This window comes from Arachis ipaensis, chromosome B4 (genome assembly GCF_059453495.1).
Source record: "Arachis ipaensis isolate K30076 ecotype BB chromosome B4, ASM5945349v1, whole genome shotgun sequence".
In the NCBI taxonomy this organism is placed as follows: Eukaryota; Viridiplantae; Streptophyta; class Magnoliopsida; order Fabales; family Fabaceae; genus Arachis; species Arachis ipaensis.
Window position 1 is genome coordinate 24,829,930 of NC_142439.1, and position 72,089 is coordinate 24,902,018.

Below are 72,089 nucleotides of genomic sequence, written 5' to 3' on the forward strand. Positions count from 1 at the left end.
GTTAGGATGTTACACACCATGTTAGTAATAGTTGGCCAATTTGATGAACATTTTCTAGAGAGATTAGTTAAGCTAAATGTTGCTAACAATTCATCTTCATTAATTATAGTCTTCCTATTTTTGAGATTTTGTAAATCCGTAAAATTATAATTCATTTGTAGGCAAGTCTAGAAACTTAGCAAATTCATCCAAAGTGAGCTTAATTTCTTTATTTCTAACATTGGCTAGCAAGACACCATCTTCCAATCTTATTGTAGCATAGAACCATCTAATCAATTTTTCACCAAAGTTGCTCATATTGAATGCACAAAACTTAGAGAGTTCTAGTCTTCCAAAAGAAGAAAAAAGAACATAAAAGTGAGTTTGTTAGAGTTCAATATGACCAAAAAATAATTATAGCTTAAATAGTAAATAAAACATGCTTTAAGATTCATAACTTGTTTTAGGTTTGACTCCTCGTAACAACCATTTTGAAGAGAGAATTGCCATTAATTCAAAAATATTAGAGTCTGATAAGCGATGAGTTAGAGTTAATTATTTCAAGTCATTGTAATCAATCCAAATCCAGCAGAAGTCAATTTTGAAATTGAGAAGAGTGGTTTTCTAAACCTTGCAAATAGAAATTGGAGCTATATTCAAGACAAGTAACATTATAATTGATCACATAGTTGTAAAAATCAGACCGGACGGCCGGTTCGACTAGAAAACCGATGAATCAGACCAAATTGACAACCATTGTACTAAACCGTTTCTTTAGTATTGTTAATGCTTTTTATAATATATATTTCAATTTTTTATAACTAATACACACACACTATATATATATATATATATATATATATATATATATATATATATATATATATATATATATACATGGAAATACTTAACTCAATATTTTTTAAATTAATTATTTTTTAATTGAAGTACAAATTAATTAATTTTAAAATAAAAAATAATAATGAATATAAAAATAAAATAAAAATTATTTATTCTGATAAAAAAATTAATTTATATAATTATTTAATTATATAAAAATATTTAGACCTTGAAATTATTCTTTGGATATAATTCATAGATTGTTATTCTTATTGTGTCTAATTAAGATACTATATAGTAGTATGAACTAATTATATGTCTATTTTTGTATTAGTTATTTATAGAATTCGACTTAATTGTTCTTAAAGGTAGCGTTTGGTGGAAAGACGGAGACGGAAAGACAAACACTGAGAGACAGAGACTAAGAGACAGGGATTGAAATAAATCTCAATATTCTGTTTGGTACAAAATGGGAGACAGGAATTGAAACAAGAATGAAACTCTAATTTAATTTGCACAAATGGTAAAATTGAAATTAATTAATTGAAATGAAAGTATTTTAGGTATAAAATGTTATTAAAGTTTCAGTCTCCATCTCTAAAAATTTCAGTCCCCTATGTCCCTACTTTTTGGAGGTACTGAAATATTGAAATTTTAGAGACAGAGACAGAAATTTTAGTACCAATCTCTGAACTAACAAACACGATACTGAGTCTCAGTCTCTCAGTCTCTATCTCAGTACCTCAAAACAAACGCTACCAAAATGTTAGTAAAAATATGTATTTTTCAAAATTTAATTTTAGGTTTTTGACTATTTTTATTTTTTATTTGCATAGTACCGAGTCAACTGGTTCAACCAGTGATCTACCGGTTGAACCAATGACCCAATGACCTAGTAATTTGACCGATTCGATTATCGGTTCGGTTCTGACAACTATGATTGATCATGAAATCTGAAATTATGTGTATAAGAATGAGAACTAAAAGACTAATAATTAAAGTAAATAAATTGAAAGTGATTGAAGAAATGAATTTCAAAAGGAATAAAAGAGTATTTACTTAAAGGTAGTTCCTAGATTCATCTATCTAATATTTAAAGTATTTTTTGAATGATGATCCATACTCGTTGTCACTTTTTGAAGTTTTAGAATATCTTGTCTTCATTTCTTACTGACCATCGTGAATGATGACTTTATTCTTTGATGATTATTTGTTACCTTCTATGTCTTTTCTTTTCGATCTTTAATGCCATCCTAATGACATCATTTATGGTCCAATATGGTTGTAGCTGAATGACATTGAAAATTTCTGTGTTCAGTCCTCTAAGATAACGTATAATGGTTTATTTTTCAAGCTCGTAAATATCACACATCAAAAGAAACACTTGGAACTCCATTGTATGTTCTTCTACAAACACGAATTTTACTTTAGATTGTGAAATTTGATGAAGATGTCTTGCCTATAATGTTCAGGAAGAAATTTGCGCTTAACACACCCACACTTTGTTACCTCGTTCCTATTATGCATGGATATTGACACGGACACAACACACGATACGACACGGGACACAGGACACGTAGACACACGAATTTAAAATTCTTATAAGACACAGGAACACATCATATATATAAAATATAAAGTATTTTTTAGATAAATTGTAATGATATTTTGGTATTTTATTGATATTAAAATATAAATTAATTTTTAATTATTTTTAATGTCTTTTTTAATTATATAAAGTATTTAAAATATTTTTTGTTTTAATAATTAATAATATATACTATTTCTAAACCCATTTCAATAATACATGTTAAGAACAAGGCTGGACACATTGACACGTAATGGTATTTAGGTGTGTCCAAGCGTGTCCGGTGAAGAATTTTTTATTTTTTATTAAGACACGATTGGACATGGAAGACACGTGTGTCAGACGAATGTCAATGAGAGTCATGTTTAAAATGTGTTTAACACACACAGAGGAAATAAGAAAAGTGTTCGTGCTTCATATCATAATCGTGCCCTCCTCATCACTTGGTGATTATCCTTTTGTATAACATGTACAGTTTATCCTATCTTTATCTTGCCACTATAAACCCTACAAAAATCATCAAACATGTTACAATTAGATTTAGAGTACAATTTGGGGAGAATAGTTATAAAGGCAAAAATGGACTATATTGATTCACCAAAGTTCATTTGTCATCTCAGCTAGTCGTTATTTGTTATAGTGTGGCACGAAAGTGCCAACTTACCAACATTTGGACAAAAAGGGACTAAGGGACAAACATGGTGTAATTTTTCAATTTCAAGAACGTAATTAGTGCAACTATTTTAGTGCATTCGGCCAATTTCAAGGATTATATTAGAGTTTAACTCTATTATTTTAGACAAATTAAATATGTTTTTTAAAATGTATATTTATGATGGATTTTTTAATATAAATAAAATAAATATTTTAATTATTGATATATGTAATTCTAAAAAAAATTATGTATTTAAATATTGTTCTTGCAGATAAAGTATATATGCATCTCAGACACTAAGCCATCGAGATATGTAAGGAAAGTTTTGGCCTGACCACGGGTTCAACTGAGATGTGATACGTTTGCAAACAACATGTATCTCTATTTGCTTAGTATCCAAGATACATGTGTAGTAATTTTAGGTGCACAATATAACGATATAGCTTCTAGCATATCATGACCAATGCTAGCCGCCAAGCGCTACTTCATGGCTTTCCATAGAGACTCTAGACCTTATATTAAATATGTACATATGAGCCTGTAGCGCTAGTCGAGATCGCGTGTTAGATAGATATAACAGAATAGGCAATAGTTAAACAGATAATATCTACATGGAAACATAGAAACCACAGAAGACATAGTAACATCATACATATATGCCCGAAAGTTCATTTAGTACATCATAGTTCACAAGAGGTTACGTTGTTGCTTATTCATGAAAATAATTATAGGATCCATTATTTATACTAATAGGTCCCGACTCACAAGAGTTACCCTAGTCTGGGACCCGTTCTAACTTATTTATATAGGTATTTACAAAAGCACCTACCTCTCTAAAATTCTATATAGAACGAGGGCAAAGACTACTACTACTATTGCTATTATTACTACTACTGTTGGTCATTGATCCCTGATAGCTGAAGAAACACGAAAGTGCTGTGCAAAAGTAAAAGAAGTTTCTTTGACCCACTGGTAATGCTACTACTGCTTGCCCGTCCCAAGGATGGAAACTCAAAAATGATCTCACCGGTTTGCACCTGCAGAATGAGAGAAGTAAGGGGTGAGAACCTAAGGTTCTTAGTAGGGTGCTACACGAAAAATCTAAGGGGTTCTGTGGTGCGGAATTTATAACCCACAAACTAATCGGCAAGTGCACCGGGTCGTACCAAGTAATACCTCAGGTGAGTAAGGGTCGATCCCACGAAGATTGATGGACTAAGCAACAATGGTTAAGTGATTTACTTAGTTAGACAAATAGAAAAGAGAATTTGGGTCTCAATTGCATCAAACAGTAAATTTAGAAAATTAATAAAGCAAGCAGTAAACAAGTTGTGAATAATATATGGAGAAAACAGTTAAGGCTTCAGAGATATCTATTTTTCGGATTGACTTTTCTTACTAACTATTTTAATCATGCAAGATTTAATTCATGGCAAACTATATGTGACTAAACCCTAATTCCTTAGACCTTTTTAGTCTCCTCTAAAATTCATCAACCGCCAATTTCTTGGTCACTTAATTCCAATTAGAGGGTGAAGTTCAATTCTAGTTTATATGCCACAGAAATCTTAATTACCCAAATATAAGAGGATTATATGTCACGTATCCCGTTAAGTCTAGATAATTAGAAATTTAGGAGAATATGTTTTCAAGCTGTTTTTCAAGTAAAGAGCTTTTCCAAGTTATACAAGAACTCAATTAGAACAAGGGTCATACTTCCGTTCCACCCAAATTTATAAAATAAAGAACGAAAACAATTCTTGAATTATAAATCAGTACATGAATTAAAATAGAAAAATAATAATATCAATCCATACAATAGACAGAGCTCCTAACCTTAACAGTGGAAGTTTAGTTGCTTATGGTTCAAAGAGAAAACTAGGATTCCGGTAAATTGTAAACTGCGGAATGAGGTTGTAGAGAAGAGATGAGATTCTTTTCCCTTTTATATCTAATCCTAATTAATGTAAAATATATTTTATAAAACTAAATAATATCTTTTCCTATTTGTAATTAAAATAAAAGATTTGATCAAAAAATAAATAATATCTTCGCTGCCATCATAAATTTGGACGCGGGACCACTTCTTTCCTTAATAATCCACGCCTAACTTGAGAAATCTCAAGTTAGGCGCAGCCTTGACCGAATTGATGGAAGAGAAGTATGGACTATTATATATCGTTGGAAAGCTCTGGAAGTTAGCTTTTCAACGCCACTAGAATCACATCAATTGGACCTCTATAGCTTGAGTTATTTAGGTTTGAGTTTAGAGAGGTCAGCGTTGACAGCATTATTCGCCTTCTTATCTTTTTCTACGAAAACTCCATCAAACCCATCCAAATACTACCTAAAATAAACAGAATTACACATGACTCAAAGTAGCATCCATAGTGGCTAAAAATTAATTAATTGTTGATTAAACTCAACAAATTAAATGCAAATTAACTAGAAAAAGATAGAAAAGATGCTCACGCATCATTCTGCAACCTAAGTCTAAGAGTTCGCATAGTTGTGTCCGTAAGTCACACAAACAAGTGCAAGAATAAATATATAGTAGAATAGTAAGCAAGTACAGAGTACAGGAAGTAGAGATAAATTAAAATCACAGAGAAATGCAGCAATCAAGTATGATGCATGTCTGGTGCCATGCAGGCCATGAGCTCATACGTCAGTTGACTATCTGCAACCAGACGTTACCCAGGACTAAGCCCGAATATGGTTTTTCCAACTACGTACGTTCTGCATACGTGCCTAATGGACAAAGCCACGTGCATTCTGGCAACTGGAAATCGTCACAAATCTTGACGTCATAGTATGCTAACATTTGGAGAAGCAGGTTTCAATATAAAATGGGCATCCCCACATCTTATGGTTCTAGTTCCGTCGGAGTTGAAACTCCTTCTCCCTAGATAATTTCTTAGCATGGTTCTGGTTCCGTTGGAGTAGACACTCCTCCTCTCCAGATAATCACTTAGCACCTTGGGGTTTACAGTTTTTTTTTCTACAACACTTTTCAAATAAACTTTATATCTAAGGGACTTATTTGTCCGTTTTTTTATAAAAACTTGTGCCCAATCTCTTCTCTTTAAATCTCTCAGTCTTTGTCACATTTACTATTTTACCCTTGGTACTTTTATATATTTCCAATTTTTCTTTTTGTACATAACTTCTTTTTTTACCGTTTTCTTTAGGCTTTTAGTCACGCTTTCACCACTAATATTATTACTTTACGATTTTACCCTCATATCCTTCCTAACATACCTTTTTACCCCTTAAGTTAATTAACTTTTTACATTTACTTTATGCCTAAAATTACCATTTTTAAACCTAAGTACTTTGATTTTACCGTTTAATTTTGTTTAGCGTCAAAATTTTACCGAATTAATCCTAATAGTTTTTGTTGACTTTAAAGAAACATTAAATTAAGTGATGATGACTAAACATTATTATTGGGTTAATAGCCCAATTATGTGTGTAACTAGGTTTGCTTATTGTGCAAAAATTTATAGAAATCAAATAGGCACAATAACAAACAAACAAAGTTCAATGTTGATTCAAGCCCATGTTCATATTATTCAACTTATTCATGGCCCATGGAAATACTTACCATCAAGGGAGGATGGTTCATTTCCATCTTAACTAAAAGAGAAAGTAATCAAACCAGTTCTCTCTCTTTCCTTCGTCACTCTCTTCTTTCTCACCCACGTGAAACATTCCAAAAGTAAAGCAAGAAAAAGGAACTCTAATTAGGATTCACATTAAAGATGAAAAAGTGGGTTAACAAAATCAAGCACGAAGAAACAAGTCAAATAAGCTAGGACTCTAAACAATGATCACATCCAAAGGCTAAATCAGAAAAACATTTTCATCTTTATGTTTCATTGAAGATTGTTGAAGAAGACCTCTTCTGCATGCACTGAATTGGAAATCTGATTAAAATAAAGGATATGGAGCTCTGCTATAAATCAAGGGTCAGGAAAATAACTTAGAACCAAAGCATAAATGAAGGGCTCAGATCCTTGAAGCAATTTGAAAAAAGGATAAAAAAGAAGATAATAGATATGGATGCATGTAAAAAATAATCACTGGTACTACTCTATCTTTCTTTTGCGTTGTTGCTGCTGCTATATTATGGGGAAGAAGAAAAACAAAAGTTGTTGAAGCTAAGTTTCAAGCTTTGAAAGCTTTACTCCTCTATTAAAGGGGTAAATGGCCAGAGATTGATTAAAGGAGTGAGCACACAGTTTGAATTCTCATAGCTTACAAGCTATCCCCTTTTTCTCCTTCAGAGTTTTATACTGAATTTTTTGTTTTTCAGTGTTCATCCTATCTTTGTTTCTTTTCAATGAAAAAAGCAATATGTGAGAAATCAGTAAAAGCCATTGAAAGAAAAGGCAAAGAGAGTTATTAGAAAAAGGCAGAAAATTATGTCAAAATTCTTTTGTATGCTTTTCTGTTTTGTGCACATGATCCTGAATGGATTCTCTTACTAAATTGGGTGAGAAATTAGTGGTTAAAAATCTAGGGAGTGAACATAGTCAAGTCTAGCTTGGGTAGAAGCTGAGTTTATCCCAGATAGGATTGGGTTGAATCCTAGAAAAATTGGTGTTTGTAATATTTGAAAGATAGTGAAAATTCTACTACTATTGTGGGAGAAACTGGATGTAGGTCACATTGCACAAGGTGACTGAACCAGGATACATGGCTATGTAATTTTCTTTTCTCTAATCTTCTTCTATTTCCTTTCGTGAAGAGACAAAATAAAAATGTCTCCTGTATTACCTTCATCTCAGAAGTCACAACTACTCAAAAAGTAAAAATTTACTTTGTTTCTGAAAACGTTGCGAAGAGACAAAATAAAATTGTCACTTAAACTTCTACTTGACAGACACTTCAGCAACTAAGTTCTCCTTCAAAACAAAATTAAAAGAAGGCAAAAGTGTTAAAAAAGAGGCCATAGATTCAACCTCCCTTTTCTAGGCCATTCTGAAATCTTCAGTTTTCTATGACCAAATTACTCTTAATATTTTTATTAAATGCCAATTTTTACCACTAGGGGCCTAAAAATTAATTTACCCTTTATTAATTTATTTACTTGTTCTAATTACCGCTTTTTACTATTTTACTTCTAACTTTTACTAAAAATTTTATTTAGGCCTAAAAATTTATTTTAAATATAATTTTGACCCAAATTTTTTATATAATTATTATTTTACCCCTGATGATACTAATTCTAGAATTTTTTTTGTTTTTTTAATTAAATCACATTTTTTACCCTCTTTTTATCCAAAAATGACCATAACACCCGTTTTATTTTTACCTACTTATTTCATAAGATTAAAAATATTTTTCTAACTTATTTTTAACTCTTTTTCACCCTAATTTTCGTGTTCTTAGTGGCTGAAATTTTCAGAGGTGCAGTTTTTACATTTTTTCTCCATTTTTAGTGACTTTTAAGGCTTGAAACTTAAACCCCAAGTGCATTCATATTTTCGGCTGTTACCACACAAAATTCAGAGGCAAATATATTGCATATTACATATATTTAGCAAGCCAAAATAGTGATAACTCATAGAATTTTCAAATTTGCAAAACAAGCACAAATTCACCACAGAGTAGTTCATATGAACACCGAAACAAGCACAAACATATTCTAACTAATCCTAACCCTTAACTCTAATTTAATTCAGTTCTTAGACCTTTCATACATTAGAAAATGTGCACACAAAGGAATGGTTGGTGATGGTGCATTTTTGTTTTTGGCCAAAAAGTGTCACAAAAACACTAAAATTCAATCACTTTTAGCTCGAATTTCTCTAACTCCTTAGGCGTACTCCATATGGGGTTCAAGAGAGGCTTTCTAGACACATAAGAGGACAAGAATTTATCATGATCACTGCTGAAAAATAGAAAAAAATAAAGAAGGAACAAGAGCTCACCTTGCTGAATTTTCGATAAAAACACGAGAATTAGTGAAAATGAGCAAGAAATTATATTTGTATGGCTTAGATTCTTGAAGAACACTTAAAGAACAATAGAAGAACAGTAGGAATGAAGGCTGGGACATAGAGAAGAAGCATAATTTTACTCTTTTTCCCTCTCTAAAACACGGTCAAATACTCACAAAATGCATGAAGTGTTTTTGTGAATTTCGTGATCAATGTTTTCTTAAATAAAAATCTGAGTCTTGGCTGAATTAATTATGATAAAAGAGTCTGAGATTTTTGTGGTCAAGGTATGCGAATTAATGAAGAAGGGGCGTAAAAACAAGGAAGCTTGGTCTACGCTTGCGTGTCGAGCTTATCCACAGTTAACCGCAGTTAGTTACTCAGGATTAAAAATACAGTAGAGAGGGGGTGAGAGGCTGAGATAATCTCGGCCTAGAGGCTGAGAAGGAGGGGCGTGTTGGTTGGAAAACAAGCAAGAGGATTCGGGGTCTCTAGGAGTCGTTTGCTGAATACTAGTAAAAAATTCGGGTCGAGATAACTTTTACATGCGGTTAAATAATTAATGGTTAAGATTTATTTTTAAAGAAATAAATCATGAATGAATGACTAATATTAATATTGGGACACAATTACCAAGGTAGAAATTACTTTTTCCACTAATTCCGAGTTTTTCGATTATTAACTTTTTTCGCACGCAAAACCGTCACTAAAAGTGAATTCCTGACTCAAAAAGTCTGTAGTGAGAAAAATAAATCAATGGCAATCAAGTGTTTACAAGTCAAATTTGACTTAGAGGAATTATTACCCTTATAAAGGCAAGTTTGACCTATCAATTTTCATTTTCTAATTTATTTTCGTTCTTTTTTACCATTGGCCTGCCTCACTAATAGTTATTGGGCTGTGATTCAAAATTTTGCAGAATAAATTACAAAATAGCAAGAAAAATTAATTTACCAAAAATCGGGTTACTCCGGATTCTGTGCAACTGGGATAGCTATATCCGAAACAATTTTTATATATAAGTTGTTTCACTCACCATATACCATCACATCCAAATTAATACATTATATTCTCTTCTTCTAGTATTCTTAGAAATGGCTAGTAGCGAATATTTATTTGTTATTATTGACCAAAATATGTCAAAAGAAATGATAAGAAGAGAGTGTTATTTGAGTTTATTACTCGTGTAATGCTACACACTTATCATTTAGAATATCTAGATGCGTTGAAAAAGTTCATATTGATGAATATGAGTTTAGTTGGTTCTAAGGAGATTGAGAATGTTAGATATAGATTCCTATTAGTTTTGGGAACAAATGATTTTGAAATCAGGAATTCTGGCTTCAATGTGACAACCACGTGCCGATAATGTTCAATGTGCATGGAAGCTATGCCATAATATGTGATGAAATAATTGTATGTCAAGGTTTGTGATGTTGGAAGTCGTAGTGGGCCTTCTAACTCTAAGCAATAGGGGTTATCACTAGTAGCCAATCCTCTTTACTGTATTGAACCAACTAATCATATGGAAGAGGAGGAAAAACCTGAGTCGGAGAAGAATACGTTGCTAATAGTGGGTCATTTAGTGAAAGTGGTTTTTCAAATGAGTTTGTGCTAGAAAGTTCAAGTGATGGGGATCCTCGATTCCATTTTCCTACAGCATTGGCTATCCTTAAGCTCCACGATGTAGCCAAATCCAACCTCTCTAATATATGGTAGGAGCATGTCAATGGTACTGAATAGGAGTGAGAGGCTAACACAATGAAATATTAATAATCGAGGGCTTTGTAAGAATTCATTATCGCAATTATTTTATTGAAAATTATTTTAACATAATTAAAATTATTCTAACATATTTAAGAATTATTTTAATATAACAAAAATTTATAATTACTCTTATAATTTAATTTTCAACACTTACAAAAAGTTATTTTAGAAAATTAAGCAATTACTTAAATTGATCTTTAAAGAATTTCACATCGAACATTTTGACCCTTAACAAGCTTTTATTCCCTAGAAGTCCTCTAGAATTATTCTTGTTAAACAAATTTGTCCCTCCGTTACTTCTAATCAAATTTTTAATATGTGTGTTGGACAAATAAGTCCGTAATAAATTTTATTATAAGACTAGGTAAAAAAATTTTTCTATATGATAAATTAGTGCTCCTTTAAAACGATGAAGAGATCAGTTTATTCGATAAAATTAATTTTCTAGAACTTCTTCAGAATAAAAATTTGCTAAAAACTAAAATCATGAAGAATTCGTTAAAGGCCAATTTGAATATTTATCCTAAAATTTTTTCTATTACAACTAGAAAATTATTAATACAGCCAAAAAATATATCTAAAAATGGGTAAACCTATTCTAACCTAGTCTTACATTATTATTCTATTCTAACTTAAAATTATTGTAATCTAACTAATCAACCATCTAAACCATAAAAAATATTTTCTAAAATAAATCGAAGAATATAACACCAATCTTAAAGTACAGTGTTTCGACAATGTGTCACGTCTCCTTTCATTCTGATTGTATTCAGATCAAGCCAAATACGATTCTAACATCTCATATAATGATGATGATGATGAATGACATTGAAATTTTGTATGTAAAATATAGAAATGAAATAGAAATGACATTGAAATTTGTTATATAAAACACACAAATTTTACCATGATAAACACAGAATTTGAATTTATTTTTATGCCACATTGTAAAACAGTTTATTATTTAAGAGTTAAGAGTATATAATTCAACTTTAAAATAATTTTTGTTTAGATAAAATTCTCTATTTTTGAAATAAAAAATAAGAAGACAAATACAAAATTGTGTCAATAACAAAATATAAAAAGAAGAAAAACATGTTGGAAGAAAAAAACGAAGGTAAAATATGAAGAAAAAGAAGTAGAAGAGGAAGCTATGTTAGGAGAAATTTCGGTGCCATAGTTAAAAAATTTCGATGATATTTTTAAGAATTTTTGGTGTTATTTTTATTTTTAATAATTAGTTAAGAAATTTTTTGTGTCACTGTTAAAAAATTTTGGTGTCAAAATTCAAAAATTTCTTGTGTCAAGTTTAAAAACTTTCGGTATTATTTTTCTGATAAATTTTGTACAATTCAAAATTTTCATCTTCTTCTTTTTTATCATCATCTTCTTTTTCTTGATATTCTCCTTGTTTCATTTTCTCATCATTTTTTTATAATTTCATCTTCTTAAAAAGAATAAAAATAAAAAAAAGTAAAGAGAAAATCAAACAAAAAAAAAGAAATAAAAGTGCCACAATAATATCAAAAGGAGGAGGAGAAAAAATAAAAAACACAACTGCAATAGAAGAACAAGGAGAAGGAGAAAACAAGCGAATAAAAATGAAGAACGCTAAGAAAAAGTCCATGATTCACGCACACTTTAATGTAAGTGCGTTTTTTAGGTTTGATCAAATTTAGTTAAACTTGGTTGATAAAAGTAATTAGATGTGTAACAGAATTCTTTTATTTATATATGAAAAATCTTATTTAGTTTTAGTTTAATTAATATTGTTTTATATTATGGTGGGGAATCTTTGTAATAAAAAAGGCGTTTATATTTGTCAATAAACTTAAATGGCATAGTTTTCTCATACTCATCTAAGAGATTGTAAACTCGAGTCTCCTATCTTCTTAATAAAAAAGAAGGCCTTCATATTTATCAAACAACTTATTTATTTATTTTTTAAAAAGCATTGCTTTTGGATCAAAGGCGGCACTGCCAGGTTCGTTGTCTTTGACTCACACGAGTCATCCTGTTATCTTCTGACTTGCAAAAACCAACACCGCAACGCCACAAACACTTTCATAAGCTTACTTTTCTCTCTCTCTCTCTCTCACAGGTTTTGAAAACCGATTCGAACTGACCGGTCGAACCAGTTAAACCGCAAATCGAAGGAATAACGGTTCGGATAGAAGTTAAAATCGAAGATTTGAAAAACCGATGTTGGACCGTCAAACTGGCCGAAAACCGGTTGGTCAAACCAAACCGGACCTGGCCGGTTTTTTAAATTTTGCAAAACGCCATCGTTTTGCTGGAATGCCCTAACCAATTACCCAACCCAACAACCTTAGCTCCACACAACGGCTAAACGCGAACCTATCCCTCCCATCACCTTCGAGCTCCTCCTTCCTCTCACTGTCATCGATCTCACTCCCTCAACTCCGTCCATCTTCCGTCGCCGTCGCCGAAACAAGCTTCGAAGCCACCGTCGTTATCGTGCAGCTCTGTTCCACCATCGTGCAGCTAGTGTTTCAGCTTTGAAAGCACCGTCGTGCAGCTCTGCTCTGTTCCATCGTCACCGGGCTCGCCTCCTTCCTCCGTCGCGCAACTCTATTCCATTGTCGCCGACGCTATCTCTGTTCCACCTGTCATCCCTTCGGTCGTGCCCTTGTCCCCCTCTTGCTCAGGATCTGCTCTACTCTGTTCTAGGGCTTCTAGCTTCTAGATATTTTTTTAATAATAATTATTGAATAATTATTTTTAGTTAATTTGTGACTTGTTATGGGGTGAATAATTGCTGAATAAGTGTTAATTAATCTGTGAATCTTGCTGTTTTTACTGTAAATTACTCCATTGTTAATGATTTTGATAATTCATCTGCAGAAGGTGATGGGGTCTTCAAGCTTGAATTCTTTGAAACTAAGTGTTGCACGTGGGGTATGCCTGTTTTGTGTCTTCTTCGCTGCTGTGCTCTGTTGCTGTTGTGCTGTGTTTTTGTCAATGTTCTGAAAATCGGAACGGATCGACCAGTCGGACCGGTTTAACTACGAACCGGCAATACTAACAGTCCGGTCAAACATGTAAAACCGGAAATCATAAAACCGGTAAAAAATTGTTAAACCGGACGAGAACCGGCCGGTCGGACCGAACCGGAACCCGGCCGGTTTACACAAAAAAGGGAAGCTCATTCGTTTCTTTCTCCCTTTCTCCCTTTCTTTCTTTCAGTCAGAGAAATCACCCAAACCCAACCACAAGGAGTGGCATACTGCCGCCGTCCGTCGCACTCAAAGTTCGCCATCCGTCATCTAGCTTCCCTCGTGCTCCAAATCTTCAACCCCTGATCGCTGTCACCGATCGCGGTTGCTTCCTCGAGCTCGGCGTCCATCGTCTTTGTCTGCTCAGCCGCGCTTCCGTCGCCGTTTGTTTGCCGTTCACGTTCGCGTCTTCGTTCGCGTTCTTCGCCATTCGCGTTCGCTCGCTGTTCACGGTTCGAGTTCGCGTTCGTCTGGAAGCCACGTTGCTCTGCTTCAAACTCTGCCACCAACCCGCGCTCTCCACTCAGCCGTCGAACTGCCCTCTTTTGTCCCCGCCGTGAGTTCCCTAAACCCGCCACCAGACAATACACTCACACAACACCAATACTCTTCTTCAAACTCTGCAACTTCTGATTTCTATTACAATAAGTAATTATTTGATTTGGTAGTGGTTTGGATTTTTTCATAGACTAAATTAAAGTTACAATAGTTATGTTCTCTTCTCTATCGCATTGAAATTAAGCTTTGAATTCTCTTATTTCGTTTTAATTTTACCGCACTCAACATGTTTGATGAAATGCTTTAACCATATTTCTGGTTGGTTTTATAATTTCGAGCTTTTAGAAACTTAGTAAGTTGATTGCATGTGAAATTAGAATAATTGGATCATAGTAATTAGGAAATTTTAGCTGTACAAATAGCATCTTTGCAGAAAACATGTTAGCATGATGATTCCACTTGCATTAGTGTTCTTCTGGTAAATTTTTTAACTGTTATTGTGAACTTGTTAATTTGCTAATGGTTCTTGTGTTCTTCTGTTACTTTTATTCTTTTTTTTGTTTTGTTGTGATTTTCTGTTCTTGAATTTGTTAAGTTGATTTGCTAAATTGTTGGGCTGCTGTTGTTTTAATTTGTCAAATTGTTTGGTTGCTGCGACTTAATTTGTTGGATTTTCTATTTAGGTCTTGTTCTTGTTTATTTGCTAAATTGTTGTTGTGTATTTATTGTTTATTTGCTGGATATTGGTGATCATTGTCTTTGAGATTATTTACTATGCAGGTTTAGTGTCATCACTGTTTTAGAATGTTTAATAATGTACTAATGTTTGTTGCTGTTTTGGAATTGCTGGTTGCAGGTTTAGTGTGATTATTGGTTAATGTTTTGGTTTAGTGTTCTCTCTTTTCCAGATTTCCCTTCTCCCTGTATTTCTGCATGTTGCTGAATTGGTAATCAATAAATTTGCCTTTTTGCTGTAACTCGGGACTTTACTAGGATTTGTTAAATTTGTTGCTGTAACTTGCATTTGTTGCTGAATTTGTTGCTTCCCAGTCACAGAATCAGAACAGAATGCTCAGTCGGTGTTTGATTGATTGGCTTTGCTCACCGATTGTATTTGATGATAAATTTTAAATTGATAACTTTTAAAATTTAAATTTGCACTGCCCATGTTAGTGATTCACTGTTCTTTCAGTGCTTTTTGTTGTTGTTAATCATTGTGATGAGCTTTGTTAAAATTTGCACTGCCTATATTACTGAGTGTTCTTTCAGTGCTTTTTGTTGTTGTTAATCATTGTGGTGAACTTTGTTAAAATTTGCACTGCCTATGTTACTGATTCACGGATTCATCCTTCTCGTCATTATCATTGGCATGAACTCCGAACCAAAGCCCCAACTCTCTGGATAAAATTGTAATGAAAGCTTATTGGGACTTTCTCTTCTACTTAAGGTATGAATCAGAATGATGAGGCCAAGTTGTGAATACACAAGTGTCAACGGACTATAATATATATTGAATTTGTGACATTAGAAGGGTGTAATAATAACAATAATGGAGTCATGTTACTTGAATATTGAGGTTTAACATTTAAACTCTCAGCTTTTCAGCCCTGTTTGATTCTTCATCTCAGGCAATTGAATCGAATCAACCAGGCCTTCCTTTTCTTTTTCTTTTAGTTGATTCTTAATTTTTCTAATATATGTAACTTTCTGAATCAAGTGGATCAGATTATGTAGTTTTCTTGATTTGGGATATTTTCGAAGACGCATTAGAAGAGCTATTTTATTATTATGTTTGCTATAATAATATTCACATGTTCTGTATGCTTGTGATTGTTTCGGTGTTTACATTTTCTTTCCAAGTCACTTGCAGTGGTTGTTCTCTGAGTTAAGGCTTTGTATGTGTGTGAGAATATGTGATAATGTTGAATGCTGTTGCATCTAATAGGAGTTCTTGGAGTACCCTCATCTTTGGTCCTTTATAATTTATTTATTATTTTATTCTAAAACGGTTTTTTCGGTTGACCACCGGTTGGACCGGTTAGACCAATAAACCAGTGAACCAGTGACTAAAGCGGTTTGATGACCGGTCCGGTTTTCAGAACCTTGGTTTTTGTGTTCAATCAAAATTTTTCTTTGAGAACTTAGCTTTGCTATGCTTGATAAATTGTGCCAATTATGCATTTATTGAAATTGGTATGCCTCTGTAGATTCTAAATAGTGTGTGTCATGTTTCTGATTTTGATAATTTGAGTAGTTTATGAAGCATAGTTCACTGTTATTGCAAATGATTTGGGACTGCTTTTGAGGAGTGTATGAAGTAGATTACTTGCTGTGTTTGGAGTTGTGTATTAATTAAATTGGTTAATTTGTTATTTGAGCCATGTTACAGCTTGTTAAATAAAGTTTAAAGCTTCAATATCCATTTATTAGTTGGCAATGTTAATATTATTAATAATATTAATAATAATACTAATCACAAAGTGGAGAGGGATTGTAGAATTTGTCACATAGGTTTGGAGAGTGATAGTTCTGAGTCTGGTGTTCCAATTGAATTGGGTTGTACTTGTAAAGATGATTTTGTTGCTGCTCACAAAGTATGTGCTGAGACATGGTTTAAGATTAAGGAGAATTTGAGTATAAATCCCATCTTTACTTTATTCTGTTTAACTGCAAATTTGGTTTTTGATAATTTTTAATGCTGAATTTGATTGATTCTATAGATATTTTAGACACCCTTTTGTTTATGATTAATGGAATTGAGAATTGGATTGTTTGGTACTGTGCTATATGGTAGTTGTTCTATGTCTTGGTGCTGAGTTTGACAAATATTCTCAATTACTTACAGCTATGGTTTCCTTCTTGGATGGGATTTTATTTTTCCAAAAGAAATCATAGAGAATTAGGGTTGTGAATTGTTTAAAAAACAAACTTAAGTTTGTATTTTGATAAGATCATATGGTTTTGATTTATGACATTTCATGTAGTGTTTTAAATTTGGAAGATATTTTAAGATTTATATTAGACTATAATTATATTTTAGTATGTATATTTATAATTTATTTATTATTTTATTCTAAAACGGTTTTTTTGGTTGAATTACGGTTGGACCGGTTGGACCAATAAACCAGTGAACCAGTGACTAGAACGATTCGATGACCTGTTCAGTTCTCAGAACCTTGGTTTTATCATCTCTCTGGTGACTGGTTTTTATTATTATTGTTATTATTAATTGATGATTGCATCAATAATGAGGCGCTCCTTATCAAAATTCCCTGGTTGGCGTTTCGGCTTCGGACAATCCAAGTCCTTATTGGTATTGCTCTTTCTCTCGTTTACTATATATGTAACTTACTCTGTCAATTTATTTAGCTTTGGTCATGCAAATGCATTGATCATCAAGGTCTACTTTAATTTTCTAATGGATTAGGAAAATGGATTCATGGGTTCTTACATACACTAGCAACATAGTTATGTTGTCCTTGTCAATGACTCGTAAATTTGATAATAAAGTTGCAAGAATCTCTTAAGTTCTATGGTGAAAAACAGTCAGTCATTTAGTTTGTTCCCTTGTTATGGGCCGAATTTTGATTCTCGAAGCGATGGTAAGATTGTTGCATAAATCTTCTCTATCCAATCCCGCTTGATAGGAATTTTGTGCGGTGAGTTGTAAATATTGATAACCATTTGCATCTTAATGAAAATTGTTATTTTTTGTCCTTGGATTTTGTCTGTATTCTAATTAATAATTAGATTCTTCTTATTCCATGTTGTATTAATCCGGAGTGTGGTGGTGATGATATATCTAAGTCTTTGTTTTATGAGATTGTGGTTGGATAATCTGCAAATTTTCTAAAGCAGGTGAATTGTGAGGCGGGGTCTCATTGTGCTAGCAGAAGTACCAATGGTCAAGTCAATTTCAGTGGCAACTTGAATGAATATTCCACAAGAACTTATGAAACATCGTGCGCTACATCGCTTGACAATCAGCCAAAGGATAACTCTGTTTCTGATATGCTAGTAGATTCATTTGGACGGTTGCACACTTACTTGAGAATATCGTTAACAGAACGGTGCAATTTACGGTGTCAGTATTGTATGCCAGCAGATGGCGTGGAGCTAACTCCTAACGCTCAGCTTTTGACAAATGCTGAGATTTTGCGACTGGCAAATCTCTTTGTAAGTTCCGGGGTAAATAAAATACGGTTGACTGGTGGGGAGCCAACTGTAAGAAAGGATATTGAAGATATATGCATGGGGTTGTCAAAATTGAAGGGACTGGAGACATTGACCATGACTACAAATGGTATCACCCTAGCAAGAAAACTTCCAAGGCTGAAAGAATGTGGCCTTACTTCTGTGAACATTAGTTTGGACACATTGGTACCTGCAAAGTTTGAGTTTATGACAAGACGGAAAGGGCATGAAAAAGTAATGAATTCAATTAATGCTGCTGTGGACCTTGGTTATAATCCTGTTAAGGTATTTGCTGGTTCTGGTCTTGTTTCTTCACTTTTTGAACACCTCCCATGTTATTAGCTTCCCTTGTCAAAGTGTGAAATTCTTCACCGATTTATAGTTTTTGTACATATTTCTATGTTGGATTATTCTTGTGTGAGACTTAATAGGCATGTTAAATTTCAAAGGTAACCTGATTGATGCGTTTTAAGGTGTCCTTTATGTTTGTTGCTTCAGGTCAATTGTGTTGTAATGCGTGGATTTAATGATGATGAAATATGTGACTTTGTTGATCTGACAAGAGAAAAGCCTATTAATGTTCGTTTTATAGAATTCATGCCATTTGATGGAAATGTTTGGAATGTCAAGAAGCTTGTACCCTACTCAGAAATGATGGATAGAGTGGTAAGGTAGAACTCTGCAGGAGACCTCACTTGGATTTTTTGTGTTTTTTTTTTCCTAGTTGAGACCCTTCGTCACCATTTTTATTAAACAGATAAAACATGTTCCTTCCATAAAGAGACTTCAGGATCACCCAACAGATACAGCCAAGAATTTCACAATAGATGGACATCAAGGTAGAGTTTCATTTATCACATCAATGACGGAGCATTTTTGTGCTGGTTGCAATAGATTGCGAATACTAGCAGATGGAAACTTCAAAGTGTGTCTATTTGGTCCTTCAGAGGTAAGTCATATAATGTATAGTGGAAATTCATTTTGTTCTGCATGTCACCAATAATTGTTAATTGCAATTTGAAGAGTATCCGTGTGATGTTAGATATATGTGGAATATTTAATGTTTCTAGTGAAGCTACAATGTTATCATTGATGAGGATTTTATAGGTTTCTTAAAGTGAAGTGGGTATTGAATGAGATCATTAGGTAATGTGAGGAAAGGGCCTGGATTTAGAGTTGGTATTTGAAATACACAAATGCTTTTGGTGGATAAAATTTAGAGTAATGTTAAAGCAAATCTTTTGCCATTATTGTGCTGTGTTCCGTAAGTTGCTTTCTGCAAGTGATCAATGGCTTTACAGAACAATGGGAGAAAGAATAGGCAGCAACATATATTATAACATCAATGATTGAGCCTATGATTTCTACTCTCAGTCCTGAATTCTTGATATGGTTTGTTCTCAATTTTGGGGAAGATTCCTAATAGAGTGACTAACATAACTTTCAATAATTCATATTAGAAAGTAAGAGGTCTATACTACCTTGCAGAAAATGGATTTATTCACTAAAATTTGAAGTTTGTTCGTAATCTGGGAAAGTTAGATGAGAGCTTGTTTAATCCTTTCCTTGTGCTTCATGAAGATGAATTAATTCTCATTTTGAGTCTCTACTTGTACACTATTGGACCACTGGTTGTCTTCGCTATCTTCAACTCTAGAATGCATAATTATTAGATTAAGCAATGCTTGTTGCTTTTCCTATTAAATTCTAGTTCCTCATGTGGTATAACATATAATGTTTGCTTTGGAACGATGTTTAGAATTATGCATGATGTTAGGTAGCATATTTTGTTAAGTGGTGTGAGTTTTTTGGTCACCATTGATGAGTAGAGTATATTCATTGTTTGACTTGTTTGGTGGAAGGTCCGTTACGCAATTCGATGGCCTTATTTTACCTTAGATATGACAAATTATGTTGCACATTTTTCAGATTGAATGCCCATTTTCTTCTTTTCCTTTCTAATAATTTCTTAGATGCATAATCATATGAACCATCTACTCCTAAGTTCATCAAGGACTATACCTTAGACTCAGCTTACACCTTAGACTCAGCTTACGGATATTCTTCTAAACTGTGCCATGAAAGCAAAGTGCATCTCACAAAAATATTGGATCATGTGAACTTGACAAGTCTGTTCAGGCCAAACCTATTTATGCAGTGATATGGACACTGGACAGTAAAAATCGGCCATTAAATATATATTGGATTGGATATTTACTGTGTCGTGTGTAACTTTAAGCAAGAGATTTTTGTGATATTTTAATACCGCCTTGTCCTCTTGTAGGTTAGTTTAAGGGATCCCTTGCGACATGGTGCAGAGGATGATGAGCTTAGGGAGATAATAGCATCAGCGGTATGCACTTTTTGATTATTGCTTGGATTCAAAATTTCATCATGATAATTTAGAAATTTAATTTATCTATCAGGATTTATTTTCTCATCCAATATGGTGGAATTACATTTGCTTTCAGTTTTAATGTAGTTTGTTGATTTCGGCATCATAAAATCTGTTATTGCTTTTTTATATTGTTGTGTAGCAACATAGTCGGTTATATACTCCTTGTTTAAGCTATGTCATCTGGAAGGTTCTTCTACTATAATGTTCGAGTATTCTGGCCTTCTCTTTGGTGTAGGTGAAGAGGAAGAAAGCTTCGCATGCTGGAATGTTTGACCTTGCAAAGACAGCAAATAGGCCCATGATACATATTGGCGGATGAAGTCTTGTCATCTTCTCTTCCCCACTTCCTTAACTCCATAAAGTTAGGGTTTGCTTGGTGATAATGTTATCTTTTTTTCAGGAATTTCCAAAAGAAAAAGTATATCATGAAAATGAACACAATATTCACTCTTGTTTTTACAAAATTATGAAAATAGAAAACACTGAATGAAAGCACAAACCAAATATGTCCTTATGTGTTCATTCTCTTAGGTGTGTTTGTGAGATGGGGTTTTAAAGGGGAAGTGGTGAAAGTAAGAGTTTGAAGAGTAATTATAAGTCAATTTGTCTATTCAAATCTTTCTTTCCCTTCCTCTCCTTGTAAAGCTTCAACCGCATTATTAGAGCTGTAGTTAATCGAAGTGCCTCATTGTGTCTAAGTTTAGGTGTCGTGTGTCTTCCAAAATTTGCTTATATTCAAGGAAAACCATAGCTGCCCCAGCCAGAAGAAGGTCCTGATCGTTCTCCTTATGGAGTGATACAGTTTTGTCTATTTACTTTAGCATATATATGGTCAAATGTTTTTCGGCCTACATTTTCAGATCTTGTGTTGATTATCAAGATAATTATGTGTTGTTTATAAAGTTGAGGTTATTTATTTGTTGTTTGTATAAGCCAGATTTGAGGGTCAATAATCGACACATTATTCTATGCAGCTAGGTGGGTTGTAACAAACCAAATCTACAGTGTCTTAGATAGTGTCTTAGATAATGCACAGTGCTTGCCCAAAAAAAAAAAAAAGATAATGCACAGTGCAGTATAACAGTTTGAGGCACTGTGAGTGTGACTAGAAAATGAACTGCCTTTGTAATTGGGAAACTTTCTGGGATAAAATTATTCTAAATCGGGATGCACAATTCTAAAACGGCTCCGAATCCAAACACTAACACCAACAGCCACCTTATGACTCAAATAGCTTTACTACTAAACTAACAAATAACTGTATAATGAATCAAACATATTGCACATCTAAATGTGTGTGCATGTGTTCTGTCTCTAATTAAAGAAAAGCATCTAAAGTAATAGAAAAAACACAAAATTAAAAACCGAATCACAGGAATCACTTCTGTAAATCTTGCATCCTTTTATTTACTTTTCCTAAAATCCCCTAATGTCGCTCTTCCTAACCAATCAATACATCATAGAAAACAGGGCTAACAATCATAATAAAATGAAAAAGTATAGGTAACTAACAATATTTTTGAACAATATGTAAACAATGTGAATTAATAGGGTTAAAAGAGTAAATTTAATAAATAGTATTAAATTAGGATGTAATATACTTGTATTTGATTAGTGATTGTTCATGTTGATCAAGATAGTCATTGTTTATCTAGCACTCTCCTAATAAAATAAACAATCCGTTTTGCTAGCTTTTCGTCACAACATTTATAAAAAAATAGTACAAATATTTAAATTCTAATAATTATTATCTGTGCCAAAGTCGGTCATGACTCAATCTGATTCTTTTGCTAAGAATCTGGTTCTTCTACCAAACACAGTTAATCAAACAAGTCAAATACCTCAATATATTTTCATGGGAATGAAATCCTAATAATATATTCACCAAACAAAGTAAAATTATCAAAATAAAGTTGTGTTTCATTATTATGCTATCTTCCAAAGTAATTATTAATATATATCCATGATGTCTTCATCAGATGATTATTCCACCGTTTCACTTCACACAAAAGCACGGTTCTATTTAGAACATGGGAATCCAGGTGTTGTTTTTTGGACAAGAAAGATTGTGTTAATGGTGGTGATGTTCCCTGACTAACAAAGGAATTGGAATTGGAGGGGGTAGTGGGCCTTTTGTTTTTCACAAATATTCTGCAGCCTACTAATTTTAGTGATGATGATAATGGTGGTGGCTAGTGGTGATGGTAGAGGAGTGAATGGTGATGGCAAATTAGCAATGCAGCGGTGGATGAGGGTAGGGGTGAGCACGGGTCGCAGATACCCGATCACCTGTCCAAACCCGAATCGAACTAAACCAATGACTCTCTCTAGTAATTGGTTCGGGTAACGGTTCTGGGGGTGCGAAATCCGAATCAACCCGTAGACCAGACCATATATTAATTAAATAAAAAAATAAAAATTTAAAAAATATATATGCCTTTTAATATGTTTGGATTTTAATGTCTTTAGTGTTTAATATGTTTGAATTTTAATGTGTTTAGTTTTTAATGTATTTGGTATTTAAGATGTTTGGATTATTTCTATTAATGTTACATGTTTATTGTACTTACAGAATTTGTAAGATAAAAATTTCGTTTTTTTATTTCTTTTTAATGATCGGGTATCCAATTACTCGAACCAAACCAACCTGTTTTTAATCGGTTTGGTTTGGTTCGGGTATACACACAAAAAACACAAATCCAAACCAACCCAAATCAATTATAATTTAATTGGTTCGCTTCTAATTTTACCTTAAACTTGAACCAACTGACCCGTGCTCACCCCTAGATGAGGGTTTGGATTATGAATTAGGGTTGAAAGATGGTTGGATTGGAGGTAAAATTATAAAAAAAAATTGACACTTTTGACTGTCAAAAATTTAACAGCTTAGAGAAAATTAAAATTTATTTTAAATGTTAAGGACATAATTAAATTAAATCAAATTAAATATTAAAATAATTTTAAAAAATTTATATACTTTTATTTTTTTTTGACAGTGCAATTAGTTTGTTATGTCAAAGAAGAGTAGAGAAGAATTAACCAAATCAAAGACACGTGGTGTTGTCTGAGAAGTGAAAAATTTTGAATTTTACTTTAAACATAACCCTACGCTACTAAAGTATTAATACAATTTTCTTATGAATCCCGTTAGGGTGTAAATAGAGTATTTGTACAATGTGTACTATGGGCTATTTATTTGGCCTAATATGAGTTAAAAAATGAACATTCAGGGTAAAATACTATTAATTTCTCAAACACAATACACTCATACTATCCAGAATAACCATCTGAATACCAGGAATAATAAACATCTGATATCCTACTGAATCGAACATTCCTATACCCCCGTTGTACATATTGTATAGATACTCCATTGCTTCCCTATATTTTCTCTTTTCTTATATCTATACCACTGTTCCACTTGTAACACACTATTCTACTAATTGAATTGGGGGCACTAAACATGTTATACTTACTATACCATCATTCAATTTACATTGGGTTAAAAAAAAATGTAAATTGGAAAAGTCTAGGGAGCCAGCAGTTTTGTTGAATTTTGGTCAGCATGTAGCCAGCAGAGAAAGGTGAGTCATTGGATAAAATCTCACACCAATCTCACACCATTATCATTGATGACTATTTGATGGCTACTAATCACAAAAGTTGCTGGCCCCTAGTATTGTTCATGTAAATTTACTATGCCTTCTAATTTTCAGCAAAGCAATCGTTCTCTTGGACGAAACAATGTCAAACAAAAATAAGATGAATGGATAATATCTGTCGATAGTGGAAACAGAATCAGTGTGAAAAACGGTATTGGCAGAAAAGCAAGAATGGAAATGAAAATTGGAACCCAGTTTGAACCGTGGTAATATGTGATGAAAGAAGAAACACCAAACGCTATCATCATGCTTGTGATGGAAACGAATTGAGCAATCAACCCAAATAGAAGCTTGAAAGGCAATGATCTGAAGTAGTTATCCTCTGCATAACTTGAGTCGAGAATGGACAAGAACATTAGTATTGAAGCTGAAGATGATATAAGAGCGATTGCGTCGGAGATGGCGAATGTAAGGAACAATGGTTGTGTTAAATAGGTTGGGGTTCCCGTGGTGCTGTTGCGGCCACCGGGGAGGTTGAAGGTTGCAGCGAAGACTCCGGTGGCAATGAGTGTTGAAACAAGCATGCAGTTTTTGGCTGTGTTCTTTGTCCATGATGCTGCCTCTGTTAATAAGTCTTTGTGCTCCTCAGTGAATAATGCATGGGGTGTTTTGCCATCGTAATTTTTCAAATCCTTGTATGATGGTAACATTATTTTTTCCACTTCCTAGAACATCAAAAATCAAATGAAAATGTTTGATAATAAAAGAAAATCATTCAAAAATAACCATAATTTATCTTATTTAATATTCATTAATTGTTGCAACAATTAATAAATATTAAATAAAATAAATTCTGACTGTTTTTTTGTCTTCCCAACATTACGGAAAATCAAAATATAATATGCCTGATATTAATGCATGTATAGTGACTTTCACTCCATGAATTAATGTTGCATAATTAAGTGGTGATGCTGATCAGAAATCACCAATTGTTCTAATTAATGGTTACTAAAGCAGTATTGGAAAATTTAAGGAACTTATTGCATCAAATAAAGTCTTTTTAACCTAATCTACTAACTTTAACATCGTTAAATTAAGAGAAATTATTTTAAGGATTTTGTCATCCACTTCCCATACTAAATCCTATATTTAATTTAAATTTTTTATTCAAATATTCCATTTATATATCTTTAAAATGTGGTCCTAAAACATTTAGCGTTTGTTTTGAGGTACTGAGACAAAGACTGGGAGACTGAGACTCGGTATCATATTTGTTGGTTCAGAAACTTGTACTAAAATTTTTGTCTCTGTCTCCAAAATTTTCAGTATTTCAGTACCTCCAAAAAGTAGGGACACAGGAACTAAAATATTTAGAGATAGAGACTGAAACTTTAATAACATTTTATACTTAAAATATTCTCATTTCAATTAATTAATTCCAATTTTACCTTTTGTACAAATTAAATTAGAGTTTTATTCTTGTTTCAATTTCTGTCTCCCACTTTGTACCAAACAGAATACTGAGATTTATTTCTGTTTCTCAGTCTCAGTCTTTTTGTCTCTGTCTCTCCACCAAACACTACCTTAAATTTAGTTTGAGTTTTTATTTTGACAAGTAAAAATTCAAATTTAAAAAAAAAATATTAGATTAGATATTTTAATTTATAACAAATTTTTATTATTAGAGAAATCTTTGAGACAAATTAGACCTTCTTAAGTTTTTATTTCTTAAGATGAATTAATTTGTTTTGTATAAATATTTTTTTTTATCAAATTGTCTTTATTTATTAGAGATTTATTTATTCAATACATATATTAAAAATTTTGCCGAAAACGATAAGGAATCAAACTGAAAAGAATAATTCCAGAAACTTTCAAAATGTTATTAGAAATAAATTTATTAAAAATTCTTTGAAAATCAATTCCAACGTTTATTCTTTCATTTTTTATTACATGCTACAACCAAAATCAAGTTAATCTAGACTACAATGCCTTCAAACTTAAAATTTCCCCAAAAATTGAAAGAAAAAAAATCTGAATATATTGCATACCTGGAACCATAGTAGTTCATGTGTCATTTGAAGAGCCGGTCCAGAAATTCGTTTGAGCTGAGCTGAAGGTGCTAATTTTGCAGCATGATGCAACATATTGTTCTTTTCATGGTCTTCAAAAGTAACAATCAAATCTTTGATGGCACCTATTTCATGTATAAGATTGAATATACTCGAATTGCGATGCAGAACAGCAATGTGGATTATGCTTCGATTTTTAGCATCCACTTCCCACATCAAATCAGGATCTGCTCTCATAAGCTCAGCAACAAACTTAAAATTTCCTAGTTTTGTGGCATCGAATGTTATTTGTGTTGGAAGACTTATCAATTCCCTTAGCTTTGTCTCTGTGTGATTCATGACAAGTATGTTCCAAAGTTTCCTAACAAGTTTGATCAATGGAGTCACACCTATATCAAACATACTTGTTATTAGTATTAGAATTGCCTCTTCGTATCAGCATAAACTTTTGAAATAAATGATTTTATGACAATTAATAGAACATTCTTATGGATGAAATGTTTTTTTGAGGCAGCTATAGTTTTTCATTTTACTTACTTGATCCCATGACCAGGTTTCTAAGATTCCATGGACCTTGATGGGTAAAATCAGCAGGCTTTCGAGCCAAGATATGCAAACCCGTCTCATTCTCATCATTCTGAGCTGAAGCTAGCTCTTCATTTTCTTCCAACATTTGTAAAGCCAAATCTGCACATTTATTGTCCAAAATTTAGATTGTTGTTTAATAAACAATGTACATATTGAAATATGTTTTAACAACCATACTAGGTGTATACAAATTAGTCACTCGTAAATAGTAATTCATATAAAATATATGCTGAAATATAAAAACACATTGAAAATGAATTAAACAACACGTGTATAGTTATGGTAATGTACTCACCATACAAACCATTGTCGAGAAGAAGGAAGAAGATAAACCTCTTGTCTTCTTCATCTAATATGTCACTAGTCATGGGAAACAGATGCCTTGTCATACCATTTTTCCCCTGTAATGCAGCCAAGTAAAGAGGAGTCATCCCTACACCACCCCTTTTCCTTGGTAGCTCACTATTTTTCTTGATCATCATATCAGCGATCTTCATGTTCCCGGATGCGGCCGCGGAGCAAAAGGCATTGTTCTTGTTCTTATCTTTCAGTTCGAGATCATGTGGATCAAGTTTTTTTAGAAGCTCTTGTACAAAGTGAACATGGTTTGATCCTGCTGCAACTTGGAGTAGTGTTTTCTCACTCCTCTTTACTATGGCTGCTCTTAGCAGTCTATCATCTTGCTCTATCATGTGCTTAGCTGCATTCCAATCTCCTTTTAATGCTACCTTTAAAAGGGGTACGCATTTTTCGAAGTATATCCCTGAAAAATTACAGTCTCTAAATTTTATGAGTGACTTAATTTGATTATTGATTATCGATGCATGACTAACTCACAGGTCAAAACAAATTCAATAATAGAGTATGAATCAGTTTAAACTTTAAAAATATACAGAGTATGGTATCCATAGTATTTGTTGATAAACTATGCTAAGTGTACACTAGAATATTCCGTAAAATCAATTATTGGAGTAGAATACACGTTTAAAATGAGTTAAACTATACGTATTTATACACAAGTACACAGTAATTGATTTTAGTATACAAATAACATTTTTATTTATCGTTACAATTTTTTCTCCTTTTTTAAGCATATTATCGCACTTTTTACAATTATTTGGTTAGAGTCCTTTTTGAATATAAAATCGTTATTTGGTTATGATGCCAAAATCATCATTTTTTTTAATCAATTATTTGAGATAATTTAGTATTTTTTTTAACTCTTTAAATCTGCTAAGTAACTCAATTATGGTGAAATAATACTAGAGAATTAATATTATAACCGTTAATTTCAGCTAACATACACTATAGTTAATTATCAAACAAAATCAATATAAAATCTATTAAATACGAGTTTAGTTAAATTTGAATTTTGGATATTTTTAATTTAATTTCAGATATTTTTTTCTTACGTTAAATGTTGACTACAATGTTAGTTGTGCAATATTAATTTTCAAAATTTTTTCATTATGTTATTTCTTATAATCTCAATTACCTTTTTTAAATGTTGTAAGTTAAAGTTTCATAAATCAGTGTAGCATAGTTAGCAGCATAAAACTGGCTAATCTTCTATTATTACTTAATCACATGGAGCCATGGAGGTTAGAGACAATAAAAAATCAATTCAAATAGTCTAAATAATTATCTTGTTTTGTATTTATTAAACATTAAAAAAGGTATATTTTGATCATTTGGATTAATTTTTTATTATCTCGCTAGTATTATTTAAGAGAGAGAGAGAGAGAGAGAGTTACCATTATCTTGTATTAGTTCAGAGGAAGAGCATTCATCATTTGAAACAATCTGCACTACATGTGATTGGGGTGATGATTGAGAAGAAGCAATAATACCAACCATCTCTACTTGTGATGCTGCTGCTGCTGTTGAGTTAGCAACTGCCTTTGCCATTTTTTTTCCTTTCAAGTTTCTTTAAAACAAAATTAAAATTAATATTTCATGTACAAAAGAAGAAAAAAAGTGACTAATTTTGCTTTAATTTCATCTATTGTTATCTTTTTAATCAACGGTTCAAGCCTTCAAGTTAATAAACCTCTTCACACTACTTTAACATATTTTCTCTCTTTTCTAATAGCATTACATCATTTGATGGCAAATTATGAACCAAATTTTTTCACCCAATAAATAAATAAAAATAATCAAATTATTTTTGTCAAAAATGAATTTAATGAAATTAACATACATGTATAAATGATTATTTTATATTATTCTGCGTATATATATATTCTTTTTGAAATAAAGATAATGCACATGCTCATTTTATTTTCTTTGTATCATTTAATTTATTTAGAAAAATAATTAATAATAAAAAATAATTAAATTTTAAATTTTTTAATCATAAATTAAATTTAAGCTAAAAAAAATTTAAAGGCACAAGCATACATATATAAAAAATTAAAGGCACAAGTAGTTATTAACGAAAAAAGTGTTGAGAATCCCTCCAAAACCGTTGCTTTTCCTATTTCTTTCTTCATTTGTATGTTGAAAAAAAAAAGAACCATGATACTGATCAGACCAACTTAAGGTTGCAAATTTATTTCTTCTGAGTTAAAATTAATATATAGCTACCAAAAATCTTAAGAATCAAAGAATAATAAATAAAATGGAAATATTTTTTATTTCACAATTAAAAAATTAAAGGCACAAGTATACATATTTAAATTTCTTTACATATATTTGTGCCTTTTGATTTTTTTTAGCTTAAATTTAAATTTTTTATGATTGAAAAATATAAAATTTAATTATTTTTCATTATTAATTATTTTTTCTAAATAAATTAAATGACACAGAGAAAATAAAATGAGCATGTGCGTTATTTTTATTTCAACATATATATGTGTGTGTAGAATAATATAAAATAACCATTTATGTATGAGAAAAAATGATTTGATTGCTTTTATTTATTTATTGGGTGAAAGATTCTGAAATATAATTTGTCAGCACATAATGTTATGTTATTAGAAAAGAGACAAAATATGTTAGTTAAAGTAGTGTCAGAAGTTTATTATTATATATTTTTACTTTATTAGTATGAGAGGTTTATTAGTGTGATGGGAATAGCATTTATTGAAATGCTTTTGATATTATATGTTCCATTTTCACTGGCAAGCACTTTTAAAACGGGAAATTTTTTTTTTCTCTTGTTTTTGCTGATGTGAAATGCGAAATGGTTAATAATTTTATCTTATTTTTGTAATTATGGTGTGCAAAAATTGATCTTTTTATTTTAGTATTCCTTAATCGTAAAAATATAATTAAATATATAAAATAATATATTTTTATTTTATTTAAACTGATAAATAATAATTTTTTTATTTAAATAAAAAAATGAAACTTATAACCTTGATCTTGTAATTTCAATTTATATTTTACACTATAAATAATACTATCTAAGTTGTTAATATAATGGAGTTAATTATATGTATGATATTTTATATTTTTTATATTCTTCAAACTCATTTAGAAAATATATAATAAAAGATCATATTGTATATTTTTTATTAAAAAAATCCAATTTTTTACCCTCACTCACGGTGGTCTAGAAATTGGTGTTATGGTATATTATTTTCATGTTTGACGGGCTGCCCCCCCATACATGATTGTCCATTTGTCCTATTCATTCTGTCGTTATTATTTCAGCAACTTGAACAAAGGACTACACTACGTGTATTCACCTGATTAGTCACACCATTCCCTATTAATCTATTATTTTTATTTTCACCATCACAAAATATATTTTTGGACACATTCTTTTATATTTTATATAGTAATTTTTTTTGTATTTTATAAAATAATTTCAGCTATTTAATACACTTTATTTTAACAAAATAAAAAAGAAAATAATAAATAATATATATATATATATATATATATATAGTATAAAAAAAGTTGAATAAATAGCTTTTTTTTTCCATATATTATGAATCTTTTTTGGCTATTGACTAGCAAAACAAAAGTCTTTGCAATACACATTAGACACCTTAAAATCATCCCAAAATGACTTTATTAATTGCATGATTTTTCGAAGGCGGCTGTCTTCCTATGCCCGCTTGCTAAAAGAAAATGAAGACTCTATCTTGTAAAGTGAGAGTGATCTATCTTCTAAGAATAAAATGGAAGCTTTTCTGTTCTGGATGGGGTAGAGGGTATTTAGGAAAACACAGGAAGGAAGGAAGAAAGAGAACGCATCAAGATTTAAAGAGTATATATTAAAAAATAAAAATTATTCCGAGAAAATTAAAATTGAGAGGGTATAGAACTCATTTGTTTAGACTTATATGATTGGACTAATGTATTATCTGATGATTCTGATACCATATTAAAAGTGTCATGAAAATTAAAGTGGAGAGTAGAGAAGAAAGAACAAAGAGAAGAATAGTGCATATAAACCCAACTATGTGAATTTGAATCTACTACATCGTATATATGTAGCTAGCAGTAGAAGAAGTGGATAAGTAACTGATCTAACTACCCAACGTTAGTAACTGAATCGTAACAGAATCATTCTGGCAAAAACATTAGGAGAAACCGAAAAAGAGAAGATGGGAATCGGAATATTACCTATTATTATTTTAATTTGCCCACGGAACCTTTATATTCTTAGAAGTGCCTTCAGTTCCAGAGAGAGAAAGAGGGGACTGAAATCCCAACCAGATGCTTCGGAATATATATCTGCATACAACAAGAATTTTCCAAACATTCAGTGCATATATTGCTTTCAAGTTTCAACACTTGTTGATGTGCAGTTTTGCACTCACCACCATGAATTTGAAACTGCTGATGAAGCTTCCTATTTTCTGTCACGCGAAAAACTCTAGTTAAATATACAGAAAGGTAAAGAACCTATCTAAATATAATTGATTAATTGTTCACAGGACAACAACATTTATCTAATGAATATTATAGAAAACATGAAAATATAAAGATGATAAAATGGGACCGATAGATACATGGTTTGGAGTATAATAGTATATACTATATAGTGTCCAAATGATATTTTGGGACAGTAATTAAATTTTAAATTTTAAATAAAAAAACAACTTGTGCATCACATGGTTATGGTTTCATATTTTTACGGTGTGGTCCCGGATTTTCATTATATAAATTTGTCTATACTTTCTGTAATGGGGGATTTTTTTTAAATAAATAATTTAAATATTTTATTTATGAATATAAATAATTTATTATATATTTATTAATTTTTATCTTTTTATATATTTCGTTTACACGGTAAACGAATTAATATCGCTTATATCTCGTATACATTCATTTATACTATAAACGAAATATATGAAATTTAAAAAATATACCTATTTCATTTATAAAATATGTGTATTTATAAATATAAAAATATAATTTTTAAAAATAATAAAAAATATTAATAATTTAATTTGGACTAATTTAAAAAAATAAAAAGTTGATATATTTTGTTATTATTTAAATTAATTTTAATTAATTTATATCTCATTTATATTTTAAATTTTAAATTAATAACTTTATTTGTTTGTACTGAACTTTTGTAAATAGTGCATTTCAAATAATAGAAAAGATGTACTGTTTTAAATAATGAAAAAGACGTGCAATTTTAAAATAATAGGAGAAACATGTTATTTTAACTCACGTAATTAGAAAATGCTATTCAAAAAGAATAAAAAACATAAAAAATTAAAAATTGATAAACAAAATTTCAACCATATATAATTTAAATTTAAAATTTTTAATATAACAAAAGTTTTAAATTTTTCATATACCCTTCTTAAATACTAATTCAAATGTGTTAGCTTCTACAGTAATTTAATTTTTATTATGTGTGCATAATAAAAATTTTTAATATAACAAAATTTTTAAAATTTTTATATGTTTTTTATTCTTTCTTAGTACTAATTTAAATGTGTTGGTTTCTAAAAAAATAATGTGCTGTTTTATATAGCAATTTTAAATTACGTGATACCCCAAGATCCTTGTTAATAGATTCCGTCCTCATGTTGCGGAGATTGTTGGCCCGCTTCAAGGAGAATTTATTCCGAGACGAGGAACTCCTAACAACATCATTATTGCTCAAGAAGTCATTTACTTTATGAAGAAGACTAAGGGTTAGTTTGGCTAAACTTCTTAAATAAGTTCTTTTAAAAAAGGAGCTTAAAATATAAGGACTTTTATTAATAACAACTTTTAAATAAGTTATTTTATGTTTGGAAAGTTATTATAGAAGTCCTTGTTTTAAAGTTATGCATTAAATAGGAGTGATAAAATAGCTTTTGAAAATAGGAGAAGTCACATTTTTTAACTTCTTCAAAAACTCTTAAATAACTTTTTGAAAAGTTAAAAATTTATCTAAAAATTGTACCAAACACTATTAATGTAACTTTTTATAAGTCAAAAACTAAAAAAACTAGCTTTTGGAGTTTAAAAAGTAGCTTTTGGAGTTTCCCAAACGGACCCTAAATCAAAGAAAGGCACACTGGCCTTTAAGATTGATCTGGAGAAAGCTTATGACAGAGTTGACTGGAGGTTTTTAGCCCATACCCTTAAGAGCTTTGGTTTTTCCAATCCTACAATTAATTTGATTATGAATTGTGTCACTGCTTCCTCCTTATCTATTCTTTGGAATGAGAATCGTCTAAATGACTTTACTCCTAGTCGGGGACTTAGACAAGGAGACCCTATCTTTTTGTGTTGTGTATGAAGAGATTAGCGTGCTTTATTAGTCATCACGTTGATTTGGGCTTGTGGGAGCCGATTGCTATTTCTAGAGGGGATCAAGAATATCTCATTTAATGTTTACGGATGACTTACTTTTATTCTGTAAAACTACAAAGAAACAAGTGCAAAATGTGATGTTGGTTTTAGAAATTTTTTGCAAAGCATCCGGGATGAAGATTATTGTGGAGAAGTCTAAAGCGCTTTGCTCTAAGAATGTCTCTGCAACAAGGAAAGAGGTTTTCACTGGGGTATCCTCTATCAGATTTGTCCAAGACTTGGACAAGTATCTTGGAGTTACCCTTAGCCATTCTAGGGTGATCTGTTCAGCTTTCAATAGTGTCCTGGATAAGATTCGAGGTAGACTAGCAAGCTGAAAAGAGAGTTTACTCAATCGAGCTAGTAGACTCTGCTTGGTTAATTTTGTTGCAGTCGCTATTCCCACTATCAGATGCAGGTCTCTGTTTTTTCAAAAAGAATCATAAGTAAATTGGAGTCTATGATGAGAAATTTTTTTTGGGAAGGACAAGTTGATGAGAGAGGATTGAATCTTATTAGTTGAAAGGTGCTGGTTACTCCAAAAAATATAGAGGTTTGGGGATTAGAGATTCTTATTGTGTGAATATTGCACTTCTTGGAAGCTAGTTTGGACTTCTTTCCAACAGCCAAACAAGTTATGAGTCCAATTGTTGGATGCCAAATACCAATCATCTTTATATGACTATTTTAGTTGTCCTAAGAACAAGGGCTCTCCCATTTGGAGGGGTCTTTGCAAAGCTTGGAAAGGGTTGAAGGATGAGTTTGCTTGGTGTATTGAGAATTTGAATCAGAATTTTTGGTTTTGTAGCTGGAGGAGAAAAGGACAGTTATCTAATGAGATGGATTATATTCACATTTTTATTCGAATCTCCAGATACAGGATATTTAGTCTGTTGGTAGGTGGCATTTAGATACTATTTATTCTTCTTTATCTCAAAATCTAAAAGGTAATATTTTTTCTTACAATCTAGATTTGCAAGCAAATCCGGAAGTGGGTTGATATTGATTTAGGTCTACTGCCAAAGTCATACGCAATAGTTACTTGTGGTTGTGTAAGCAGCTGTTTGATTGGGAGGAGTGGGAGAATTGGCTTTGGCTTTGGCGTTAGCTTGTTCCAGAAAAGCACAAGTTTTTGGCTTGGCTGTGTCTTAAGGAGGCTCTTCCTACTGCAAGTTTTCGGTTCAGAAGAGGGATGTTGTCATCGGATAGGTGCCCAAGATGTCTTTCTAGTCAGGAATCGATTTTACATTGTATTCAGAATTGTCCAAAAGCTCAGCTTGTATGGCATAGGTTGGATATTTCTTGTCATCCTTTGGATTTGAAGAATTGGTTCTTGTATCATAGCAGATAGCATTCGTTCAGGTTCTTTTCGAGACTTTGGTGGATATGACGAGTAAGGAATAATGACATCTTTAATTTTCATAAAACATGGCCTCCAGAAAAAAGTGATTTGTCTGGCATTAACTTTAGAAAATGAGCTTAGGAATATTTTCTAATTACAACGTATGTCCCTTCCCTCTATTCTAAATGGTTTTCGGAATCCTCCATCCATTGGTACTTTCAAGATTAATTGTGATGCTAGTTATCTTGGTTCGGGTGATAGTATTGGTTTTGCTTGTGTTATTAGAGATTGTAATGGGAGTTGACAAATGAGGTGTTTGGGAATGATTGAGAGTAATAATATTCTTCAAGGAGAATTGTTTGCTATTTGGAGAGGATATCTCTTAGCTTGGTATGTGGGTCAGCGAGATGTTATTTGTGAGACGGATTGTGTGGAAGCGTTTAATCTTGTTACTAATCATCAAGATGGTTTTGGGTTTATTGATCCGTTGGTACTCAAAATAAGAGATATCATATTTGGAATTAGCGTGTTGACTTTCGTTTGATTATGAAAGATGCAAACACGGTGACAGATATTATAACAAAGATGGCGATGGGGTTACAACTTCATCATGTGAAGCTTCCTTCACCTTGGGAGGAGTTTAAGAGTAATCTTAAACGGGACTGTCCCTCTATTTAAACAATTCTTTTGTTTTATTTGTTTTGTTTTGTTTTGTTTTGTTTTGTTTTGTTTTGTTTATTTAAGTCACCAAAAAATTACGTGATACCCCACCTACTAATTAGGGCTTTTTTACCTAAATGCGCATCTAAAAAACATTAATTCCCATAATGCGCATGGGTGGAAATGTTTCTAAAAACGCGCATTGCCATTTCTTGGCCTGTGCCCGTGAAATGGATTTGAACTCCATTTCACTCAAGGTGCCCACGAAATGGGTATCCCATTTCCATGGTGGCAGCAGCGAAATGGAAGGAAGAACTCTAGGCAGGCAGGCGCAAAATGGGTGTACGGCCGAGTTAAGACTCCATGTCTCTTGTACCGGACACGAAATGTGACAAATTTGTGTGTACTGCACACAAATTGGAACAACGGCTAGGCTATAAAAACCCTTCTCCAGCAGAACTAAAGCCACATTTCTAATTCTCACTTCTTCTCCCCTTTCTTCTTCTCCGAAAATTCCACTCTCATAGAAGCTGCTTTTTCTAATTTTTGGGTGTCATAATGGCATCTGAACATATTTATGTGGTCATATATCCCAATGGTGAAATTTCGTATACAGCTGAGGGAGTGACCTTTATGTGTGACGACCCACTTTGGATAATGATTTCCCCACAGTCGTGTCTGCAACAACTAAAAAATATGATTATGATGAACACTGGGCTGATTGGAAAAAAGGAGATCAGTACGCTTATTTACAGGATGCCGGTTGCTGTAGCAAGTTCGTTTACATATCAGAAAATGCATATTAAATCTGACAAGCACGTATCGATGATGTTTTCGTATCATCGTAGCATCGGAAGCATCTATTCGATGGAACTCTACATGAAGCTCCAAGATGTGGGGGCAGCTCATCTAGTTCGAATAACGTGGAGGAATTGCGAAATTCCAGTGCTGGTGAAGGCATTCCATTTTTGGACATAGGTAGGGCTCGCAGTCCGTCCTTTTAACGCCTTCGTGGCCCCCACCCAGAATACAGAAATTCCTGACCGACGTCCCTTCCCCAATGTCCATGTCGTATATCCGGAAGGAATGGCCGACGGGTTGGCTGACTCCTCTGAGGAAGACAAGATTGAGAATGATAGTGGAGAGGAAGCAGAAGTTGTTCCGGAAACCCAACCGGTTCAGGGCGAAAGGGTCATCCCAACTGGTGTTGAACTGATAAATGTTGCAATGGTTGGAGGTCTTTCCAGCGGCACCCCCGACCAATACCTGCACCTCAGTCTTGGTCCAATGAACTTGACAAATGCAGATGACATACCCAGTAACTATGGTTTGACCGGTGAAATGGAGCTAGAGGTTGGCTTGAAATTCCTGAGTAAGGATGCAGCAATGCTTGCTATTAAGAACTACAACATCCGTCGAAGTGCAGAATTCAAAGTAGTGGAGTCAGATCATACTAGGTATGTTTGTCGATGCAAACTTTTTGGTGACCAATGTTGCTGGATGGTGAGGGTTGCGAAGACGAGGGCGTCCAGATTTTGGGAAGTTCGAAAATACCAAGGGCCTCACAGTTGTTTGGCGTCCGCGACTTCACAAGATCATGCTCAACTGGATTCAAATGTCATATGCCAGCATTAACCTGAGCTGGATCTTGAACTGGAGAGTCTGGGACCTGCATCTCCTCAACTTCGACAGCCTGATGTCTTCCACGGCGGGAATGATGGCGTCTCCTGTCCTGTGGAACTGCTGGTAGTTAAACAACTGGGCCTCTACCGTACTCTGCCGGAGCCCCTCGCGGAATGTCATCTCCTCGGAGATCATGGAAGGCCTCCGGGGGTGACAGAAACCTCTTTGTTCTCGAGCAATACCACCTGTAATAATCATGACTGTGATGCAAGGTATCTGCCCTATCAATCTCTAGCCGATATGATACAGTTCGTCGGTTTGCCCATACTTCAAACCATGTCTGCAGGCGGATGGGCCACCATCCATCATCGTTGCGAGCCGACTGGCGATGGAAGGTGTCTATGTTTAATGGAAGGTTCGGTGGACCTTGTTTGCCACCGAATTGCCGCATGACTCTATCGATGTTAACAATCTCGATCCAGTGGAACAGAATAAGTGGCACGACCACCGTATAGAAATCCCCATGTGGAGCTCCAAAAAATTCCGCAGGCACCCTCGGCAGAATACGTGCATCCCTGTACGGCATCCACAGAAACTACCAAAGCCGAGTGTCAGTTACACAGGTAGACAAACTTTCAGGGACAAAACAAAATCATGCGAGAGTCATGCAACAGGAATAGTTACCTCATCCACCTTCAAATTGTCCAACCTAAGCCGGTGCCTTTGTAAGCGTTGCTCGGCATAATCATTCTTTTCTCTCTTGTCCACCCACCTACGAAAGAACATCATGATCATAACCACATTTAAATAAAAATGCAGATGAAATAACAACACAAGTCATAAATACGAAAGATATGTAAGAAAATATATTACGTTGTAGCTAACGGAAACATGTATGGGCTCGTCACGTCCGGTGCCCAGAAAGGAAGTCTGAAGTATATCCAAGACATCAACAGTGTATGACAACCAGACATTCCCTCGATGTTATAATCAGTCGCTAGGCACATGCCTCTATACAACCAACAGAGCACGGCACTGCCCCAACTATATGTACTAATGGCATCATAGTTTTCCAGGAGAGGAAGATAACGTACGTGAACCGTGTTGTTCGCTTTGTCAGGAAGTAAAACGCCACCCAATAAATACATAACGTAACAACGTGCATACCGTACGAGGGCCTCCTTAGGAGAGTCAAGAGGCATCTGTTGTAGTCTATTCCTGAGCCACTTCAGTTTTATGTTATACTTCGTGGTCCCAACATGTCCGTCAGGAACTTCTCCAAGGAGTTCCTTACTCCATTGCCAAATATCCCTCTAGTGGAACTTACTCCATGACCTTAGTGTGCTGCTCACCGGCGATTGGTAACCCCACCTGCATGGCAACATCCTCCAAAGTGATAGTACACTCACCCCATGGGAGGTAGAATGTATGGGTCTCAGGACGCCATCTCTCCACAAGAGCGCTAATCATTGGGTTGTCGTACTCAAAACGCTTTATCAGAGACGCATAATAGAAGCCGGCTCTTCTTAGATACAGCTCAAGCATCTGCCTCCTAATCTCCATACTCGGATCTGCTTCGTCTACAGAGAAAACATCGACCAGCGTGCCATGCGGAGTCAACACACATGCTGGCTGAAATTGAAATAGATCAAAACACAATTATTTAGTTTACAACAATTTTTTTTAATTATTAACAAAATTTTATTTTTTTATTAAAAAAACTCACCTTAACATGTAAATGAGCATAAATATGAAATTCATCCAACCTATTAAGGTTTTCTTCCACATTAATTCCACTTCTACTTATTTTTTTAATAATAAAAATTACTACTCCAACACAAAATTTTTTCACCCAACCAACAGATAAAACTTTCTCATGCAACCCACTACTTCTCTTCTTTTTTTTACCTTCGAATTGGTCCTCTCCCCTCCCTTCACCTCCTTTTATATGCTTCACACTCACTAGACAACAATAAATGGCCTCCCAATCACCCAATACATGCTCGTACGGAAACTGCAACACTGAGACTTGCTGCTTTGACTGCCCCCCTCCATTTCATGCCTGCCACACTTGAGGATGGCCATTTCGTGTGTGCCTCCCATGAAATGCTCAACTCGTGGATGTCATATGTGAGTTGGGCCATTTCGTGTGTGCCATTAGTGAAATGGTGCATTACGTGTGTGCCATGGGTGATATGGTGCATTTCGTGTGTGCCATGTGTGAGGTGCTCCATTTCATACCTGAAACAAATGAAATGGTTTGTGTCAGTGGCCAGGACCCATTTCGTTGGTGATACTTGCGAGTTGGCCGTGCGCATTTTCAGAAACATTTTCAGCCATGCGCATTTTGGGAATTAAAGTTATTTGCATGCACATTTACGTAAAAAAGCCCACTAATTAGTGAGTTAAAATCACCTATCTCTCCTATTATTTTGAAATCGTCTATCTTTTTTATTATTTGAAATCACCAATCTTTCCTATTATTTGAAATGTTCTATTTATAGGAATTCAACATAAACAAACAAAGTTATTAATTTAAAATTTAAAATATAAATGACATATAAATTAATTAAAGTCAATCTAAATAATAACAAAATATATTAATTTTTATATTTTAAATTGATCTAAATTAAATTATTAATATTTTTATTATTTTTAAAAATTATATTTTTATATTTATAAATACACATATCTAATTTATAGTGTAAATAAAATATAAGTAATATTAATTCATTTACACTATAAATAAAATATGTAAAAAGATAAAAATTAATAAATATGCTATAAATTATCGATGTCTGTAAAAAAAATATTTAAATTATTTATTTAAAAAAAAATTCTCTGTAATGGAGTGTCCATCCACGAAAATAGACAAATGAAAGAAAAGGTAAGTTAGATTAAGGAGGAAAAAATGGACTTTTTCTTCTAATGATATGGTCTAATGTTGCCACTAAACCGTATTAAATATTTAAATTAGTATCAACCACCAGAATCCAGATGATGTTGTATCCATATAATCACGTAGTAGTGTATGACGAGGCATTCAAGGATTTGATTAATTTAATTAAAATTATGGGGACACTTGATTTGAAACAAGCTATAGTGCGCTGGATATAATTTAATTAAACGGAATATATCTTTTTATTTTCCATTCTCATTTTTAGTTTTTGCTCTTAGTTTTGTTTTCCGTTTCTATCTTAATTTCTGTCATAAAGAAATATTGCTCCCATTCTTATATCCTTTAGATTATTATTTTCTGTGAAGTCTCATTTTTCATCTTTTTATATTGATCATTTATATAAAAGTTCTAATAAAAAATAAAAAACAAATAAAAAATTATTATTACAACATATAAGAACACAGTCACATAGCGGTGAAAAGGAAAAAGGACGCCGCAATCAAAGACAATGAGGCAGCGAGAGGTGAAGACACGATGAGCACTGAGCAGAAATGGCGAGGAGTATGGTTGTGATGCTATGGGAGATTGGGATTTGCGAGTTCTAACCTTATAGAGAGAAGGAAAGACACTTTTAAAATTAGAGTTAGGTTTTATAATTTATATATATGGTATCTGAAGGTTGTGGTAGGCTTAGAGAAGGGGGTTGAATCTATGCCTTCCTTTTAGTTGCTGTTATTATCCTTTTTAAACAAACTTTCAATTTTGATACTGTTTGTACTCAGCAGCGAAAATTTATGAGACAATTTATTTTTGTCTCATGAATATCAGAAACCAGAACACAGCAGAGAAGAGAAAAGCTAACACCAGCATGTATCCTGGTTCGGTTGCCTTGTGCTATGCAACCTACGTCCAGTCTCCTCCACAACTATGGAAGAATTTCACTATAGTTAACAGTATTACATACACCAATTTCACAGGATTGACCCAATCCTTTCACACTCAAGTTCTAACCTAACTTGACATTGGCTATGCTAATACCTAACTATTCCTTTTAGTACTAACCTGATGAGCGGATAATTTATACGCTTTTTGGCATTGTTTTTAGTATGTTTTTAGTAGAATCTAGTTACTTTTAGGGATGTTTTCATTAGTTTTTATGTTAAATTCACATTTCTGGACTTTACTATGAGTTTGTACGTTTTTCTATGATTTCAGGTATTTTCTGGCTGAAATTGAGGGACTTGAGCAAAAATCAGATTCAGAGGTTGAAGGACTGCTGATGTTGTTGGATTCTGACCTCCCTGCACTCAAAGTGGATTTTCTGGAGCTACAGAACTCAAAATGGCGCGCTTCCAATTGCGTTGGAAAGTAGACATCCAGGGCTTTCCAGAAATATATAATAGTCTATACTTTGGCCGAGTTTAGATGACGTAAAAGGGCGTTGAATGCCAGTTCTATGCTGCTGTCTGGAGTTAAACGCCAGAAACATGTCACAAGCCAGAGTTGAACGCCAGAAATACGTTACAAACTGGTGTTCAACTCCAAGATTGACCTCTACACGTGTAACATTCAAGCTCAGCCCAAGCACACACCAAGTGGGCCCCGGAAGTAGATTTATGCATCAATTACTTACTTCTGTAAACCCTAGTAACTAGTTTAGTATAAATAGGACTTTTTACTATTGTATTAGACATCTTTGGATCATCTTTGATCAGTTTTATGCTATCTTAGAATTTCATGGGGGCTGGCCATTCGGCCATGCCTGAACCATTATCACTTATGTATTTTCATACGGTAGAGTTTCTGCACTCCATAGATTAAGGTGTGGAGCTCTGCTGTTCCTCAAGGATTAATGCAAAGTACTACTGTTTTTCTATTCAATTCAACTTATTCCGCTTCTAAGATATCCATTCACACTTCAACCTGAATGTGATGAACGTGACAATCATCATCATTCTCCCACGAACGCGTGCCTGACAACCACTTCCGTTCCACCTTAGATTGAATGAGTATCTCTTGGATCTCTTAATCAGAATCTTTGTGGTATAAGCTAGATTGATGGCAGCATTCATGAGAGTCTGGAAAGTCTAAGCCTTGTATGTGGTATTCCGAGTAGGACTCTGGAATTGAATGACTGTGACGAACTTCAAACTCGCGAGTGCTGGGCGTAGTGACAGACGCAAAAGGAGGGTGAATCCTATTCCAGTATGATCGAGAACCTCAGATGATTAACCGTGCTGTGACAGAGCATTTGGACCATTTTCACAAGAGGATGGGATGCAGCCATTGACAAGGGTGATGCCTCCAGACGATTATCCATGCAGTGACAGCGCATCGGACCATTTTCCAGAGAGGATAAAAAGTAGCCATTGACAACGGTGATGTCCTTACATAAAGCCAGCCATGGAAAGGAGTAAGACTGATTGGATGAAGACAGCAGGAAAGCAGAGGTTCAGAGGAACGAAAGCATCTCTATACACTTATCTGAAATTCTCACCAATGATATACATAAGTGTTTCTATCCTTATTTTCTATCTATTTATTATTTATGTTCGAAAACTCCATAACTATTTTATATCCGCCTGACTGAGATTTACAAGGTGACCATAGCTTGCTTCATACCAACAATCTCCGTGGGATCGACCCTTACTCACGTAAGGTTTATTACTTGGACGACCCAGTGCACTTGCTGGTTAGTTGTATCGAAGTTGTGAATGAAAAATAATTTATTAAGACATGCGTACAGAGTTTCTTACTTTTCTGAAGCTTTGATTTGACTTGATTAGAGAGTAGAGGAACGTTGCTTCTGGTAAGGCAAGATGGAGGGAATTGAAAATCAATTCGGGCTTGGATCGGGTTCTTCTCAAGTTCAGCCCGTTGGTGCCTTGCCTTGCTTCTTGGAAGACTTTTGCTTGAGATGAAAGACTTGGGCTTGTCTTCCTTACCATTCAGCCCATTAGCATATATCTTTTGTTTGATGTTGGGCTGCTGCAACACTTGTTTTTAGCCTGCATCACTTATCAAAAATAATCAAAACTAATTGGGTGATTAGCCCACTAGTCAAATGTTTGTCATCATCAATTTTATTAATTAATTTCTTAACTCAACAATCTCCCCCTTGATGACAAACATAATCAAGCAATGATCAAAGGAATTTAAATTTTAGTAAGGTTAGAAAACTTCCTTTTGATGTTTCTTGCTTTAGTGTTGCTCCCCCTTTCCTTTTCAAGATTAGCTCCCCCTGGAATTATGCTTTCTTCTTTATTCCTGTTTTACATTGTACTAAAAGATAACACAATAGAGAGCTATTCACAATTATCTTGTCTAAGGGATATCAAACAAACAACACTATATAATCAGCCCAATCATTAAGCTAATATCATCAGCAGGTGAAATCAAGTATTAATGCAGCAAAAAATCCCAAAAGAAGTACTAGGATCTGCTATACTATTGCTATACTATTGCTATTACTCCCCCTTTTGTCATCAAGGGTGGATAATAAGCAAGATTAACAAAAACAAAGTCTTGCATCCTGCAGAAAAGAGTTAGTCCATAGTGCAAAGTACTGACTAAACTACCAAAGGTGCATCAATATCTAGAGTTATTACAGTCATCCAAAATGAAACAGTTCAAAAGTAGCTAAAGAAACAGAATTCATGAGACAAAAAGAGAGCAGCAGCAACAGTTTTCATGAGACAAATCCTAGGCATCAGAACCATTCCCCTACGAAGCAGCTTCCTCTTCAACATTAGTGGCAATGTCTTCATCATTGTGAAGGTTATCAATGAAGGTCATGAGCACAGCCACCCTACCTCTTGATTTTCTCAGAAAATTCTCATGCTTGCTAGCTAGCTTCCTTTGTTCCTTGCTCATGGCAATCATGTGGTTTGATTGGGAAACAAATTCTTGAGCAACATCCTTGACCACATTTAGTAGAGCAGATTTCTTCCCAGTTGAGATGGAAGTTCCCTCGATGGAAGGAGGAGGAGAGTCATCTGGAATGAACTCTTCATCATCATCATCTAGAACCACTCTTTCAGATCTAGTGGGTCCTTTGTTCTGTTTCACTGAATCACCCCGTTTTAGGTATGAATGTCTGTTTTCATAAGCCTCATTTGACAGATCAACACCAAAATTCTCAAATATGCAAGTTAAAAACATGTCATAAGGTAGTACTTTATCTTTCACACTTCTAACAGAATCAAACATGTATCTAGCCATCAAATAGGCAAAAGAGATTTCTGTTTTAGTGATTAGGGCATACAAAACAAGTGTGTCCGTGTAAGAAACCTTTTGATATGAACCACTTTGAAGAATCAAGATGTGATTAACAATTCGATGCAACTGAGCATGTTCATATCCTAGGGCTTTGTGAGTGGGTGTGATGCAATCAATTAAGGAAACATGTTCACAAATGTGAGCCAAAGCATCATGGTAAGAGATACCAACTCCATCATCCCACTTTACAGATGTATAAGCACACGGCCCAACATCAGTGTACTTCAAGGAGTCACTGATAGTTTCATTATTCAAGATAATGTCTCTGCCATTAACATAAGAATGCACACTTCCTTCATGGTAAGTCATGTTTGCATAAAATTCTTTGACTAACTGAGGATATAAATGTTTTTTGATTTTGAAAAGGTGATTCCAGTCTAAAAACTCCAAATTTTCAACAAAAGAAAAGCCTTTCTTTTTCAAATCAGGTAAATCAGCCAGAAAAGATGGACATAGAGTACGATACTGAATAACTCCCTCATAAAAATCGTGGTTCATGGCAAATTTGAAACGATGGGGTTAAAGTCTGAGTGAGATGTCATGTAGTGTGATTTGTGAGAAAAAGGATTAATGTCTGGTTCTCTAACAGATTTGAGAGGGCGATGAGGGTTACCTCTTTGTGATCGAATAGGGACAGACCTTGACTTAGGTTTTGCTGTCTCAGGAACAGGTTCTTCAACAGCAGGACGCTTCCCCTTGGATGAGTCAGGTTTCGAAGAGCTTGGTTTGGAGGGCGTCGTCTTAGGTGGTGGCGTCGGCTTGGCAGGAGCAGGATATCTTGGAGTATTTTTGGTCCGAGCCATGGGGTCACAGCGAGGAGGAGAGGTAGGAGGAGAAGGAGATGGAGTGAAGGTTCGGTCTTGGGAACGAGTGGAAGGCTTTGAGGGAAGCTTGTACACTTTTTCACGAGGAGGCCTTTTAGCAATGGTCTTCTTCCTCATTTGGTTGGTTTCAGTCTTTTGAGGAGAGAGGCAGTGAAGTGAGTGGGAAGAAACCGAAGAGTTTGAGGAGAAGTTATGGAGGGAAGAGAGGGAGTGTTGGTAACCGTACCCAAAAGTGGATTTCCAAAACCATGCAACTGCATCACCATTTGAAAAGACTTGAAAAGACATGACCTCATAAAAGAAAGATTTGATTTGATTTTCAAAACAAGAAAATTTAATTTTAAATTTTCGAAATAAAAAAAATCAAACAGAAAAGCCTCTTTTTTTTTTGAAAAAAATTAAAATAAAGCTTTTTCAAAAAATAAACGCCCATGCCAAAAAAAATTATAAACCAAAAAATGTAACATTCATATTTGGGCCCAGAGATGGTTGGACTTAAGGAAACACATAGGACTGCCCAGATCTGACTTAAGGTTGGCCCAGATTAGCTTTCACTTGAAACAAGCCCAGAACATGCTGGTTTGAAGGAAACGTTCATCACCTGCCCAGAATTATCTCATACCTGTTTATGAGACAAAAAGCTCCAGCAAATACATCAGCACTTTTCAAATAGAGAATCATAACTCAAAATTCCTAGACAAGTCCTAAGCATGCAGAATCTATCCTCAGCTAATGGTTTTGTAAAAATATCTGCTAATTGCTCCTCTGATTTAACAAATTGAATGCAAATATCCCCCTTTTGGACATGTTCTCTTATTGAGTGAAATTTCACTTCAATATACTTAGTCCTAGAGTGCAAGACTGGATTTTTAGAAATATTAATGGCACTCATATTATCACACATCAAGGGAATATTTTCAACCTTTAATTTGTAATCAGCAAGCTGTGTTTTTAACCATAAAAGTTGAGAACAGCAAGAAGAAGCAGCTATATACTCAGCCTCTGCAGTGGATAAGGCCACTGTTGGTTGCTTCTTGCTTGACCAAACATTCAATGACTTTCCAAGGAAGCAACATAGGCCTGAAGTGCTCCTTCTATCAACTCTATCACCAGCAAAGTCTGCATCACAATAACCAACTGCAGAAAAATCATCAATCTTAAGATACCAAAGACCAAAATTGGATGTGCCATGAACATATCTAATGATACTTTTAACTGCAGAAAGATGTAACTCTTTAGGTTTGGGTTGGAACCTAGAACACAATCCAACACTTTGCACAATATCGGGTCTAGAGGAAGTTAAGTACATAAGAGAACCAATCATTCCTCTATACCTAGTCTCATAAACATCTTTCTCAGTTTCTCCCTTATCTAATTTAGAACTAGGATGCATGGGAGTTCCCATGGGTTTGGCATTTTTCATACCAAATTTCTTGACTAATTCCTTGGCATACTTCTCTTGATGAATGAAAATACATTTTTCAGTTTGTTTAATTTGCAGCCCAAGGAAGAAATTAAGTTCACCCATCATACTCATGTCAAATTCACTTGTCATGAGTTTTTCAAATTCAGAACAAAGGGATTCATTTGCTGATCTAAAAATAATGTCATCAACATATATTTGGACTAAAATAAAAGAATCATTAGAGTTCTTGATGAATAGATTTGTGTCAGTGGTGCCTCTTTGAAAATCATTTTTCAAAAGAAAAGAACTAAGTCTCTCATACCAAGCTCTAGGAGCTTGTCTTAAACCATAGAGAGCTTTAGACAATTTGAAAACATGATCAAAATGTTCTTTATTTTCAAAACCAGGAGGCTACTCCACATACACCTCTCTATCTATCACACCATTTAAAAATGCACATTTCACATCCATTTGATATAGTTTAAAACCACAAAATGCAGCATAGGCTAAGAGAAGTCTTATGGCTTCCATTCGGACAACAGGGGCAAAGGATTCATCAAAGTCTATTCCTTCTTCTTGGTCATATCCTTGTGCCACTAGCCTTGCCTTGTTTCTTGCAATGCTACCATCTTCTCCCAACTTGTTCCGAAAAATCCACTTGGTGCCGGTCACTTTCTTTCCACTTGGCCTTGGAACCAAAGTCCATACTTGGTTCTTTTCAAACTCAAGAAGCTCATCCTCCATAGCTTTAACCCAAGAAGGGTCACTGAGTACTTCCTTGACGTTTTGAGGCTCTATTTGTGAAAGAAGGGCAATGTTTGATCCTTCATTTGTCTTTCTAGTAGAAGACCTTGTTTGCACTCCATGAGAGACGTCCCCAATGACAAATTCCTCAGGATAATTCTTCAAGAATCTCCATTCACGAGGTCTAGTGGACTTGGATGCAGATTGAGATACCAAGGGATTCTGGGTGCTGCTGGCTTCAGGATTTCCTTCAGATTCATGAGACAAAATGGAATTGTCTCTCGAATTTTCAGCAGTTGCAGTTTCTGGTTCAGTTTGACCAGAATGTCCTTTCTCTTGATTTTGCACAGTTTCAGCTTCCTTTTGAGCTTGATTTCCTGCATCACAATCTTTCAAAATACTTTGTACTAAGTTAGTGTCACAGAATGTGACATGTATGGACTCCTCAATAATTCTAGCATCTTGATGATAAACCCTATATGCTTTACTAGTTGTGGAATATCCTACAAACAAACACTCATAAGCCTTTGGATCAAATTTTTTCAAATTTTCTTTGTTATTTTAAACAAAACATTTGCATCCAAAGATGTGTAAGTAGTCTAAGTTTGGTGGGTAGCCTTTCCAAAGTTCATAAGGGGTTTTCTTCAAAAATTTCCTTATGATTGTTCTATTTAAAATGTGGCATGCTGTGTTAACCGCTTCACCCCAAAGGAATTTTGGAACATTACTCTCACAAAGCATAGCTCTTGTCATCTCTTGTATGCTTCTATTTCTTCTTTCCACAACACCATTTTGTTGTGGTGTTCTTGGACAAGAGAAGTTGTGAGATATTCCAAATTCATCACAAAAGGATTCAAACAAATTATTTTCAAATTCAGTTCCATGATCGCTTCTTATAGAAGAGATTTTCAAATCCTTTTCATTTTGAATTTTCTTGCAAAAAGGTTCAAAGACCAAAAATGCTTCATTTTTGTGTGTGATGAGCGGATAATTTATACGCTTTTTGGCATTGTTTTTAGTATGTTTTTAGTAGGATCTAGTTACTTTTAGGGATGTTTTCATTAGTTTTTATGTTAAATTCACATTTCTGGACTTTACTATGAGTTTTTGTGTTTTTCTGTGATTTCAGGTATTTTCTGGCTGAAATTGAGGGACTTGAGCAGAAATCAGATTCAGAGGTTGAAGAAGGACTGCTGATGCTGTTGGATTCTGACCTCCCTGCACTCAAAGTGGATTTTCTGGAGATACAGAACTCGAAATGGCGTGCTTCCAATTTCGTTGGAAAGTAGACATCCAGGGCTTTCCAGCAATATATAATAGTCCATACTTTGGCCAAGAATAGATGACGTAAACTGGCGTTCAACGCCAGCTTTCTACCCAAATCTGGCGTCCAGCGCCAGAAAAGGAGCCAAAACCAGAGTTGAACGCCCAAACTGGCACAAAAACTGGCGTTCAACTCCAGGAATGACCTCTATACGTGTAACACTCAAGCTCAGCCCAATCACACACCAAGTGGGCCCCGGAAGTGGATTTATGCATCAATTACTTACTCATGTAAACCCTAGTGACTAGTTTATTATAAATAGGACCTTTTACTATTGTATTAGACATCTTTGGTCTCAGTTTTAATCCATTGTTCATCTTTGGATTACCTTATGATCCTTTGATCACGTTTTGGGGGCTGGCCATCTCGGCCATGCCTGGACCTTCACTTATGTATTTTCAACGGTAGAGTTTCTACACTCCATAGATTAAGGTGTGGAGCTCTGCTGTTCCTCAAAGATTAATGCAACGTACTACTATTTTCTATTCCATTCATCTTATTTCGCTTCTAAGATAATTCATTCGCACTTCAACCTGAATGTGATGAACGTGACAATCATCATCATTCCCCATGAACGCGTGCCTGACAACCACTTCCGTTCTACCTTCGACTGAATGATTATCTCTTAGATTTCCTAATCAGAATCTTCGTGGCGTAAGCTAGAATGATGGCGGCATTCAAGAGAATCCGGAAAGTCTAAACCTTGTCTGTGGTATTCTGAGTAGGATTCAATGATTGAATGACTGTGACGAGCTTCAAACTCGCGATTGTGGGGCGTTAGTGACAGACGCAAAAGAATCAATGGATTCTATTCCGATATGATCGAGAACCGATAGATGAATAGCTGTGCTGTGACAGAGCATGTTAGCATATTATTCACTGAGAGGAGGGGATGTAGCCACTGACAATGGTGATAGAGTCTTTTTGTTTTGTTTTCAAAAATTTTTCAAAAATCTTTCAAAAACTTCTCATCTGTTTTCGAAAAAAAAAATGTGTTTTCAAAAATAAATTATTCTATGGCTTCAAAATTTTTAAGAATGAATTCTAGTGTTTCATGAAATATGTTGACTCATATCTGGCTGTAAAGCCATACCCAAACTACTTTGGGATTGGTATTCAACTAATCACTCCAGCCCATGTAATTATATGCTAAAGCTTGGCTGGCTGTTAAGCCATGCCAGACCCTTTGATTGGAGCTTTAAGACTAACATGGCAAGATTCCTGGAATTCATATTAAAAATTTTGGAATCCTTATTTTTCCTTTTTCTAAATAATTTTCGAAAAATATAAAATAAAAATCCAAAAAATTAGAAAATCATAAAAATAAAAAATATTTTGTGTTTCTTGTTTGAGTCTTGAGTCATGTTATAAGTTTGGTGTCAATTGCATATGCATCTTGCATTTTTCGAAAATATCATGCATTCATAGTGTTCTTCATGATCTTCAAGTTGTTCTTGGTAAGTCTTCTTGTTTGATCTTGATGATTTTTTGTTTTGTGTCTTTTCATGTTTACCATATGCATTCTTGAATTCTTAGTGTCTAAGCATTAAAGAATTCTAAGTTTGGTGTCTTGCATGTTTTCTTTGCATTAAAAATTTTTCAAAATTGTGTCTATGATGTTCATCTTGCCATTCATAGTGTTCTTGGTGTTCATCTTGACATTCATAGCATTCTTGCATGCATCACATGTTTTGATCTAAAAATATCATGCATTGCATCATTTTAGTGTTTTTCTCTTGCATCATAAAAATTCAAAAAAAAAAAATATCTTTCCCCTTTTTCTCTCATCAAATTCGAAAATTTGGATTGACTTTTTCAAAATTTTTTAAAAATCAAGTTGTTTCTTATGAGTCAAATCAAATTTTCAATTTGAAAATCTTATCTTTTTCAAAATCTTTTTCAAAATCTTTTTCAAAAATCAAATCTTTTTCAAAATTCTTAGTTATTTTCGAAAATTCCAAAAATATTTTTCAAAAATCTTTTTCATATTTTTATATCAAATTTTCGAAAACAACATAATCAATTAATGTTTTGATTCAAAAATTTGAAGTTTGTTACTTGCTTGTTAAGAAAGATTCAAACTTTAAGTTCTAGAATCATATCTTGTGATTTCTTGTGAATCAAGTCATTAATTGTGGTTTTAAAAATCAAATCTTTTTCAAAACTAATTTTTATCATATCTTTTCAAAATATCTTCTTATCTTACCTTTTTCAAAAAGTTGGTTTCAAAATATCTTTTCTAACCTCCTAACTTCTTATCTTTTCAAAATTTGTTTCAACTAACTAACTAACTTTTTGTTTGTTTCTTAACTTTTTCAAAACTACCTAACTAACTCTCTCTCTCTAATTTTCGAAAATATCTTCCCCCTTTTTCAAAAATTTCTTTTTAATTAACTAATTATTTTTATTTTTATTTTTTATTTAAAAAAATTTTTTTTTTTTCGAAAAATACTAACATTTTTCAAAAACCATTTTCGAAAATCACTAACTCTCTTTCAAAAATATTTTTCGAAAATTCTCCCTCTCTCATCTCATTCTATTTATTTATTCATCTACTAACATCTCATCTCACATCTCAATCCTCATCACAGTTGGTTTTCTTCCATTCCATTACATTCTTTTTCTCCCTCTTTTCTTTCACTCACAAAGGAATCCCTATACTGTGGTATAAAGGATTTCTATTATTATTATTTTTCTGTACCTTCTTTTTTGTCATATGAGCAGGAGCAAAGACAAGAACATTCTTGTGGAAGCAGATCCAGAACCTGAAAGGACTCTGAAAAGGAAACTAAGAGAAGCTAAAATACAACAATCCAGAGATAACCTTTCAGAAATTTTCGAACAGGAAGAGGAGATGGCAGCCGAAAATAATAATAATGTAAGGAAGATGCTTGGTGACTTTACTGCACCAAATTCCAATTTACATGGAAGAAGCATCTCCATTCCTGCCATTGGAGCAAACAACTTTGAGCTGAAACCTCAATTGGTTTCTCTGATGCAGCAGAACTGCAAGTTTCATGGACTTCCATCTGAAGATCCTTTTCAGTTCTTAACTAAATTCTTGCAGATATGTGATACTGTAAAGACTAATGGAGTAGATCCTGAAGTCTACAGGCTCATGCTTTTCCCTTTTGCTGTAAGAGACAGAGCTAGATTATGGTTGGATTCTCAACCCAAAGACAGCCTGAACTCTTGGGATAAGCTGGTCACGGCTTTCTTAGCCAAGTACTTTCCTCCTCAAAAGCTGAGCAAGCTTAGAGCTGATGTTCAAACCTTCAGACAAAAAGAAGGTGAATCCCTCTATGAAGCTTGGGAAAGATACAAACAGTTGACCAAAAAGTGTCCTTCTGACATGCTTTCAGAATGGACCATCCTGGATATATTCTATGATGGTTTATCTGAGCTATCAAAGATGTCACTGGACACTTCTGCAGGTGGATCCATTCACCTAAAGAAAACACCTGCAGAAGCTCAAGAACTCATTGACATGGTTGCTAATAACCAGTTCATGTACACTTCTGAAAGGAATCTTGTGAATAATGGGACGCCTATGAAGAAGGGAGTTCTTGAAGTTGATACTCTGAATTCCATATTGGCTCAGAATAAAATATTGACTCAGCAAGTCAATATGATTTCTCAGAGTCTGCATGGAATGCAAGCTGCATCCAACAGTACTCAAGAGGCATCTTCTGAAGAAGAAGCTTATGATCCTGAGAACCCTGCAATAGCAGAGGTAAATTACTTAGGTGAACCTTATGGAAACACCTATAACTCATCATGGAGAAATCACCCCAATTTCTCATGGAAGGATCAAAAGTCTCAACAAGGCTTTAATAATGGTGGAAGAAACAGGTTTAGCAATAGCAAGCCTTTTCCATCATCCACTCAGCAACAGACAGAGAACTCTGAACAAAATGCTTCTAATTTAGCAAATTTAGTCTCTGATCTATCTAAGGCCACTGTGAGTTTCATGAATGAAACCAGGTCTTCCATTAGAAATTTGGAAGCACAAGTGGGCCAGCTGAGTAAAAGGATCACTGAAATCCCTCCCAGTACTCTCCCAAGCAATACAGAAGAGAATCCAAAAGGAGAGTGCAAGGCCATTGACATAAGCACCATGGCCGAACCCAATGAGGGAGAGGAGGACGTGAATCCCAAGGAGGAAGACCTCCTGGGACGTCCAGTGATCAATAAGGAGCTTCCCTCTGAGGAACCAAAGGACTCTGAGGCTCATCTAGAGACCATAGAGATTCCATTGAACCTCCTTATGCCCTTCATGAGCTCTGATGAGTATTCCTCTTCTGAAGAGAATGAGGATGTTACTGAAGAGCAAACTACCAAGTTTCTTGGTGCAATCATGAAGCTGAATGCCAAATTATTTGGCATTGATACTTGGGAAGTTGAACCTCCCTTGTTCATCAATGAACTAAGTGATCTGGATCAACTGACATTGCCTCAGAAGAGACAGGATCCTGGAAAGTTCATAATATCTTGTACCATAGGCACCATGATATTTAAGGCTCTATGTGACCTTGGTTCAGGGATAAACCTCATGCCCCTCTCTGTAATAGAGAAACTGGGAATCTATGGGGTGCAAGCTGCTAAAATCTCATTAGAGATGGCAGACAGCTCAAGAAAACAGGCTTATGGACAAGTAGAGGACGTGTTAGTAAAGGTTGAAGGCCTTTACATCCCTGCTGATTTCATAGTCCTGGATACTGGAAAGGAAGAGGATGAATCCATCATCCTAGGAAGACCTTTCCTGGCCACAGCAAGAGCTGTCATTGATGTTGACAGAGGTGAAATAGTCCTTCAATGGAATAAGAACTCCCTTGTGTTTAAAACTCAAGGATTTCCCTCTGCAACCATGGAGAGGAAGCAGAAAAAGCTTCTCTCAAAGCAGAGTCAACCAAAGCCCCCACAGTCAAACTCTAAGTTTGGTGTTGGGAGGCCATATCCAAACTCTAAGTTTGGTGTTGAACTCCCATATCCAAACTCTAAGTTTGGTGTTGGAGAGTCTCAACAATGCTCTGAACATCTGTGAGGCTCCATGAGAGCCCACTGTCAAGCTATTGACATTAAAGAAGCGCTTGTTGGGAGGCAACCCAATTTTTATTTATCTAACAATATTTTTCTTAGTTATATGTCTTTATAGGTTCATAATCATGTGGAGTCACAAAATAAACAAAAAAATCAAAAACGGAATCAAAAACAGCAGAAGAAAAATCACACCCTGGAGGAAGAACCTGCCTGGCGTTCAACGCCAGAACAAAGCATGGTTCTGGCGCTGAACGCCCAGAACAAGCATGGTTCTGGCGTTCAACGCCAGAAATGGCAGCAAATGGGCGTTGAATGCCCAAAATGGGCACCAACCTGGCGCTGAACGCCCAGAGTTGTGTGCAAGGGCATTTTGCATGCCTAAATTGGTGCAGGGATGTAAATGCCTTGACACCTCAAGATCTGTGGACCCCACAGGATCACCTCAGGATCTGTGGACCCCATAGGATCCCCACCTACCTCCACTCACTCTCTTCTCTCTTCTCAATCATCCTTTCACACAATCCCATAAACACTCTTCCCCAAAACACGACCATCTCCTCCATATCTTCTTCTTCTTTTCTTTCTTCTTTTGCTCGAGGGCGAGCAATATTCTAAGTTTGGTGTGGTAAAAGCATAGTTTTTTTTTGTTTTTTCATAACCATTGATGGCACCTAAGGCCAGAGAAACCTCTAGAAAGAGAAAAGGAAAGACAAAAGCTTCCATCAAGGGTCTATAGCTCAGTGGTAGAACATTTGACTGCAAATCAAGAGATCCCTGAGATACCTCAGGGGATACATTTTCTTCTACACAATTATTGGAAGCAACTAAGGGTGGAACATCAAGAGCACTCCATCATCCTTCATGAAATAAGAGAAGATCAAAAAGCAATGAAGGAGGAGCAACAAAGACAAGGAGGAGACATAGAAGAGCTCAAGGACATCATTGGTTCCTCAAGAAGGAAACGCCACCATCACTAAGGTGGATTCATTCCTTGTTCTTATTTCTTCTGTTTTTTGTTTTCTATGATATGTGCTTATCTATGTTTGTGTCTTCATTACATGATCATTAGTAGTTAGTAACTTTGTCTTAAAGTTATGAATGTCCTATGAATCCATCACCTCTCTTAAATGAAAAATGTTTTAATTCAAAAGAACAAGAAGTACATGAGTTTCGAATTTATCCTTGAACTTAGCTTAATTATATTGATGTGGTGACAATGCTTCTTGTTTTCTGAATGAATGCTTGAACAGTGCATATGTCTTTTGAAGTTGTTGTTTAAGAATGTTAAATATGTTGGCTCTTGAAAGAATGATGACTAGGAGACATGTTATTTGATAATTTGAAAAATCATAAAAATGATTCTTGAAGCAAGAAAAAGCAGCAAAGAACAAAGCTTGCAGAAAAAAAAAAAGAGAAAAAAAATAGGCGAAAAAAAATAGAAAGAAAAAGAAAAAGCAAGCAGAAAAAGCCAAAGCTCTTAAAACCAAGAGGAAAGAGCAAAAAGCCAATAACCCTTAAAACCAAAAGGAAAGGGCAAATAAAAAGGATCCCAAGACTTTGAGCATCAGTGGATAGGAGGGCCCAAAGGAATAAAATCCTGGTCTAAGCGGCTAAACCAAGCTGTCCCTAACCATGTGCTTGTGGCGTGTAGGTGTCAAGTGAAAACTTGAGACTGAGCGGTTAAAGTCAAGGTCCAAAGCAAAAAAAAAGAGTGTGCTTAAGAAGCCTGGACACCTCTAATTGGGGACTTTAGCAAAGCTGAGTCACAATCTGAAAGGGTTCACCCAATTATGTGTCTGTGGCATTTATGTATCCGGTGGTAATACTGGAAAACAAAGTGCTTAGGGCCACGACCAAGACTCATAAAATAGCTGTGTTCAAGAATCATCATACTGAACTAGGAGAGTCAATAACACTATTCGAAATCTGAAGTTCTTATAGATGCCAATCATTCTGAACCTCAATGGATAAAATGAGATGCCAAAACTATTCAAGAGGCAAAAAGCTATAAGTCCCGCTCATATGATTGAAGCTCTGTTTCATTGATAGTTTGGAATTTATAGTATATTCTCTTCTTTTTATCCTATTTAATTTTCAGTTGCTTGGGGACAAGCAACAATTTAAGTTTGGTGTTGTGATGAGCGGATAATTTATACGCTTTTTGGCATTGTTTTTAGTATGTTTTTAGTAGGATCTAGTTACTTTTAGGGATGTTTTCATTAGTTTTTATGTTAAATTCACATTTCTGGACTTTACTATGAGTTTTTGTGTTTTTCTGTGATTTCAGGTATTTTCTGGCTGAAATTGAGGGACTTGAGCAGAAATCAGATTCAGAGGTTGAAGAAAGACTGCTGATGCTGTTGGATTCTGACCTCCCTGCACTCAAAGTGGATTTTCTGGAGCTAAAAAACTCAAAATGGCGTGCTTCCAATTGCGTTGGAAAGTAGACATCCAGGGCTTTCCAGAAATATATAATAGTCCATACTTTGGCCAAGAATAGATGACGTAAACTGGCGTTCAACGCCAGCTTTCTACCCAAATCTGGCGTCCAACGCCAGAAAAGGAGCCAAAACCAGAGTTGAACGCCCAAACTGGCACAAAAACTGGCGTTCAACTCTAGGAATGACCTCTACACGTGTAACACTCAAGCTCAGCCCAATCACACACCAAGTGGGCCCCGGAAGTGGATTTATGCATCAATTACTTACTCATGTAAACCCTAGTGACTAGTTTATTATAAATAGGACCTTTTACTATTGTATTAGACATCTTTGGTCTCAGTTTTAATCCATTGTTCATCTTTGGATTACCTTATGATCCTTTGATCACGTTTTGGGGGCTGGCCATCTCGGCCATGCCTGGACCTTCACTTATGTATTTTCAACGGTAGAGTTTCTACACTCCATAGATTAAGGTGTGGAGCTCTGCTGTTCCTTAAAGATTAATGCAACGTACTACTATTTTCTATTCCATTCATCTTATTTCGCTTCTAAGATAATTCATTCGCACTTCAACCTGAATGTGATGAACGTGACAATCATCATCATTCCCCATGAACGCGTGCCTGACAACCACTTCCGTTCTACCTTCGACTGAATGATTATCTCTTAGATTTCCTAATCAGAATCTTCGTGGCGTAAGCTAGAATGATGGCGGCATTCAAGAGAATCCGGAAAGTCTAAACCTTGTCTGTGGTATTCTGAGTAGGATTCAATGATTGAATGACTGTGACGAGCTTCAAACTCGCGATTGTGGGGCGTTAGTGACAGACGCAAAAGAATCAATGGATTCTATTCCGACATGATCGAGAACCGACAGATGAATAGCTGTGCTGTGACAGAGCATGTTAGCATATTATTCACTGAGAGGAGGGGATGTAGCCACTGACAACGGTGATTTCCTTGTATAAAGCCAGCCATGGAAAGGAGTAAGACTGATTGGATGAAGATAGCAGGAAAGCAGAGGTTCAGAGGAACGAACGCATCTCCCTATGCTTATCTGAAATTCTCACCAATGATTTACATAAGTATTTCTATCCCTCTTTTATTATTTAATTTCGAAAACTCCATTATCAATTTATATCCGCCTGACTGAGATTTACAAGGTGACCATAGCTTGCTTCATACCAACAATCTCCGTGGGATTCGACCCTTACTCACGTAAGGTATTACTTGGACGACCCAGTGCACTTGCTGGTCAGTTACACGGAGTTGTGAACCGTGGTCTTGGCATCATATTTTTGGCGCCACTTCCAGGGAAAGAAAGAGCAATGAATTTTACATAATTAAAGTGTAATCACGATTCCGCGTACCAGTGTGCAAGAAATAAAACCCAACCAAACCTAGTATAGTCATCCACAATTACTAAACCATAATGTTTACCACCTAGGCTTTGAGTTCTTGTTGGACCAAATAAATCAATGTGTAGTAACTCAAGTGGTCTTTTAGTAGAGATGTCTTCCTTTGGTTTAAAAGAACTTTTAGTTTGTTTTCCCATTTGGCAAGCATCACAAGTGATGTCTTTGTCAAATTTTATCAAAGGAAGACCTCTTACTAATTCTTTCTTAACAAGTTTGTTTATTTGAAACATACTTGCATGGCCCAATCTCTTGTGCCATAACCACTTTTCAGATTCTTTAGAATGAAGACAAGCTACATTTTGATCTTTTAGTTCATCAAGAGTAAGTCCATACATATTATTAAAACGCTTGGCAACAAAAATCACTTCATTTGTTTTTTCATTAACAACACAGCATTCAAATCTTTTGAAAATCACTAAATATCCTAAATCACACAGCTGACTTATACTCAAAAGATTGTGCTTCAAACCACATACCAAAAGTACATAATCAATGAAAGTAGATTGCTCATTACCTACTTTTCCAATAGCAATGATTTTACCTTTACCATAATCTCCAAAGGTCACAAAATCTCCATCATACTTGTTTAGTTTGATGAAGTAGGTTGACCTTCCAGTCATGTGCCTTGAACATCCACTATCCATGTACCACATGTCCTTTTTGTTTTTGGATGCTAGTCAAATCTGCATGAAGAGTTTCAAGTAGCCTTAGGTATCCAAATTGATTTGGATCCTTTGAAGTTAATCCAAGTAGCCTCAGCTTCTTCTTTTGGAGTCACCACTCCATCAGCACTTGTTTTTGTTGGGATCTTGGGACCGCTCACAACAATCTTCCATATGTTGTAGTCAATGGATTGGATGAAAATCCTTATCCTTTCTTTCCAGTAGGAGTAGTTTTTCCCGTTGAAGAAAGGTGGCCGATTGTTTGACTGGCCTTCAGTGAGGGTGTAGGCAACTGTGGTTGTGCCCAAGTTGTTCGCCATTGGATCTTTGCTCCAAGCGGTTAAGCTTGATTCTTGAGACCTTAGCTCCTGATACCAATTGAAGGTTGTGGTAGGCTTAGAGAAGGGGGGTTGAATCTATGCCTTCCTTTTAGTTGCTGTTATTATCCTTTTTAAACAAACTTTCAATTCTGATACTGTTTGTACTCAGCAGCGGAAATTTATGAGACAATTTATTTTTGTCTCATGAATATCAGAAAATAGAACACAGCAGAGAAGAGAAAAGCTAACACCAGCATGTATCCTGGTTCGGTTGCCTTGTGCTATGCAACCTACGTCCAGTCTCCTCCACAACTATGGAAGAATTTCACTATAGTTAACAGTATTACATACACCAATTTCACAGGATTGACCCAATCCTTTCACACTCAAGTTCTAACCTAACTTGATATTGGCTATGCTAATACCTAACTATTCCTCTTAGTGCTAACCCAACTAAGAAAGGGATACCTTACAGGTACAAGATACAAGACATAGACATACCTAAAGAAATCTGAAAATAACTCTAGGCTTTTCTCTCAAGTGTTTCATTCAGCCTTTTTCCACTCATGGCTTTTACTTGAGTTCTCTCAATATGCCTTTTCTCTCAAGAAATTACAGAAAGATAAACATTGAAAAGTAAGTTACAATCTGTAAAACATGAAGGAGATTGACTTCATCAACAGCCTCTTCGCTATGTGCAAACCAAATTTGCAAACCTCAGCTTGAGTTCTTTAGTATTGGCCGAATGCTTCTTTGAAAGAAAGCATTATCCAAGTAGAGGAACTTCTTTACAGAACACAGCTCACACAACTCTGGTTTTCTCTCCTTACCTTCTGAATGAGCAGCAAGCTTCTTTTATCTCCTTGCATGTTGTTTGGTTCTTCTTCCAAGGTCAACACCTTGAGCCTTGAGCTTCACCAACCCACAGATTCACTTTTTCACATTAAACCTTAGAGTAGAAACTTTGCTTCTGACTCCTTCATCTTGACCGAAAGCCTCAAAGCAGTAACCATAGAAATCTTCTCATGGTCAACTTGATCTTAGCCATTGAGAAACTACTTGGTCTCCAAGTATCACTTGTGACCGTAGATGTGAAGCAGAATAGGGCAGAAAACAACTTTCCCTTGAATGCTATTTTCGGATATAGCAGAGAGTTGGGAAGAAGAGAAAAAGATTTGATGCATGCAAGATGAGATGGATTACCTTTAACTTAAGCTTGATTTGGTTTGGATTTTCTGTTTTAGCTTCTGTGCTTTACGCTTAAACTTTCTCTCTCTTGCTTCTTTGGTTACTAGCTTAGGGAAGAAGCTTTTTCTCTCTTTCTCTTTCTTACTTTTCTGAAGCTTTGATTTGACTTGATTAGAGAGTAGAGGAACGTTGCTTCTGGTAAGGCAAGATGGAGGGAATTGAAAATCAATTCGGGCTTGGATCGGGTTCTTCTCAAGTTCAGCCCGTTGGTGCCTTGCCTTGCTTCTTGGAAGACTTTTGCTTGAGATGAAAGACTTGGGCTTGTCTTCCTTACCATTCAGCCCATTAGCATATATCTTTTGTTTGATGTTGGGCTGCTGCAACACTTATTTTTAGCCTGCATCACTTATCAAAAATAATCAAAACTAATTGGGTGATTAGCCCACTAATCAAATGTTTGTCATCATCAATTTTATTAATTAATTTCTTAACTCAACAGTATCCGAAATGACTAAAAAATTTATATTAGAAATAAATTATTAAAGATATTTAAGTAAATTTAATAATTCAGTGATTAGTAGGGACAGGACAGAGATCCTTGCTCGAGTACCCACGTTTGCCTCGGAATAATTTTGGCTCCTTCCCATCCCCACAAAAAAAAAGCGTCTTCAAGTCCTCATTTAGAACAATTTTTGAGAGAATTCCCGTACTTCAGAAAATTTTGTCATCTCTAATAATAATGTCGTTGATTTATCTTCATCTCCTTTATCATTGTAAGTAAATTAAGATTCACAAGGATTACGAAGTCCTATATATACAAATTAAATTGAAGAAATTCGCCACATAGTATCAACAATTCTTGAAATTAATAAAAAATAAAATATCAGTTGGATTTTTTGAAAAAATAAGCACTATAAAAAATTTAATTTTGATACACTATCAGTGTAAAGTAATTTTACACGTACATCTAATTACATAATGTCACATCAACAAAAAGAACTACCTTTCACATTGATCGGATGAATAGGCATTCAAAAGAATGGATATGATTGCACGACTGTGTAAAATATTTTATACTGTCAGTGTATAAAAATTAAACTCCTACAAAGAAATTTTTAAAACCGGCAGATTTATTAGTAGAACTTTTCAAAAAAATAAGATGATAATATTATTACCGTCAAACAAAATCGACGATATAAACATTGCCAGTAATTGATTACTGGCGGATTTTAGAAATTCACGCTAATTACCATTGAATTCTTCCGACGATAATTGCTTTCAGAATGTCCATTTTTATTTGTTATTACTGACGGTAAATTTGGCGTCATTTTTAATTTTTTGCATCCTAATTAATGTTGAAAATTTTTTTGAAAAATTCTGACGGTACTATTATATAATAAGATAATATTAAAAATAAATTATGTCGTCGGATTTATCCCACACAAAATTCGACAGTATTGTTTTTTAATAAATGAATTAGTTTTTATTAATGTTTTTTAATTATGATTATCATAATTATAACTTGATGAAAACTAAATAATATAATGATAACTAACATTCAAATTAAAAATTAACAAAAATTAAATATGTTTGATTAAAATAAAAAATTACAATATAATTTAAATTAATAACCACTAAAAATAGAATAAAGTAACCTCGTCAATGAAATAACGGATAGTAATGTCAAGCTGGACCAAAAAAAAAATACTAAATCTTACAGATCCTCATAATCATCGTCGTCGTCCTCCTCCTCCTAATGGTCTCGCACTTAGTCCTAATGTGTCGACTCTGTGAGTGTTGGTATTTGGGCTAGTGCAAGTGTAGATAAGGAGCACATTGACACTATGATGACAAGTCATCCTAGCCTATTTTAACTAGTCTTTTCCTTTTGTTTTCATTAGAATTATGCACTTTCTTGAACCATAAGCAAGCTAATTGAGTAGATTTTCATGTTTCCTTTGATTGAATCAACCATGTATGAATTCATGCCATTTCATGAGGTTTTATGCTATAATTGTTGCATATTATGATAGAATGAATATCTCATGATTATGAGCATAGCTTTGATGTGTTTGGTTGATTAATGATAGGTGAAGAAAGCTTGGAGAAAGGTTGAAGCAAGAAGGAATAGCTAGGAGTAAAGAGAAGACAATGGAATAAGTGAAATTGAACCAGGAAGCAAAAAGCTGGACCTAAAGTTAGCATCAAACTTTTGCACAAACTTTTGGTTGAAAAGTTAGCCCCAACGTTAGCCCCCTAACTTGGAGGCTAACGTTGGAACTTGAAAATCACTCCCTGGGTACCAAAAGTTTGCGCCAACGTTAGCCCCCTAACTTTGAGGCTAACGTTGGCACATGAAATTCACTCCTGGGCACCAAAAGTTTGCGCCAACGTTAGCCCCCTAACTTTGAGGCTAACGTTGGCATGAAGAAAACCTCCCTGGGCACCAAAAGTTTGCGCCAACGTTAGCCCCCTAACTTGGTGGCTAACGTTGGCACATGAAAATCACAAGGAGGAGCAAAAGTTTGCGCCAACGTTAGCCCCCTAACTTGGTGGCTAACGTTGGCGCCACAAGTACACAAGGCAAGGCCAACGTTAGGGCCAAAGTTAGACCCCTAACTTTGGCACCAACGTTGGTATCAGCAGATTTTGGTAGCTGATATGAAAAGTTGGAGCAAAAGTTAGACCCCTAACTTTTGCTCAAACTTTTGGTCCAACTTTTGCAAAACTCAAACCTGGTTCAATTGGTTCGTTTTGGTTCCTCTTCAAACTCCAAGAGCAATCAACCAAGGCCTCTTTCAACCCAATTCCACCAAGAGCAAAGGCCCAACTCAAGGCTTGAAAATCATTTGAAGAAAGTGTATAAATAGGATAGAATTCAAGTTCTTCAGAGAGCTTTTCTTTTAGAATTTTCATAACAGTTTTCGGAGAGCTTTGGATATTGAGTGATCTTTAATTTCTTAGTATTGGGGAAGGAGAATTCACTTCTCTTCCTCTTAGTTTTATTGCTTTCAATTTCAATTACAATTGTCTTGGATCTTGGGTTGGAGAATTGAAGAAATTCTGTTTCAATCTCATCCTTGGATCTCTCTGCGTTATTTACTGAAATTTAATTTCCGTTTCTGTTACTTACTTCTCATCTACTTTCCTTGCAATTTACAATTCCCTTGCAATTGTTCTTGTTGGATCTAGGAAGGCATTGAGATCTAGACTTGGTTTTCTAGTCTCTGGGCCCTGAGATCTGAATTCCTAATTTACATTTTGTTTCTTGCTTTTAATGTTCATTTACTTTACTGCTTCAAGATCCGATTCAACCCAAACCCTCTTCTACTTCTCTGCTTGATGCAATTTACTTTTCCTTGTTTAAATTCTGCAAATCCAATCCCCAATTCCCTTTACAATTCCAGCCGTTTACATTTCTTGCACTTTAAGATTCCGCAATTTACATTTCTTGCAATCTAAGTTTCCGCAATTTATGTTACTTGCACTTTAAGATTCAGCAATTTAATTCTCGTCCTCTTTAATTTCATGTCAATCACCCGTTCCCTTTACTTTCTTTGCAATTTAATTTCTGCAAATCACCAATCAATCAACCAAATCTTGATTCGCTTGACTAAATCAACCACTAAGCTAAAATTGCTCAATCCTTCAATCCCTGTGGGATCGACCTCACTCCTGTGAGTTTTTATTACTTGATGCGACCCGGTGCACTTGCCGGTTAGATTTGTGTGTTTTGGGAGAAATTTATTTTCCACCAAAATATCTCATCACACTACCCTTTTTTCCTTTTTTTCTTCTCCATTGTCGATCTCTTCACCCTCACTTTCTCTGATTTTCTTTCTTTCTTCCAAATATGTGATGCACACTTTCTCTTTCTTCACTTTTCCCTTTTTCTTCTTACGGTGGCTTTTACTGCTTCTTTTTCTTTTAAAGTGTGGTCTCACTTGAGTTGGGGACTCACCAACAAATCTTTACCTCACCGACTCAAGTGGGAATAGGCTACTCTACCAAACCAGCCTTCTCTTTGCAGGAATTAAATTTCACTACAGGTAAATTCTTAGTTATCATATCTGAACCATTGTTATCAGTATGGATCTTCTCAATTGCATATGACTTCATCTTAAGTGCTTGACATATCCAATGATACCTCACTTTTATGTGCTTCAATCAAGAATGAAATGTCAGATTCTTGATGAGATGGATAACACTTTGACTGTCACAAAATAACACAAACTTTTTTTTTATTGATGCCTAACTCTTGGAGAAATTTCTTCATCTACAAGAGTTTCTTAAAAGCTTCAATAACAACAATGTATTCTGTCTCTGTAGTAGATAAAGCAATACATTTCTGAAGTCATAATTGTCATGAAATAGCACTCCCTGTGAAAGTCATCATATAACTAGAAATAGACTTCCTTGAATCAAGATCCCCAGCCATATCTGCATCTATGTAACCATCCAACACAGATTGGCCACTTTCAAAGCATAAACAAACTCTGGAAGTATCGTTAACGTATCTGAAAATTCACTTCACTACTTGCCAGTGTTCCTTATTAGGATTAGAGAGAAACCGACTAACAACTCCAATAGCATGAGCAATATCTGGCCTCGTGCAAACCATAGCATACATCAAACTACCAACTGCAGATGCATATGGAATCTTCTTCATTTCTGCTTTTTCTTTCTCGCTTATAGGACATTGCCGCGAACTCATCTTGAAATGACTAGTAAGAGGACTACTAACAGTTTTGGAATTACTTATGCTAAACCTCTCTAAAATCTTCTCAATATACTTCTGTTGTGACAACCACATTTTCTCTTCCTGTCACGAGTGATACTCATGCCAAGGATTTTCTTTACAGGATCCAAATTCTTCATAGTAAAGAATCTGTTCAAGTCTTTCTTATGATTTTCAATCTTCTTAGTGTCATGACTAACAATCAACATGTCATCAACATAAAGCATGATAATTATAAAATCACAGATAAACTACAATTTTATGGTTTATCTTATGTTGAATTGAGTAGGTTTTATCAACTTTTTCTGCATTTATTCACTGAATTCGCATATTTTTATGATTTCCTCCTATTTGTGCTTGAATGACTAAAATATGCTATTTGAAGTTTTTATTGATTGATTTATCTCACTCATTCATTCCATTTGGTGCCTTGACTTGTGTCCAAGTGTTTCAGGATATTTAGGGTGAGAATGACATGGAAAGTGAAGAAGATAGCATGCTAAAGTAACGGATCATAAAGAATTGGAGGCTTGAAAGTTCTAACAATCCCGCACATGCGAGTTCGTGTCCATGTGTACACGAGCAAATGGACGCGTACACAAGTCAACCAGAACGTACCTCATTAAAAAATAACACATGAAAGGCAATTTCTGAGGGCATTTGGACCCATTTTTAAGTCCATTCTAAAGCCAATTGAGGGGAGAATGGATAAGGATCAACCCTTAAGCAACCAAAGACACAACATAGACACTTAGATAGAAAATTAGCTAGTTTTAGGTTCTTTGTCTCTAGAGAGAGAAACTCTATCTTCTCTCTAGATTTTCATAGGATTATTACACTTTTATTGTTGCATTTTGACTGGGGTCTTGGTTAATTTCAGTTTTCTTCTTGAATTAGTAGTTGTTATTTTTGCAATTTCATAGTTACTTGTTGATATTTCTTCATTTTTGCTTATAATTCTAGTTTGAATACTTATGGATATTGAATTTTCTTTAATTAAATTTGAAGTTTCATGTTCTCTTCATGTTTATTTTGATCCTTGACATTAATTACAAGCAGTGGGTAGCTTTAATTGCCATTTAATTGTAATTTATTCATTTCTTTAACTAGTGCATACCAAGTGTTTGATGAAATATTTTCTCTAATTCTGGAGTAGTTTTCTATACTCTTGGACTAGGTTAAAGGAATTAAGTGACCTTGAGTTATTGAGTCTAATTGAATTGATGATTCGAGAGTCTATGTTAGTCAATTTGATTCCATTGATGCTAGTTTTCTACTAAGTTAATTAGTAGGTAAACTAGGACTTATGAGATGATATTGCCTATACCTATTTCACATACTTCAATCATAAAAGTAGACTTAATGGGGTTGATTCCTCAAAATTGTCATTATATGGTTATTAGACAAGGATTATGATCTTGATTCCCATACCTTAGCCAAGAGTTCTTTTGCAATTCATATTAAAACCCCAAAACTTCAATTGCTCAATTCTTGCTTTAGTTACTTTTAGCTAGTTTAATTAGTTATAGAATAGATTTCAATTCATACATTGCCTTGTTAGATTGATACTTACTTAGATAGTACTTTGATTACCTTGATTTAATTTCTTACAATTTAAGTTTCTTGCATGTTAAGTTTTGTTAGTTTAAATTCTTGTTTATGCCTTTCAACCCTGGATACTTTGACCGACTTTGATACACACATTTGCTCATTCTTGTGAGGATGACCCGGGAGTAATACTCTCAGTTATTTTATTGGGTTGAACCTGTGACAACCAGTTTAAACTTTGATTGAGAGCTAATTGTCTGTTTGGAACTATACTTCGACGAGATTGTATTTTCTGTGAGAAATTCTAATCCGACGATTGGCTCCCATCAATCACCATCAAAGAATTTCTTAATATACACACAATGATCAGAAGAAGTCTTACTATAGCCATGACCTTCCGTGAAGGAATCAAACTTCGTGTGCCACTGCCTTGGCGTTTGCTTCAGCCCATATAAGCTCTTCTTCAACTTGCATACAAGGTTCTCCTTTCCTTTAACCTCAAAATTAGGGGTATTCGCGGTGCGGTTTTGGTTCAGTTTTTTAGAGAAAAGTCATCCGATCCAATCAATTAATTCAACTGCAGTTCAGTTTGGTTCGGTTTTTCAATTAATTTCATAAAAAAAGCTTAAAACTGCAAGTATAAAAAATAGTAAAATTGCTATGAAGGCTGTGACATTCATGACAAATTAGTGGAACTTATTTAGTAAAAATCAAGTTCAATTAATCATGAAAATGAGCAAGAGTTGAGGGCTGAGAGTGGAGCAAAATAGCTAAAAATAGTCTGCAATAATACAATAGAATACCTAAGATAGTTCAAAGTTCAATAAATCAAAGGAAACATTGGCATTGTGTAAGTATGGATTTGCACCATTATATTTTTCTTTTGCCCAATCCTCCAAATTATGTATATCATATATTCCCAATTTTTCATTACTCTAAGGATCACAACCCCTTCATCTTCGTGTCACCAACAGAAGCTTAAAAATTCAACCCACGAAAAAGATAAAATAACCAAATTAAAAGAACCCCATTTACTAATACACAGTAAAATGAATACAACAAAAAATGAATAACAAAAAATAGAGAATTAACCGGTTAGAATTGGCTATATAAAAATAGAGGCAAGAACAAAAAATTACAACAAAAACTACACGTAACAAATAATCAAATTAAAATCAACAAGAACAAAAATAATGATAACTATCAACAAATAATCCTAACAAATAATCAGATTATAATTAACAAAAACAAAAATAACGAAATTAAACAATCAGAGCCATCAGCAAATAATCCTAACAAAAATCAGCAAGTAACAAATGATAGATTAAAAATAGAATTATGACAACAAATTGTGAAAAATAAACAGAATTAAAAAAAATCCTAATACTTGAAAATTTTTAAAACAGAATTTAAAAATCAGAATCATAACAACAAATTATGACAAATAAAAAGGATTTAAAAACAGAATTAAGAAAAAATCAAAAACCCTAAGAGAAGGAAAGATGCAGCGACGGAGGTGGAAAGGCTGGACGGTGGCGGAGAGGCTGGATGTTGCACGACTGGACAGCTGACGAACTGCGATAGAGCACGACAGCGCTGAGAAGTGAGAATAGATGGAGGCTGATGAACTGCGATGGAGCACACGCTGCTGCTGGACGGCGTGAGGTTTCGACGGACGGCGACAGAGAGGACTGGGAATGAGAGGGGAGAACAGACTCTAAGACTGCGCGAGTGAGAGAGGAGTTTTTGGTTTTCTAGTTTCTGCGACATGAGTGACTGAGTGAGAGAGAGAGTAGTGTATCTGTAAAGTGTAAACTATTAGGGTTGGTTTAGGTTGAGTGGGGTAAGACTAACTTATATCGTTATATGTATTTACCGATTCGGTTTGGTTTGGTTCAGATTTTTAGTGTTAGAACCCAAAACCCAACCGAATCGAACAAAAAACTGCAAAATTTCATTTTTATGATTTTTTCGATTTTCGGTTTATTCGGTTATCGATTTTTTGGTTTGGTTGATCGGTTTTGTTCGGATTGGATCGGTTTTGAGCACCTCTACTCAAAATCCTCTGGTTGCTCCATATAAATTTCTTTATCTATGTCACTATGAAGGAACGTAATCTTCACATTAAGCTACTGAACCTCTAAATTCAAGCTAGCCGCTAATCTAAGCACAACTCAAATGGAGGGCATCTTCATAACTGGAGAGAAAATTTTCTCAAAATCAATACATTTCTTTTGCTCAAAACCTTTCACAACCAACCGAGCTTTGTACCTTGGCCGTGAGACATTTTCATCCGTTTTCAATTTGAACACCCATTTATTCTTGAATGCTCTCTTACCCTTCGGTAGCATCATCAATTCAAATGTATGATTCTCATGCAAGAATTTTATTTCTTCTTGCATGGCCTTCGATCAATCTTTTTTATGCTCATCAGACATAGCTTTCTGGTAGCTCCCTGGCTCCCCGGTCTTAGTGTTCATTACATACTCATAAGGAGAGTATATCTGAGAAAGATGACGCTCTCTAATAAATCTTCTTAATTCAAGCTCAACTGACGGTTCAGGTGGAACTTCAACATCTGGACTTCTGCATCTGTAACCTTAGGTTGAGGTGTAAGTTCATCATGCAAATCATCACCATCATTATCAACTTATACATCTCCTCCATCAATAGGAGGTCTAGTGGAAGGACCAGGTTCATCGTCAGTAGAACGTCTAACAGTTGTTGGCTTATTTCTCTTCTTAAGGTCTTCAATAGTTTGGTCTTCAAGAAAAATTACATCTCGACTTCTAATTATTTTATTGCTTACTGGATCCCATAATCTGTAACCAAAGTCTTTGTGACCATAACCTATGAAGATACACTATTTTGACTTTCTATCAAGTTTGGACCTTTCATCTCTTGGAATGTGAACAAAAGTCCTGCAACCGAAAACTCGCAAGTGACTATAGAAGACATATTTTTCTCTCTAAAATTTCTTTGGAACATCACCATTTAGTGGAACAAAAGGAGAAAGGTTGATCAAATCTACTACAATCCTCATCGCTTCACCCCAAAAGGATTTAGGCAAATTTGCATGAGAGAGCATACACCTGACACTATTATTGATAGTGTGATTCATTCTCTCTGCAACTCCATTATGTTAAGGAGTCTTAGGAACCGTCTTCTCAATTTTGATCCCATGTCCTTTACAATACTTTTCAAATGGATTCCTGTAGTCACCACTATTATCTGCTCAAACACATTTCAATTTTCTTCCTGTATCTCTTTCAACACTTGCATGAAAGTGTTTGAAGATACCGAGTACCTCGTCTTTAGATTTCAAAACAAAAGCTCACACTTTTCGAGAATAATCATCAATAAAAGTAACAAAGTATGATACATTGCCTAGTGTCTTAGCGTCCATAGTGCAAATATCAATGTGAACTAATCTAAAACATGTGATCTGCTATGAGGTCTAGAACTATAAAATGATACTCTAGCATGCTTTTCAACAAAACAATGAATACAAGTATTTAAAGTTGTAACTTTTACTAGAAGTGAGTGCTTCTTGGCTAAGACGCTTAGTCCTTTTTTACTCAACTGACCAAGACGCATATGCCATAAATCAGTGGAAAAATTATCAGCTATATTCACATCTTTTTTGCACAACTTTGCTTGTAACTGGTAGAGAGTAGTGAGACTATTGTCTTCTTTACCCACAACGAGAGCCTTTTGGTAATCTTGCATTTTTCACTACCAAAAGAAATGAAATAACTCTCTTGATCCAATGCTTTCACTCAAATCAGATTGAACCACATATCGGGCGCATCCCTAACATTCTTCAACTGCAAATTGCATCCCATGTTGGTTTCAAGCCACACATCACCCAAACCAATGATATCACATTCTCCTTTATCTCCCAATTTAATCTTGCCAAAATTTTCAGCAGTATAAGAAGTGAAAAATTAACGCCTCGGAGTGACATGAATAAGACACCAGAATCTGTAATCCAAGTGGAATCATCACAGACAAGGTTAACATAGTTTTCATCATATGTGATAAGAACATCTTCATAAATAATAGCAACAATTTCTTTATCACTATCTTTAGCATTGTTTTTGTTTCTTCTCTTTGATTGTTCTATTTTTAAGAACCTACAATACCTCTTAATATGCCTCGATTTGTCACAATGGTGACAAATAAACTCCTTTCTTGGCTTGTACTTTCCTCTTGACTTGCTTTGACTCTCTGACCTGTTAGAACTATGAGGTCTTCTACTTTGACTTCTCTCCCGTGACTCTGAAACAAGTGCTTCTAACTGGGAGGAGCCATTAATCAAACTTCGCTCTCTTTTCTTCTGGATTCTTCATTCAACATGATTTCTTTAACCATTGCTAATGTCAACTTTCTTTTTGGAGCTGAGTTTGTCAGTATCACAACCAGAACTTTCCAACTATTAGGCAAAGAACTCAGCAACAACAAGGCTTGCAACTCAGCATTTAAAGTGATGTCATTATTTGTCAATTGGTTCACAGTCTCCTGAAATATGCTCAAGTTCTCCATCATTGATTTACCTTTAATATATTTCATATTGACTAGCTTCTGAATCAAGAATGTTTTACTTTGCACATTCTTCCTCTCATATAACTCCTTCAATTTCTTCCACATCTTCTCAACATTAGTATCGGTGTCAACATGTGAATACACGCTAAGATCGAGCCATTGCCTAATCAAAGTAGCTGCCTTCTGATTCAACTTCTTCCATTCAGCATCAGATTTAGTACTTTTAGTTTTATCCCCTTCCACAGGATCATACAAGGCCTTGTTGTACAACATATCTCGAGGGTCCTCAAAATCGAGTAATTTTTAGAATTTAATTTGACCATATTTGACCTATGAGTATTTTTCTCCATTTAATCAGTACAGAAATAAATAACCAAAACTCTGGATACCACTTTATTGGAAAAAACAACTGAGGTTCAAATAAAAATCTGTCTAACAGTGAAAACACCAAAATAATTTTTTCGGCCTACAACCTGTGTAATTAAATAGGCAACTCCAAAGATACTCTAAACGACAAATATAATGGTAGAAATTAAATAATCAAATACCAAAATTTTTATCGTGGGAAAATTTTAAAAAGAGGGACAAAAAATCCACCGGACCTAATCTAGTAAAATCTTTCACTATCAAAATAATGGATACACAATCAGTCTTCCTAGTAGCACTAGGGTATCTCAACAAACAAAAAAATACATCATCAAAACTGATGGAATCAACATAAATCCTCCACAAAAATGGGTATCTCAAATCAGATAAAAGAGAAGGCAATACAACTAGCAAGTTATATCCTAATGTTCTTCTCTACACTAAAACCAACATACTAAAATTTCATAAGAAATGAAACATGTTTACTAGTTCAATAGGAGTACATTAAAATTGTCATTTTTCCCCCTTTTTCTCTTCTCCTTCGTCGATCTCTTCTCCCTCACTCTCTCTTATTTTCTTTCTTTCTTCCAAATATGTGATGCACTCTTTCTCTCTTCACCTTTCCCTTTCTCTTCTTATCGTGACTTTTGCCACTTCTTTTTCTTTTTGTTTTCTTTTTGTTTTTTAACTTTAAAGTGTAGGTCTCACTTGAGTTGGGACCCACCAATACTGTCACTAGGCTAGACTTGAGCTTTGCAAATTAAATTGAAGAAGTTTACCACATAATATCAATAACTTTTGAAATTAATAAAAATAAAATAA

General features: G+C 34.5%; 2 protein-coding genes and 1 non-coding gene across 6 annotated transcripts; 1 reads left to right on the plus strand and 2 right to left on the minus strand.

The window, feature by feature from the left end:
* Positions 1-13,959: 13,959 nt before the first annotated feature.
* On the plus strand, positions 13,960-21,800 carry LOC107636337 (GTP 3',8-cyclase). Of its 3 annotated transcripts, none has more exons than XM_088484199.1 (7): positions 13,960-14,350; positions 17,421-17,605; positions 18,151-18,771; positions 18,985-19,152; positions 19,244-19,435; positions 20,771-20,839; positions 21,120-21,800. In XM_088484199.1, exons 2-7 carry the CDS (start codon positions 17,525-17,527, stop codon positions 21,201-21,203), a joined length of 1,215 nt encoding a protein of 404 aa, XP_088340325.1. In that variant the 5' UTR covers positions 13,960-14,350; positions 17,421-17,524; the 3' UTR covers positions 21,204-21,800. The 3 variants fall into 3 exon arrangements, with proteins under 3 accessions (XP_088340325.1, XP_016195341.2, XP_088340324.1); XM_088484198.1 differs by having other exon boundaries at positions 14,212-14,350; positions 18,148-18,771; XM_016339855.3 differs by lacking the exon at positions 17,421-17,605 and having other exon boundaries at positions 13,987-14,350.
* A 2,532-nt stretch (positions 21,801-24,332) lies between these two features.
* Positions 24,333-32,151, minus strand: LOC107639213 (uncharacterized). 2 transcript variants are annotated; one of them, XM_088485641.1, is made up of 8 exons: positions 31,922-32,151; positions 31,725-31,835; positions 28,901-29,073; positions 27,442-27,909; positions 27,096-27,245; positions 26,538-26,947; positions 24,572-25,211; positions 24,333-24,398 (listed from the first exon to the last, which is right to left on the minus strand). In XM_088485641.1, the coding sequence occupies exons 3-7, from the start codon at positions 29,052-29,054 to the stop codon at positions 24,597-24,599; spliced, it is 1,797 nt and encodes a 598-aa protein (XP_088341767.1). In that variant the 5' UTR covers positions 29,055-29,073; positions 31,725-31,835; positions 31,922-32,151; the 3' UTR covers positions 24,333-24,398; positions 24,572-24,596. The 2 variants fall into 2 exon arrangements, with proteins under 2 accessions (XP_088341767.1, XP_016198174.1); XM_016342688.3 differs by lacking the exon at positions 28,901-29,073 and having other exon boundaries at positions 24,333-25,211; positions 31,922-32,058.
* A 20,100-nt stretch (positions 32,152-52,251) lies between these two features.
* On the minus strand, positions 52,252-52,359 carry LOC148566948 (small nucleolar RNA R71). Its single transcript, XR_015882126.1, has one exon. It is a non-coding gene; the product is annotated as a small nucleolar RNA R71 (small nucleolar RNA).
* Positions 52,360-72,089: the final 19,730 nt, after the last annotated feature.

What these genes read in the sequence shown, in the direction of transcription:
- LOC107636337 (XM_088484198.1), top strand. Translation starts at nt 17,525, where the DNA reads ATGATTGCATCAATAATGAGGCGCTCCTTATCAAAATTCCCTGGTTGG. An exon ending in GACAATCCAAGTCCTTATTG is followed by an intron (nt 17,606 to 18,147) that starts GTATTGCTCTTT and finishes AATTTTCTAAAG; the next exon opens with CAGGTGAATTGTGAGGCGGG. An exon ending in GTCTATTTGGTCCTTCAGAG is followed by an intron (nt 19,436 to 20,770) that starts GTAAGTCATATA and finishes GTCCTCTTGTAG; the next exon opens with GTTAGTTTAAGGGATCCCTT.
- LOC107639213 (XM_088485641.1), bottom strand. Translation starts at nt 29,054, where the DNA reads ATGGCAAAGGCAGTTGCTAACTCAACAGCAGCAGCAGCATCACAAGTA. An exon ending in AAACCTGGTCATGGGATCAA is followed by an intron (nt 26,948 to 27,095) that starts GTAAGTAAAATG and finishes TGTTTGATATAG; the next exon opens with GTGTGACTCCATTGATCAAA. An exon ending in ATGAACTACTATGGTTCCAG is followed by an intron (nt 25,212 to 26,537) that starts GTATGCAATATA and finishes TTGATGTTCTAG; the next exon opens with GAAGTGGAAAAAATAATGTT.